The sequence below is a fragment of the Aegilops tauschii genome, chromosome 7, assembly GCF_002575655.3.
Source record: "Aegilops tauschii subsp. strangulata cultivar AL8/78 chromosome 7, Aet v6.0, whole genome shotgun sequence".
Classification (NCBI taxonomy): domain Eukaryota; kingdom Viridiplantae; phylum Streptophyta; class Magnoliopsida; order Poales; family Poaceae; genus Aegilops; species Aegilops tauschii.
Window position 1 is genome coordinate 2514051 of NC_053041.3, and position 71262 is coordinate 2585312.

At 46.9% G+C, this 71262-nt stretch overlaps 3 protein-coding genes and 1 pseudogene across 3 annotated transcripts; 2 read left to right on the top strand and 2 right to left on the bottom strand.

Annotated features, from left to right (window-relative positions):
* The first annotated feature begins 9786 nt into the window (after positions 1-9786).
* Positions 9787-15190, top strand: LOC109748134 (peroxisomal acyl-coenzyme A oxidase 1). The gene is made up of 14 exons (XM_020307180.4): positions 9787-10232; positions 11144-11252; positions 11366-11427; positions 11739-11948; positions 12086-12173; positions 12254-12416; positions 12524-12722; positions 12873-13070; positions 13390-13521; positions 13626-13746; positions 13890-14000; positions 14120-14189; positions 14290-14473; positions 14615-15190. The coding sequence occupies exons 1-14, from the start codon at positions 10080-10082 to the stop codon at positions 14822-14824; spliced, it is 2010 nt and encodes a 669-aa protein (XP_020162769.1). The 5' UTR covers positions 9787-10079; the 3' UTR covers positions 14825-15190.
* A 2737-nt stretch (positions 15191-17927) lies between these two features.
* On the bottom strand, positions 17928-20127 carry LOC109748136 (uncharacterized). The gene is made up of 2 exons (XM_020307182.1): positions 18686-20127; positions 17928-18636 (listed from the first exon to the last, which is right to left on the bottom strand). The coding sequence occupies exons 1-2, from the start codon at positions 20125-20127 to the stop codon at positions 17928-17930; spliced, it is 2151 nt and encodes a 716-aa protein (XP_020162771.1).
* An 8001-nt stretch (positions 20128-28128) lies between these two features.
* Positions 28129-38041, top strand: LOC109748132 (glycine--tRNA ligase, chloroplastic/mitochondrial 2). The gene is made up of 35 exons (XM_020307179.4): positions 28129-28552; positions 28671-28738; positions 28925-29006; positions 29080-29143; positions 29261-29316; positions 29508-29585; positions 29715-29789; positions 30025-30095; positions 30284-30400; positions 30493-30594; positions 30854-30974; positions 31103-31189; positions 31291-31377; positions 31772-31873; positions 32045-32108; positions 32666-32721; positions 33255-33326; positions 33416-33498; positions 33648-33696; positions 34081-34143; positions 34419-34508; positions 34589-34675; positions 34848-34922; positions 35003-35061; positions 35209-35302; positions 35376-35594; positions 35672-35766; positions 36027-36117; positions 36206-36310; positions 36386-36424; positions 36663-36752; positions 36858-36959; positions 37101-37182; positions 37277-37362; positions 37496-38041. Exons 1-35 carry the CDS (start codon positions 28214-28216, stop codon positions 37592-37594), a joined length of 3249 nt encoding a protein of 1082 aa, XP_020162768.1. The 5' UTR covers positions 28129-28213; the 3' UTR covers positions 37595-38041.
* A 576-nt stretch (positions 38042-38617) lies between these two features.
* LOC109748141 (disease resistance protein RGA5-like) lies at positions 38618-49724 on the bottom strand (annotated as a pseudogene).
* Positions 49725-71262: the final 21538 nt, after the last annotated feature.

Consider the following 71262-nt stretch of genomic DNA (forward strand, 5'->3'; position numbering starts at 1 on the left):
GAATTGAGCCCAATGCCCTAATCCGCTACTACTACTCCCATAGCATTTTTGGAAGCCCGTGGTTAATATGAGTATGCGATTGTACCGTTGACCCGTTAAGAATTTTTTTGGGCGAGACCCCGCACCCATCAATCCTATTCGGTTTTTGGGATACCGGACATCCGAATTGGTTCGTGGACATTTGATGACTCCCATTGAATGGATGACCAAATGTGTCTTGTAGACTATTTGGTTTGGACATTTAGGGTGCAGAATTGGAGTGCCGCGTTGGAGTTTCCCTAACCGTCGATGCTATCTATGCATGTATCGACGCATGGAAAGCGGAGCCCAAGTGCGAGTGTCTCTCCCGCACAAGACGGGGCAACCGCCGTGGAGTGGCCGGTTGTTATACGTAGAACACATACACGCCCATCGTGACGAGGCAAGTGGCGAGAAGGATGATGGATAAGTTGTGCCGTTGCGAAATCGGTTGCCGAGGGTTGGTCGAACCCATCGAACGGGAAAAAAACACAACAACACCTCTGCGATGCGGGGCCATGTATATGACATGATAATGGGCCATGATAATCCGAGTCTCCATCTTTTATTTAACCGGGCACGCGAATTTGCCTGGACACAACAACATAATCTTTGTAAAATGGAACATAATAGACATATAGTTTAGGTAGCAACCGCGAAGTGAACTTGAACTTGAACTTGGACTTGGAAAGGAGGATTATTCATGTGGAAATGAGGGAAGCACGAGCGGTGACTGGTTGAGCCAACGCGACGTGGGTGGGGTGGGGTGTGAATGAATGAAGGAAGAAATAAACAAAAGCACACGTGATGCACAACACAATAGCAACACAATAAGCAAAGCAAGGGAAATCAATCCCAATCGGAATCGCAATAGTGGTGGTATCACTGCTTCCTGCCGGCCATCTACCTACCCAACACATCCATCCTCTACCGGGAGGAAGAGGAGACCTGTAGCGGCACCCACCTTCTCAAGCCGCGCACGCCATTAAAACCCCCATCCCCCGTGCTCCGCCCAGACACCACACACCCACACCACACCCTCGTGCTTCTCGCCCCGCCCCCAACCACCCACGCGCCGGCAGCGAGAGCTAGGAGGACTAAGATGGCGGCGGACGGAGGAGGGGAGCCAGACCACCTCGCCCGGGAGAGGGCCACCGCGCAGTTCGACGTCGACGGCATGAAGGTCGCCTGGGCCGGCTCCCGCCACGCCGTCGAGGTCGCCGACCGCATGGCCCGACTCGTCGCATCCGACCCTGCAAGCAGCACCCCCATCCCCATCCCCCACCCCCTTCCCCCCCAACTCCGTCGATTTCCCTCGGTTCCCCTCCATGGATAGATCTCACTTCTCCAGATTAGATTCATTAGATTAAATGCGTGTGTGTGTTCTTGTGTGCGTAATTGTCCCCCACCTACCACCACCTCCCACCCAAGCATGGGATGGGAGCAGGGACGGATGCTTCCGATTTCGAGCAGCGACTACTAGTATTTATTCAGTATTACAATTATTATTCAGCAATTCGTCACCCTGCTTTATTAACCCCCTTCGATTTGACTAGAGATTTTGCAAAATAACGTTGGACGGATTGATCCAGTCCAGCCAACCGCACCACCGGAGGCAGGATCCATCCAGTCACGCGCGATCCCTTTCCTTTTAATATTGGGGTAATCTATGCATAGGGGTTGATGCACGTTCTTGTCTTTGTTTCCCCGGTAGAAATCTTGGGGCACTCTTTAAAGTTCTTTGTGTTGGATTGAATATTATGAATCTGAATTTGCTTTGGTGTTATTTTAGTACAAACTCTTGGTTAGATCAATCGGAAAGAATAGCTTCGTGTTATTTTAGTACGAACTCTAGGATAGATTGATCGGAAAAAATAGCTTTGAGGTGGTTTTGTACTCTACAAACAATTCCGTCTTATGTTCTCTGCTAGATAGGAACTTTGGAGTGATTCTTCGTTGCATGTTGAGTGACGGTTATATGATCCAATTATATTAGCACTGTTGAGATATTGCACTAGTGAAAGTACGGACCCCTAGGCCTTATTTTTAAGCATTGCAATACCATTTTTGTGTCCGTTTACTATTTGCTACCTTGCTGTTTTTATTTATTCAGATTATAAAAATATATTTCTACTATCCATATTACACTTTTATCACCATCTCTTCGCCGAACTAGTGCACCTATACAAATTACCATTGTATTTGGTGTGTTGGGGACACAAGGGACTCTTTGTTATTTGGTTGCCGGGTTGTTTGAGAGAGACCATCTTCATCGTACGCCTCCCACGGATTGATAAACCTTAGGTCATCCACTTGAGGGAAAATTGCTACTGTCCTACAAAACTCTGCGCTTGGAGGCCCAACACAAGTCTACAAAAACAAGTTGCGAGTAGACATCAAGTAACACATTAAGCAAGATGACATTGTTACTATTGATGATCAAGATTGCAAAGGTATCGGCTCCTTTGCTTGTTATTGGATAACTTCTTTTTTTGCAAGTGCGTTTTGTACAAAAAAAGTGACACGAGTGAATATGCAAGAATGTTAAGAGATGTCTTGATGATACTAAATGTTCTAAAATGTTCAATGTCTAGGAGTTAGCAATGTGCAGTTTCTTTTTTGGTTTCTTGGCTTCTTGCTTTATATGTATATAAATGGAACGAGAAGTTATGTACTTTGTCACTCACGTAATGAATAAAGATTAAAACATGTCAGTAGAGCATGTTTGATTCTTCATTGCTGTTTACCGGTGCAACAAAGCACATCTTTTGCTTCCAGTTAAGTACAATGTTAGCCTAACATTTGGATGCATAGATAGACCATTAGATATCCTCTGCGCAACATGACATCGCCAAATAAGTTTAGGACACTAAAACCAAACCATTTCCCAACCCTCTCATACATCCTCACTCATGAGCCATCGGATTTTGTGTTTGGAATGTCCATGGCCGTTTGATCTGAGTTCAGATTTGTGAATTGAGCCCAATGCCCTAATCCGCTACTACTACTCCCATAGCATTTTTGGAAGCCGGTGGTTAATATGAGTATGTGATTGTACCGTTGACCCGTTAAGAATATTTTTGGGCGAGACCCCGCACCCATCAATCCTATTCGGTTTTTGGGATACCGGACATCCGAATTGGTTCGTGGACATTTGATGATCCCCATTGAATGGATGACCAAATGTGTCTTGTAGACTATTTGGTTTGGACATTTAGGGGGCAGAATTGGAGTGCTGCGTTGGAGTTTCCCTAACCGTCGATGCCATCTATGCATGTATCGACGCATGGAAAGCGGAGCCCAAGTGCGAGTGTCACCTCCGCAAAAGTTGGGCAACCGTCGCGGGATGGCCGGTTGTTATCCGTAGAACACATACGCGCCCATCGTGACGAGGCAAGCGGCGAGAAGGACGATGGATAAGTTGTGCCGTTGCGAAATCGGTTGCTGAGGGTTGGTTGAACCAATCGACCAGGGAAAAAACACAACAACACCTCTACGATGCGGGGCCATCTATATGACATCATAATGGGCCATGATAATCCTAGTCTCCATCGTTTATTTAACCGGGCACGGCAATTCGCGTGTACACAACAACATATATAATCTTCTTTTTAATGAAAGGGGGTTGCCCCCCCCCCCCCCCCCCCGCGCCCAATTTTATTGAAGCAGAACGCAACCAGTTCACAGACTACAAAGTTTTAGGCATCGATGACCATACAGAGCATCTAGCTCAAAAAGATAAAGGCTACAACTAACAGGGTAAGCCAAGTCCAGGACACAAACTTGTCCACAATGAAGACCCAGAGAACCAACAAGAAAACAGGAAAATGAGGAAGAGCGGGGTAGCAAAGCTTCATCCTCTCCCGTGTCCTGATTGTTCAGTTGGTCTCCCCCAGCCTCATCACCAAGTGATCCGGAGGAGTTCCCCACGCCGCTTGTCCAGCAGTTGGATGCATCGTTGCAGTAGAGTTGCTTGCCCATTGTCGCAGAGAACCTTCCACTGGTGTAAATAACAGCGTAGTTTTGCAAGAATGCATTTCACACTTCTCCATTTGTGTCCCTGAAAACAAAATTTGTTTCTCAGTCTCCACAAGCTCCACAAGGTAGCAGTTGTTATCAGATTCAAAACAGCTTTTTCTTTATGCATATGCCAGAAGGCCATAACTTTTTTCAAACACGATATGCTATAAATATTAAACATTTCTGCAACAAGGTTCCAAACTTGCAACAAGGTTCCAAACTTGTTGGGCCACCACACAGTCAAACAGCAGGTGTTGAACAGTTTCAGGTTCAGAGTAAAATAAACAGGAAGGATCTTCCACTTCCCTTCTCTTCGCAAGATTATCTCTAGTAAGTATTTTATTGTGAATACACAGCCACAGGAAGATATGAATGTTCTGTGGACATAGGATTTTCCACATTTTTGTACTAACACTAGAAGCTATTCCACCAAAATTGATCTGTTTATAAAAGGATTTAACTGAAAAAGTCCCACTAGGTTCTAGCCCCCAAATGGGGGTGTCCGCTTCATCTGATGGAGGGCACTGTTTGATCAAACAAACAAGTTGATCCCAACGATTCATCCCCAGCATGTCCACACATCTCCTAAATGTTAATTTCAAATCATTCCCATCCCAGACTTGGGCTACAGTACTATCAACCTGGTTACAAATACAAAACAAGTCCCAGAACTGCACTTTAAGGGAACAATCCCCAGCCCACACATCATGCCAGAAACTAATGAGTTTTCCATCACCCAGCTTCCATTTATAAAATGTTTTTGTAGCTGCCATTGCCCAAGTAATGCTCTTCCAAAAGGTAGAGCCCCCTTCACTTTTAGCCCAGAGGAGGTTTGGGGAATTAATTCTATATTTATAGAGAAGAAGTCTAGCCCAATCAGAGTCAGGATTATTAAAAAATCTTTTACCCCAAGAAGCTAATAATGCCATATTATATTCCTTAATATTGGGTACCCCCAAACCTCCAAACATCTTCCTCCTAGTAATTAAACCCCAATTAGCCAGGTGGTATTTGTGTTGATCACCCATATTTCCGCAAAAGAAGTGAGCCATTTGTGAGTTAATGGCATTGATTGCCCACTTAGGAAGCTTAATCACAGACATCAAGTAAGCAGGAATGCTAACAACACAAGCACACAACAAAATAATTTTTCCTTTATAAGTAAGATATCTCCCAGCCAGCCAGAGATCCCTTTAATGATTCTATGAATGATAGGTTGGAGATCCTCTCTTTTTAATTTATCATATTGCAGAGGCACTGCCAAATACTTAATAGGAAAAGATCATTTTTTACAATAGAAAATTTGAGCAAATTCACTAGCAACTGTATCATCTACATTTATAGTCATGAGATCACTTTTGTGGAAGTTGATTTTCATACCAGATAAGTTTTCAAAACATGACAAAAGCCATTTAAAATTCCTTGCTTTCTGAGTAGATTTTTCCAAGAAGAGTATGGTGTCATCTGCATATTGAAGACTAACCACACCTCCGGGGATCACATGGGGCAGAAGCCCAGAAATTAGATTTTGAGAAGTAGCTTTCTTGAGCATCTTTGTAAAAACATCAGCCACAAGGTTAAACAGCAGGGGAGAGTGCGGGTCCCCTTGTTTGAGACCTTTCCCTCCTACAAAGTAGGGGCCAGTGGTGTCATTAATCCTCACACTAAAAGTGCTATTAACAAGCGTGCTCTTAATCCAAGCAATCCATTTAGGACCAAATCCTCTCGAATGAAGCATGTCAAACAAGAATTCCCAGCTAACCCTATCATATGCCTTCTCGTAATCTAGTTTGAGAACCAGACCCTGGGAGCCTGATTTTTTAATTTCATGAATCACTTCATGGGCCATAACCACGCTCTCTAAGATATACCTCCCTTTAATGAAAGCAGTTTGGTTAGACGAGATCAATCTGCGTCCCATAGGGGAAACCCTATTTGTCATGGCTTTGGAGAAGATTTTTATCCCACAATTACTCAAGCTAATAGGACGAAACTTCTTCATCTCTCTGGCATCTGCCTCTTTAGGAATGAGAACAATCAGAGCAAAATTTAAAGCTGTAGGTCCAGCTTCCCCTCTTCAAAGTCTCTAACTAGGGCCATGAAATATGTTTTAATAACTTCCCAAAAAGTTTGGTAGAACAAGAAGGATAACCCATCAGGGCCAGGGGCACCATGGGCATAAGAGCCAAAGATGGCCTCCTTAATTTCCTCCTCGGAAAAGCTCTTTTGTAAGTGCTCATTTTCTTCCTGAGTAACTAATTCATCTTCCTCCCAAAAGGAAGGGCCAAGACAGATATTATGTTTGTTCTCAAAACATAACAAATTTTTATAATAAGAAGTAGCCACCCCCAGCATTTCCTGAGTAGTATACACTGGGCCATTATCCCCAACCAGCTCAGATAAATGGTTTTTTCTATGTCTGTGATTGGCCATTGCATGAAAATATGCATTATTCTTATCCCCGTCAATAATTCGACGATCTCTGGAGCGTTGCCACAAGACAGTTTCCTCTTTGCTCCAGATCAGTGCGAGTTCTTCCCTAATTTCCTCCATCCTAATTTTATCTCCATCATCAATCTGGTTCCTCTCAGAGAATACGTCAAGAATATCAAATTCGAGCAAAAGCTCTCTCTTCTTTTTCTTAGTATCAGCCTCAATGTTAATACTCCAGCCTCTAGCTTTCTTCCTAAAAAGTTTACCTTTATTCATCCAAATATCCATAGCTGTTTTACCAGGAACCGAGGTGTTCCAAGTATCAATCACCATTTTTTTTAAATTAGGGTGGTCAAGCCACCATTTTTCAAAGCGAAAAATTCTCGGGGAGGTAACCCTCCAAGCCCCTGTGTCCAAAACCAATGGCGTATGATCACTCCCCACCCGGGGGAGCGCAGTAACCATTGACAAGGGGAAGTGGGCATCCCAGTTCAGAGAAACAAAAATCCTATCTATAGTTGCAAAAATGGGATCATCTTGATTATTACTCCAAGTAAATTTCCTATTAGCAACATTGATTTCCATAAGACACCATTTATTAATCCAGTCATTGAAGAGGTACGTAAACTGATTGTTAATAATACCATTGTTCTTGTCAGCCGTGGACCTAACAAGATTAAAATCCCCTCCCAGCAAAACTGGATAAGTGAGCCCATCCATGACCTCATGTAATTCAGCAAAGAATTCAAGCTTAAGCTCATTATAAGAAGTACCATAAATAGCAACAAGGTGCCAAACAAAACCATCTGATTTATTCTTCAGAGTTGCAACAGTGCAAAACTTCTTATTAACAAACCCAATCACTTTGAATAAATCACTTTTGAGACCCACAAGGATCCCACCAGCTGTGTTGATAGCACGGAGATAATGCCAGTCAAAAGCTATTCTACCAGAAATACTATTGAGGATATGAGTATCAATGATCTCTTTTTTGGTTTCAGAGAAACACAGGAAATCAATCTGATTGCTAGAAATAAAATCTCCTAGGCACTGAATCTTACCAGGTTGACCTAAACCACGAATGTTCCAGAAAGCTCCTATCATTTAAATTTAAAAGGATGGGATAAGCCACAAGGCTTTTTCTTGGTGTTCAAGGTAGGACATTCCACAACTGAACCAGCAGTGCCAACTGGATCAGTATCTGGTGTATCCTTTTGTTCAGAAACAGGGTTAAAGTCATTCACTTCTACCAAATCTAAGTTATCAGGGAGAACAATCTCTGGATTTTCATCAGCAAATTGCAAGCATCTAAGTTTCTCATTGTTAATAAGGTCAAGAATAATATTCTTTCGTTCTTCCTCATTACTACCAATGCATAAATCAACTTTAGAAGTATGAGAAGCAAGTTCATTAGGATCAAGGGTGGCAAATGATTTACCTTTAAATGTGGCTGGTATTTCCAAATTCTTCTTCATCATGTATGCAGATGCCTTGTCCATGATCTTAATGTTCCCATGAGTTCTGGTCCTTGGTTTATCAGCAAGCACTGGGCCCCAGGTAGGTGAGTTTTTGGTGTTGATTTTTTTCTTGACCACAGTGTCTGCTCTTTCCAGAGAATCAAGTAGTGATCTTTTGACTGAATTCATTGCCAGAGTCAGATCTTCTGGTAAACATTCCATTTCCATATTGATGTTATCCTCCTCCACATCAGATTCCTCCATCTCAAACTTGCTAAGTTGTTCGGAACAGTAGTCCAGATGGACTGACAGAGCATCAGTTTTTTCAAACCTCGAACTTGGTTCAATTTCATTTCCATTAACTTTCACTGGTGTCAAGGTTTTGAAGTCACCAGAGATCATTTCTTGCATTGCATTAATTGTGTTAGCTGAACGAGCTGCCACTGCAGAAGCAGTCACCTAAGAAATAGTTTTGTTCGAGCTAGTTGGTTTATCAGTCTTGGTAGGAAAATTGGCCTTGTCCAATTCATCAATTGCCTCATCATCATCTTCTTCCATGCCCTCCTTATCCTCAGCACCCTTACTGTTATTCTCCTCATTTCCTTCAAGATTGTCCAGACCTAGATCATCATCACCTCCATCATTGTCCTCATCAATCTGCTCAAACCCTTCTACTGTAAAAACAGCAGGTACAGTTTCTTTTTCATCTCCACCAATCTCCCAAAAGGAATTTTCCTTGGATCTTTGCAGGCAACCTTGACTCGAATTTTTTCATAAAAGCTATTGAAAAAACCATTCCAGTCCACATCCACAAGGATACCAAAGCAAGCAGTAATCTGGGCAAATACTTTCCATGCACACCACTTAGGTGGAATACCATCAATCTGCACCCAGGCTTCAGTAAGTGCCCCAAACTCATCCAACATACCTTCCCATTCATAGATCTTAACAGATACTCGAGCAATAGGCAGCTCAAAAGGAGGGAATTCAATTAGGTCATCCACATTCTTCCAAGGTGGAACCTCGCCTTTGACCACCTTGAGAAGAGCACAATTTTTGTAATTCAGCCAACTAGACTCGGCTGCCACAGGAACTTCAATGTGATAAAACCCCAGCCCAGAAGCAGCACTACCAAAATAAGTGGCAGCAGGCTGTGGTTTTGCCCAAGCAGCGCAGTTGTTAACATTATGGTTCCCAGCGCAAATAAAACACATTTTTGGCTCCACACAATTCCCCACATAGTGACCAGGCCAACTGCAATTGAAGCAGATCATATCTTTGTATTTTGGATCCAGAGGCTGTACCATTGGGGGTGGTGGGAGAGGTGGTGGGGCAGCGGCAACCGGAGGGACAACTTGGGCTTGGTTCCCCTGATTTGACTTGAAGATGGTAGGGGTAGGATCAAATGGACCAACAGACGAAATTGGGAAGCAGTCTTGGACCGAAAACTTGTTTGATTGGAACAGATCTTTCCTCACCCAAAACAGTTTGGGGATGGCGTATTTAGGGTTTGGAGGTAGCTGCCTAGGTTTATGTAGGCGGCGGCTGCGGGTTGGGGGAGGGATAACCCAGAGCTGACCCCGTTTGCCGAAGCAGAAAACGTCTTTCGAGTCCCCGCTTTCTTCTCAACCACACATCCCCACATATATAATCTTTGTAAAATGGAACACAACAAACATATAGTTTAGCTAGCAAGCGCGAAGTGAACTTGAGCTTGGACTTGGAAAGGAGGATTCTTGTGTGTGGGAAGGAGGGGAGTACGAGCGGTGACTGGTAGGGCCAACGCGACATCCAAGGGGTGTGAACGAACGAACGAACGAAGGAAGAGATAAAGAAAAGCACACGTGATGCACAACGCAATGACACAAAAATAAGCAAAGCAAGGGAAATCAATCCCAATCGCAATCGCAATAGCGGTGGTATCACTGCTGCCTGCCTGCCGGCCATCTACCTACCCAACACATCCATCCATCCTCTACCAGTCTACCGGGAGGAGAGGAGAGGAGAAGAAACCTGTAGCGGCACGCACCCGCCCACGCCATTAATACCTCCCTACCTCCGTGCTCCGCCCAGACACCACACAACACCCTCGTGCTTCTCGCCCCGCCCCCAACCACCCACGCGCCGGCAGCGAGAGCTAGGAGGACTAAGATGGCGGCGGACGGCGGAGGGGAGCCGGACCACCTGGCGGGGGAGAGGGCGACGGCGCAGTTCGACGTCGACGGCATGAAGGTCGCCTGGGCCGGCTCCCGCCACGCCGTCGAGGTCGCCGACCGCATGGCCCGACTCGTGGCCTCAGACCCCGTAAGAGCAGCAGCAACCCCAATTCCGCCGATCTCCCTCTGTTCCCCTCCATGGACGGGCATGATTGATAGATCTCACTTGTCCAGATTGGATTCCACTAGATGCGTGTTCGTCCCCACCTACCACACCTCCCCGGCCCCGGGATGGGACACCAAGCAGCGACTAGTAGTATTTATTCAGTACCACTACAATTATTCACCAATTCGTCACCCTGCCTGCTTTGTTAATCCCCTTCGATTTGACTAAGATTTTGCAACATAACACTGGACGGATTGATTCGGTCCAGCCCACCGCACTACCGGAGGCAGGATTCATTCAGTCATGCCTTTTTTTCCGACCCGATTCGGTTGCTTGGTACTACTAGTATATTCCATTCAAGAGGGGACAAGCTGTGCAGCGCATAAGAATTCTCTGTATGTAGCACGCAGCTAGTTTAGCAAAACCACTGGATGTGGCTGCCAACTTCAGCCATGATCGCACACAGCTTTGGATGCTCCACCTCCCTGATCTGGTTGTGATTTGCACCAGGAATATATGCTCAAGGATTCCACTCATTCTCAACTTTTTAATTCAGTACCCCCTTCTGATTGGCGTTTCATGACTTACAGCAAATAGCTTTCATGATCATGTTTATTCACTTATCAGAATGCGTATGCTGTGCTTCTCCTGTTGGAAGCTTGACAGTCTACTCATTGTATGGCCAATGGTCAGATACTGCCACAACTACCTTTTACTTTCCATTTTCCCAGACTCTTCTTAGCAAACGTTGTTAACACGGAACCAAACTGTCGCCTAGTTTTGGATCCTGTACTGTCTGCAAGATGGATGTTCGTATCAGGTTGAAGCATGTTTTATTCACGTGAGGATGACGGCTGCCAGGATTGGTTTGCTTATATTGAATTCCTTTCCAGGTGTTCCGCAAGGATACCAGGACGATGCTCTCCAGGAAGGAGCTGTTCAAGGACACGCTCAAGAAGGCGGCGCACGCCTGGAAGCGCATTGTCGAGCTGCGTCTCACAGGTCCTGCAGATGCCCAACACCAACCCCAAGCTTTCTCCACCATTTATTTGTGACCTGGGTTTATTATTACCCTTGACTGATGTACTGCCGTGTTCTTTTTTGTGGATTAACAGAGGAGGAAGCAAACTTGCTGAGGCTGTACGTTGACCAGCCCGGTTATGTCGATCTCCATTGGGTATGTCTATCCATTCTTTATATACTCATTACTCAGTATGTATAATGTTCACACATTTGGCTGTTCTTCACTTGTCTTATGTGCTCTACGGGTTGCTTCTCATGTAGATGTAGAATCCTTTGCCACTTCGGGTCTACCTTTTAGAAGTAGTTTATTTTAGAAAAAACATACCACGTTGGTCAACAGATAGATTCTCTTTGTGCAGGCTTCATCCACATTTTTGAATTCTGATAAGTAAATCCTCAGTGTGCTTCAGATATCTTTGATTTTATGACTGCAACTAATAGAATATAAATTATTTATGACTGCAGGGCATGTTTGTTCCTGCCATAAAAGGGCAAGGGACCGAGGAGCAACAGAAGAAATGGTTACCTATGGCGTACAAGTTCCAAATAATCGGATGCTATGCTCAGACTGAACTTGGTCATGGTTCAAATGTTCAGGGTCTCGAGACAACTGCCACATTTGATCCAAGTACCGATGAGTTTGTTATGCACAGCCCGACTCTGACCTCTAGCAAGGTAACATTTTATAAACCTGCTTATATAATTTACTTATTTATTTTAGGACTTTGCTTCCTTAGTTATATTTCCTCAGCAATCCGAAATTTCTCAAGGGCCTCCTTTAGTGGCTCATGATTTCCTCTCTCCGTGTGCAGTGGTGGCCTGGTGGCTTGGGAAAAGCTTCCACTCATGCAGTTGTGTATGCTCGTCTCATAACGGAAGGAAAAGACTATGGCATACATGGTGGAGCCTTTTGCATTTTTGGTGACGTTTAAATGGGCTTTTCCTTTACGAACTGTAACTCATGGACATCCACATTTCAGGTTTTATCGTGCAGTTGCGAAGCTTAGATGACCACTCTCCTCTTCCTGGTGTGACTCTCGGTGATATTGGTGGAAAGTTTGGCAGCGGGGCATATAACAGTATGGATAATGGTGTTCTGCGCTTCGACCATGTGCGCATCCCAAGGGATCAAATGTTGATGAGGTTGGTCTGTTGACATGCCTTTTGTTCTGCCACTTTCTGTGTTTACGAATATATCCTCTTAGTTTGCTGTAATTGCTCCTAAAACATGCCATGGTTATTTCTTCTAGGCTTTCCCAAGTTACAAGGGAGGGAAAGTATGTGCACTCAGATGTACCAAAGCAGCTGCTATACGGGACAATGGTTTATGTCCGTCAGACAATTGTCGCAGATGCTTCCAAGGCTTTGTCCCGTGCTGTTTGCATTGCTGTAAGGTATAGTGCTATCCGGAAGCAGTTCGGTTCCCAAGATGGTGGCCCTGAGACTCAGGTACTACAGTCAGCCTTTCTGATTGTCATTCTCAAGTAGTAATCTGTTACTCTGGCCAACACTCGGAACTAGAAGTAAAAGAAATTGGATAAATTGGCAAGACAACTTCCCACTACGAACAAGTGGCTAATGTATTTACACTGTTTACAGGTCCTCAATTACAAGACTCAACAGAGCAGGCTCTTCCCTTTGCTGGCTTCAGCTTATGCATATAGATTTGTGGGTCAGTGGTTGAAGTGGCTATACACGGATGTCAATCAGAAGCTGGAAGCTAAGGATTACTCAACACTGCCAGAGGCTCATGCCTGTACTGCTGGGCTCAAGTCCGTGACAACATCTGCAACAGCTGTATGTATAACCAATTATAATCCAGTAAAATAACGCCTTTAACAATTATTATACTTGTTAACTGGTTTATACTGATCGTGCAAATGGATGGAGCCTTCTGCTTTATCAGTTCATCTATATCTCATATTTTCTTATGGCATGTCAACAAAAAACTTAGTTCAAAATTTCCCCAATCTTCCATTTAGTTTGGTTGGAGCATGTAAAATAACAAACTGTCCAGTGACAGCTTAGAAATATGATTTGCATGCTGCATAATCTAGCCTTGCATTTCACAATCTATTGTTCTGTAATGATAAAAGCTAGCATCTCTGTTATGCAGGATGCGATTGAAGAATGCCGAAAGCTCTGTGGTGGGCATGGTTACCTGAACAGCAGTGGGCTCCCTGAACTTTTTGCGGTCTATGTTCCTGCCTGCACCTATGAAGGAGACAATGTCGTTTTGCTGTTGCAGGTTAGTGTCGTTTTGCGCCTGATCCGTTTAAACCTGTTTTTTGTACGTTGGTTCAGTATTGGCCAGTATAGTAGTATAATCACAACCTTTGGTGCTCTCTGTAGGTTGCAAGGTTTTTGATGAAGACGGTCTCTCAGGTGGCCGCTGGGAAGCAACCTGTCGGCACCATAGCTTACATGGGCAACATACAGCACTTGATGCAATGCAAAAGCGCTGTAAATACAGGTATTAGATGTCCAGGCAGACTCGTTATTATAACATAACTTGTGCAACTGTATGAGACGCTTTGTCTGGAGCTTCATTTTGGTGCAGCGATTGACATTCTGATTGATCGTCGTACTGATTCATGTATCAATGATTCTCCGCAGCTGAAGACTGGCTCAATCCCGCTGCCATAAAGGAGGTGTTTGAAGCTAGGGCCCTGAGGATGGCGGTGAACTGTGCCCAGAACATTAGCAAGGCGCCAAGCCAGGAAGAAGGTTGGTGTTGCACGTCCTCATCAGTAATTAGTAACATGAAAGCATGGGTGCTGCTGTAGCATCTCTCGGTGAATTACTTGGTTGCAGTCAGTGACAGAGATGATCTGGTGGCCTTGCAGGTTTCTCCGAGCTCTCACCTGATTTGCTCGAGGCTGCCGTGGCTCACGTCCAGCTGATCATCGTGACCAAGTGAGTAGCCGGTCTTACGATGGAGCTGCTGTATATCCATTTTCCGGGACAACCCAATCATTCATTTCATTCATCTTACGCCTCCCCCTATGTGTCCTAGGTTCATCGAGAAGCTGCAGGAGGACATCCCTGGTCCCGGGGTGAAGGAGCAGCTGCAGAAGCTGTGCAGCATCTACGCGCTCCACCTGCTTCACAAGCACCTGGGCGACTTCCTGTCGACGGGGTGCGTCACAGCCAGGCAGGGCGCGCTGGCCAATGAGCTGCTCGGCAAGCTGTATGCGCAGGTAAGAAGAATCAAGGCCAATCGATCGACCGTCTCCGCCTCTGTGTGACGGCAACACCTCCGACTGACACACTAGATGAAAGGTAGCTATAACGGTCGACGAAGCTATTCCATGGACTGAAGTGAACTGAATGTTGTGCAGGTGCGGCCTAATGCGGTGGCGCTGGTGGACGCGTTTGACTACACGGACCACTACCTGGGGTCGGTGCTGGGGCGGTACGACGGGGACGTGTACCCGGCGCTGTACGAGGAGGCGTGGAAGGACCCGCTGAACGAGACGGTGGTTCCCGACGGGTACCAGGAGCACCTCCGGCCGCTGCTCAAGCAGCAGCTCAAGCTGTCCAGACTATGATACAATAGATCCTTCCTTCCTGAATCTATCCACGTTGGATTGGACTGTGGATGTGAAGCAGTAATAATTATCACAAGGAAAGAGGTGATTGGTTGTTGTTGACTTGGCAAGAGGGACAGACAGACATACTCCCTCCTTCCGCGAATAAGTGTACTTCTAGATTCATAAAAGGGTAATTAGCATTATACTGGGCAGTATTAGTACGGTTGCTGTGGTTGTCATTTTGGTTAATGCATGTTTGGCCAGTGGCTGTATTATTGGTAATTAGCATTATACTTATCAGTAGCAAGTGTGCGGATGGATTCTTTTCTAGAATGTACAAGGAGGAAAATTGGGAGAATAATGGATGGAATGGTTTATCTTAAATTTCCCTGTTTTTTTCTATCTAGGTGCATTCATGTCAATAGCTTGCTCTTTTTTTGATATTTTTTTAGTATTTTAGTCCATCGCTCCAAGCAGAGCTAGCCAAGAAAAGCGTTCGTAAGGAAAAACAAAAAGAATCGATGCGTACGTGTTTTAGTAGCCCAAAGAGAAAAAAAGAATCAATACATACTCATTTACTCACGAGCACGTGTGGAACCAACGCCGACAGGATGACACTCAACATTTTAATCAGTCAGTAGCAGGTCAGTTTAGAACAAGCACGGGAGATATATGGTTAAAAAGGACATGACGCTATTCTAGATCCTAGAGCTGAAAGCATAACCTACCTTGGTTAAGTGGCTGACCGACGCGAGTGGTTCCAAGATCTCCGGGTGAAAACTTGAGCTTCCTCGGAGCGGGCGATGGTGACGGACGCGTCGCTACCTTGTTGGAGGCATCACCTTGAAGCTTTTAGCCCTCGCGGTGCGTCGGTTTCACGGTTGTTGGACTTAATGGCTCTGTGGTTTGGGCAAGAGGATGCCGGACGGTGGTGGTATCTCGAGACGGCGGCCTCGGTCTTCTCATCAGCGACGGTCCTATGGGGCAGGGCCTAGGCCTAGCGAGGTTTTGGGTGGCGACCTAGTGCTGCGGGGGCATCAAGTTTGTCGACCCGGCTGGTTCGGCTCTAGGCAATTTTTGTCCTGGTTGATACGTAGGAGGGGGCAATTACGAGAAAAAAAACGCGTCCCTTTTCCGTGACGCACTCTCGCGAAAGAAAATCCGTGCCTCTCGGCTCTCGTAGAAGAAAAAATACCGCGTCTTTTACTGTTTTCCAAGAGGCACGGCTGTGCCTTTCATGAAAGCAAATTCATGTCTCTCGCGGATGTAAAACAAAGAAAACGTATTTCCTTTTCCTAGAAGCACGGCCTCCCACGGAAGCAAAAGAAAACACGTCTCTTTGCGCAAATTATTTTTTTGAATTTTCTTTTGTCCAAGAGCTAGGAAAGACCGATGAAAAACCAAAAATTTGAAGAGAATAAATAAAAATAAATAAGAAAAACAGAAACACGCGAGGAAAAGTAAATAAAAATTTGAAGAGAATACGGAGCGCGGCATTTGACGGCGGCCACGGTGCTACACACCCTGGAATTTTGGGCCAGCCTATATACCATAGGTTTTTACTAGGAGGGTGGACCAAGGAAAAAAAAGCCCAGCAACAGCCTAGTGCCTACACTGCACGTGACGTGCCTCTCGATGCCAGCTGATTCCCCTGATCTTCGATTCGTCGCCAGCCGCCTGCGTCAGTTCGTCGCCGCCTCGCCGGCCCCTCCCGCCAGTCCCTGCCGGCTGCAACTCCGTCGGCAGTGCGCCAGTGCCGCGCAGCAGCGCCGGCGTCGGCATGCAAGGAGACCGCGCTTGACCTGGCCAAGTTGACCGACAAGGGCATCCACGTGAAGCTCACCGGCGGCCGGCAAGGTTCATTCGTACAGCCGAAATCCCTTAAGCTCTGCACCATCAGATCCCCGTACTTGTTTATGTTAGCCACCAAGCTTTCTTTACTCTGCACGCTATGTACATCTATTCTTGTTGCAAAATAAGCAATAAGCAAGTCTAACCACCAAATTTCTATTTGTTTTTCGTGTTCCAGTTATCACGGTAGTATAGTGTCTTCACCTCCATTTCACTCGTAGAGAGCTTTGCTCTAATTATTCGGAAAACAAAAGTAGGTCTAAGATCATTTCACATGCAACATAAATATAAAAAAGCACCGGCATACTCATCTTAAAACAGATTGTTTACTCTTGCTCATCTGGTTTGCGGGGGACGTAGGTAGCAAGGATAGTAGCCATCGGTGGACATTTCGGCTATGAAGGTTGGGGGCAGGAGAAGGTTGGTCACTCCGACACGTTTTGATCGGCGGACCCACTCGATCAGCTGCAAGAATTGAAGGGGAGAACGAGGGCCGACGTGCAGAGGCACAGAGGGGTCTAAGGAGGCAGAGAGGAGGGTCTAAGGAGCAAGACGGGTTCTAAATAATAACTACCTGAAATTAAATATCTCATTTATATTGTGGTTTAGGGGTGAAAAATTATGAACCTTATCACGAAGAAGAATCCTTTCTATTTCACATCTAGAGGTCACATTCTTTTTCCGTTTCTGCGTGAAGTGAAAATAGAAGTTGGATGGACTATAGTTGGTTTTATGGATGAGTATTCATGTACGTCTTGCATATTTGTGCGTGCCCATTGATTTTCCAACGCATTTCCAACAAACAAAAGATAGGGAAACTCAAAAACAAGATGGGACATATCTTCTTTCCAATTAGATTTTGCCTAGTTCTGCATATTTGTGAATCTTTCTGCAATTTCACACTAGGATGTTGATATGGATAAACGCTGTATAATGCATATATAGGTTGTACCGTTAGTTCTTTTTTTGGCGTGGTTATACCGTTAGTAGTACCCATAATATCGGCTTACGAAACCAGTCCAACATTATAATACGTAAGTTATACTGTTAGTAATACCCGCAACAAAATCGGCTTTACAAAACAAGTCCAACATATGCGCAGCATAACGACACAATTTAACCACATTACATTAATATTACAACAAAATTACACACTAGCTAGTATCACTACTTGTATAATCAAAAAGGTAGTACAGGTAACAAGTCCAGTGTTGTCGACAAAACAACAAAGGCAGTAGGTGAAGGGTCGTACGCTTGACACGTCGGCAGCTCAAGCATGTGATGCAGCATGGATGTCTGGACGGTGAACAATGCCTGCGTGCGTGAGCAGCGCCCAAAGGTGGGTCATGAACTCGCCGCCGGCGGCTAGGTGGTCGGCATGGACGTCGGCCTTGTCGGACGGCGCCAGGAAGAGCACCATGTCGGCCCAGAAGCCCGCGAGCAGCTTCCACGGCGGCCGCTCGTTCTCCGACAAGAGCTTGTCTGCCAGGCTGGCTCCAAGGATCAAGATGGACATGTCTTGCTCCATGTTGCAGTTGTGCGTCTTTCCCAATCGTAACATCATTTTGCATCTGCCCGACAATGTTTTGGCTGTGCCGAGGCGCTTTCGGGCATCTAGAATGACGGCATCCAGGATCTGCGTGGCCGTGTAGCTGTGGTCCGGCAGCATGTCCGGGATGAAAGCGAGAAGGTAGGCGCAGTAGCTGGACAGAGTGGTTGCAACGCGGCGGTCGGAGTTGTCGGTGCCCTGGTCCTGTTCCTGGTTGGCGCATATGGTGGTGGCAATGTGCCACACGAGGACCATGCGCGTGCTCTTCAAGAGGTCGAATGGCGCCCAGTGCAGCTGCAGCAGCTTGTTCCTCAGATCTCTTGAGCTGTCGACTGACAGCAGGCCATCGCTTTTCTTGAGGGAGCTGAGAACCTCGTCCTTAATTTCGTCCGACAGGGTGACATCCTTCTCGCTTCCGGCCTTCTCCTGTCTTCTCCAGCAGGCGTAGGGTCAACAGGGAGAAAGCATTCGTCTTGTGCGCGGTGTAGCCGCAAGAGTTGAGCAGCGAGTGCTGGCCGAGCTTGTTATCCCACCAGTGCGCCGACTTCTTTGCCCGGCGTGCCGCCACCCATTTAATGAGCACTCGACGAATGCCGAAGCCCCGGTTCCAGCACCGCTTCACCATCATCCACCACCCCTTGCCGCCGTCACCGTCTGTCCTCCTTCTCATGTAGACGTAGTCGCACACATAGTGTACAATGGCCCAGTTTGAGTAACCCGTGGCAAAGTCTTGCAGGATGTCGATGCTAAGGATCATGAAGACGACGAGAACGTTGTTGAAGAGGATGAAGACAGCTGCGTGACTGGAGGAGTACCCCGTGGCCTCCTCAAGCAACTCCGCGGGGAGACTGAGGTCGGTGTACATTATGATGGCATCCAAAGGAAAATCTAAGAGGAGCACCTTGAACAAGCCAACAAGGACGACAAAACGGATGATGCGGAGCGCTAGGGCGGCGGGGAAGAGCGCCGGGTACTTGGTGTAGAAGAAGTCATACAGGAACGACAACTCGACCTCCACGAGACGGAAGGCATGCTTGCCCTCGGCGAGGACGAATTTCAGCGCCTCCTGGTCACCCTCCTCGGCGATGGGGAGCCCCGGGCAGAAGCGCCGGCTGAGCAACTTGAACAAGGCGAAGGAAAGACAAGTATCTTTCAGAGGCACAGGCTTCTGGTCATCATCAGGAGTAGGACTCAGCAGCAGCTTGTCCTTGCTATTCCAGATCATGTCGAACGTGACGAGCTTGCCCTTGCCGCCCACCTCTGAGAGGTAGCAGGGCGCCTTGGACGGTGGTCTGGAGTCCTTTTCCTCACCGAGGACCAGATACTTGCACTTAGCCATGTCCATGGGGCTATGAATCCTATCACCGGAGCCAGAGGCATACACATCTTGCATGTAGTCAGCCACCACCTTGGCGCTGCGCACTAGGCCGTGCATCGAGCTGGCCTTGCGCAGCGCCTTCATCCTCTGGGCGACCCTCAAGATGCTATACACCCAGCATAGGACGAAGTAGAGGAGCAAGATCACCCCGTCCTCGGAGACGTCGCTCCGGCTGACGAGGAGCCAGAGCACGAGAACCGTCTGGATGATGTGCTGCGCCTGAACTCCTTTGCTATCCTCGACCTCCTGCCGGCTGAAGGCCGACATGCCGTCCACGCTACCCAGGAGGAGCAGGAGCCCGACGGCCCACAACAGCTGGCTGTCAAGCTGTTTGGGCGCCTCCACGGACTGGACGAGGCCGATGGTGTAGACGAACACCGGGAAGGAGACGGTGTAAGCGACCCGCACCAGGTTCACAATGATTTTGTTGCCGGAGCGCCGACGCCGAGATCCCAGCACCACCTGGATGCTGATCAACACGGCACTAAGCATGGCGAGGACGTTGATCTGCAACCCTTTGTCCGTGCGGATCAGCATCAACATGTCGCTAGGGCTCATTTCTGGCGCAGGGGTATCGCCGTGCGTCAGACCTAGCGACAGATCTCCTACATCTCCTACGGGAAACATGCTGATGTGCATAGTCCCGTATAAGTAGATTAGCACATCCAATAATACGGAGTACATTTTCTCAATCTAGATAGCTAGCTCTTCTTAGCTCTAGGTGTGTTGGACTCTTGGGTCTGCCTCAGTTCTGAAGAAGCGTGCCAATTATATAGCTAGACAGAGCTTGACGAGGATGCTTAGTCTTATGAAAGGTGGTCAATCTTATTATTTTCTAAGAGCACAAGAGATGGTGTGTGTGAGAACCAAGGTAATCAAAAACTAACAGTAGCTAGTTCCCACACGATTAGCAGGTAAGCTTTCCTCCTCTCCTCTTATTTTTAAATTGGAATATTGATGTAGACATACATGACTTACAAACCTATCATTGCGTGTGCTGATATAGACATGCATGACATGGTCGTACGTATAAATGGTGGTACCCATGTGAACCATTTTGTACACGCTCACGGTAAACTGTTTGGGCCATCGGGAAAAAAAATTGGGCTAGAAAAAACATGTTCCACTTTTCTTGGTAAACTTTCAATTTAGAATTGTACAATGTTAAGTATGTAAAACAATTGGTTATGCACATTATGTCCACATTCATGATCACCTCTATCATTTTCATTTGCTCGTAGCAAATACCAACAAGGAGAAAAAAAAAGTTTTTCTCACAAAACTTGGGAACCGTGTATCCAACATCCGGCTATAGATATTTTTCAATGACAATATTTCAGGACCAATTATATTGCAACATGTCTTCAGAAGATAAGAACAATGAACATCCTCTTATTTATTATAAATGTAAAACATATTTAAGAAAATAGTGATCATTGAAGGAGAAGTAGAACTCACCTCTATGATGCTGGTGCTCACAAAGTCGACAAGCTCAGGAGTTAAAAGCAACCAATATCGGGCCAGATATTTGTCTCTTGTAAGCATAGTACTGATTTGTCTCTTCAACTTGTATTGTTTAAGGTTAACTATGTAGTGTGTTGTAACTGCGTGGTCCTTACAAAGTTACCCATAAACCATGCAAAAAAATTATAATCCTTAACTGTGTTTATGGATAACAACTCATAGACGGATGGCAATGGATACCCATTACCCATGTAGCCTGCGGGTAAAAACCCTATTAGGGTAAGGGTATGAGACAAAAAATTACCCATAAGTATATAAATAGGGAAATGTTAAATCCATCGGGTAGGGCGGGTATGGGTATGGGATCATATACCCATGTACCCATATAAAATCTATATGAACTCAAAATTATCTCTACACTTTGTCATGAATTTGTGAACTCAAAATTTATTAATATGTGATGATGTCTTGATGTATTGTTGCTTACGAGAAAGTGATGTTGTTTATTAAATATGTTGTTGTTATAATCTCTTGTTGTTTATAGATTATAATTATATGTTATTGTTTATGACTGAGTTATTCAAACTGATGCTTTGCAAACATGGGTAATTTTATCCCGCAGGTACCCATCTATCCTGTCGGGTAACGAGTATGGAAAAAAATTGTACCCATTAACGGGTATGAGTAGGTAAGCTCAAAGGGGACATATAAGGGTATGGGGTGGCTCCACCCATACCCAAACCCTGCGGGTGACATCCCTACGAGTCATAGTAGTATTTACTTTGCCACTTCACCACAAGCGGGGTTGGCAGAAGAGTGACCACAAAACTTCATCGCAGATGGACATCATAACAACCTCATATGTCAAGCTTTCGACTGCTGTACGATCGCGTTGCCTAATTACAGTATATATGATGACCAATTCGTAAAGACCCGGCCAGTCAATTCCGCAAGACCGTCAAATGCGATTTTCACACATACTAATACGTACTGAACTACTGATAAGCAATCTTTTGGTTGTTTATTTCTTGTGTGTTGTTAAACAAGGACAAGCGCCATTCGCAAAAAAAGAAAAAAAACAAGGACAAGCGCCGAGTGGCACGTCAATTCCAGAGGCGTACGTGTGCACTGAGACAACCGGCCTACCACTAATCAAGCTGCAAATAGAGCGACCACGCGCCTAACAGCGGCTACAAACTCCATATGTATTCAGATAGTAGTATATATGAGCGACTGGCTGTCATGTTAGGTCAAGCATGGATCTGAAATTGTGTGAACATGACCGTAGTATGTCATATAGTACTGAGCAAGACAAATCCAGTATGCCATATTACAATCAAAATAGACAAAGTCTTGACGTCGATGACGGGCCATGGCATGTTAATCATCAACGTATTGTTGCGTCATACTCTACTACTCCCTCCGTTCGGAATTACTTGTCGTAGAAATGGATGTATCTAGATGTATTTTAGTTCTAGATACATCCATTTTCGAGACAAGTAATTTCGAACGGAGGAAGTACATGCATGGAGCGCGCACCTCTGATGTCTACACCAGGTCTACATGTATTTCCTTTTTGTTAACCCCTCCAGAGTATTGAAACCCGTTTAACTAACACCTAGACCACACCTTGGACCCTCGAGGGCAACAACTTGGCCAGTCCACACCTTGGACACTCAACAGTCAACACCTAATCGTTTAGAAGATGCCAAATCTCCAAGATTAACAAGGAAGGATGACTGTGCTTTTGGTAGGTGCACCATCATACTCACTAATTCTCTCAAAGGATAGGCATAAAAGCACGAAAGAGCTAGGGAAGTTGGAGCAAGTGAATTTGGAATTCTATATATGTCCTCCAAGTTGCCAACCCTACCCATTGGGGCTCGGGTGCTATTTATAGGCGCTTGTGAGATCTAGCCGTTGGCTAGTCTTCGACTGTCTTCAGTAGAGGTTTTTTGTATGGGGGAGTACCAAAGAGTCTTCAATAATGGCCATGAAGCTCTTGACTCAACATCATAACTTTTCATCTCACGAGGCACTAAAATCAACCCAGATTTACTAGGCCACAGCCTCTCTCGTGTTCAATCTAGTGCCTCAAGCTATTCATGCAGACTGATTTTGGTTTCTAATAGATTCAGCTTTTCATCACGTGAGGCGCTGAAATCAACACATACTCCCTCCGTTCCCAAATACAAGTCTTTCTAGAGATTCCAACAAGTGACTACATACGGAGCAATGAGCGAATCTACACTTTATAATATGTCTACATACATCCGTATGTTGTAGTCCATTTCAAATGTCTTAAAAGACTTATATTTAGGAACGGAGGGAGTATTTACTAGGATGCGACCTCTTATTCAACCACGTGTTCACTTCAGTGTCTCAAGCTATCAAAGCGAGCTCATTCTGGTTTCACAAGCTTGATGCTATTATGAGGAGACAACATACATCTAGAGCTACAATCATGGCCATCAAGCTCTAACTCCCAGGCATTATCTTATCACCACATGAGGCATTAGACTCAACACATGTTTGCCAGACAACACATGTTTACTAGACCGAAACCTCTGCTTCAACCACGTGTGTCCAGACTAGGGTCTCAAGTTATTAAAACTAACCGATGCCTCACGAGATTCTCAAGGATTTTGTTTTACAAATGTGAGTATGTTTGAGCACGGCCGTCAACGCCTTGCAGCCCCTCACCCGAGCAGCGCCGCCCTACTCGCGGGGACGGGGTGGGTTGCTGCATGCCTGCCCTCTGCTTTGACCAACTCAGACGCGATATTGGATCGAGTTGTAGTGGGAGGCCATCCTCAGAAGAGAGAGGGGAAAAAGATAGGGATGACAGGTGGGTTCCATGAAGTCAACAGTTCACTGGGGTGCGCTGACTGGTGGGCCCTAAGTCCACTTTGACTGCTCTGTCAAACTGTGTGAAAAATTGGTGCCACATAATCTTTACTCGTGGGTCCCACTGTTAGTACAATGTCAATTCGCTCAGGTGCAGTTTAGCGTGATTTGAAAAAATCTCGGTCTGAAGAGGTAGATTTGTGTCTGAAAAAAATGTAAAGTGGTATGAGATGGTAAATTGCGCCATCAAAATGGTATTTGTATGCTATCAACTCTCTTAAATCACACGGTGGAATTTGCCAGATCAAAGCCAAGAAATGTCACCTCACATGGCAACTTCCGTGATGACTCTTACATATGGAAAGAGATCTTGTCATACAAGAAAGACACCTGTCCATCCCTCTTAAGTTTGATTATTTTAGGGAAACCTTCGACTTAGTTTCTTGGGAAGCACTTGTCACCTTCGACCCTCGTTCTTGTGTGCAAGCTGATTGAGCTGGATGGTAAGTCTCAGTGATAAGGATCTGGAAAATCTAGGTTGGGCATTGAGGGCAAGATGGCCTCGGCTGCACCTTGCTGTCTCTAGCAAGTCATAGGCTCCATTCCTTTAACCGGATGATCATAGCTTTGATGCACATCTCTTCTGGACTAAATGTCGGATCGATGGTCAGTCCATCACTGAGTTGGCTCCCATTGTTTTGGTGTCTGTCTCGACGCGCATTGCTAATCACCAGTTCACCATAGAGTTAAGGAGGCCCTACTGCAGCTCGGCCGTATGAATTCGTCAATGTGAAGGGTATCGATTGGGTTCACAATACAAACCCTGTGGTTTCTCTAAATGCATCTTATGGTTCCTTTTTTCACGTAAATTCATCAGGTCTGACGAGTATCAAATGCCATGGGAAATTCAACAACTGCACGACGAAAGTGAGAAGCCGACAAGAGCGAGGTTGGGTTCAAGCCCAAGAAATACACATCTGAACTGGTTATGGCGACAAATTCTCAACCAGCTGGGCAGTGAGAAGCGTTTTTTTCGCAAATACGCAAAGCTTGTGTATCGTTGCATTGATAGAAGAAGTAGAATGAGAAGCTGGAACAGTAGTCTAGACTCAATATTGATTGATTAATTGACTTTCTCGGATTATACTCTAGTTTTTATTTATCATTTTTTGCAAATTTGCACTGTTTTAGACCGCCACACCCACAAAGCATGCGATTAATTGAAGCCAAATCTCTTCTCTGAAACTGGATGCAGATGTTGCTTGCAAGAATAATTAGACATAAATATTTTCAGAGCACGGATTCAATGTCACAGTCGAGACGTTTGGACTTGTGCTTGATCATCCGGAGCCTGGATCCTGCCCGCACCACCTCAACGCCGGTGAGCAGGACCACCGTGCCGGCCGACACCGACTCCATCCCGAATTCGGCCATGATGTCGAATCTCCTATGGATGCAGAACCTGCCGTCCCCAAGGTACGCCACGCTGTTGATCCCCGAGAGCCACTTTGGCAGCGGTTCAACTATGTCAAGCCACGCGTGCCGCAACACCGGAGCTCCGTTCATCTTGAGGCCGGAGGCAATATCCATCGCGCAGAAGCGGTAGGGATCATGGAGCTCGATGCCGAACAGGAGGTCGTCGCCGAGCTCGGGGACGTGCACACCCTGGGAGAAGAAGGGCAGCCTCCAGTCGCCGGCCTTGGTCCACTCGCCGGTGCCCGTGTCGAAGCGGTAGGTGCCGACGGTGTCACGAACGGTACAATAGGAGATGTAGATGGTGCCGCTGCCGCTGTCCTTGCCGTGGAGCAGCGCGTGGCACCCGACGAAGGAGTCGCGGTGGACGGGCGGCGGAGCGAGCGGCCGCCAGTGCCAGGCATGGTCTTCCTTGCCGGCGTAGGGGCTCGGGTTGGGGTTGGGGTTGTCGTAGACGAGGGCCTCGAACCTGCTGGGACTGGGACTGCGGCTGTGGAAGACGCCATCCAGGACGTAGAGCGCGTCAGCGCGGGTGCGGTCGCCGGCGCCACGGGCGACGGAGAAGGAGATGGGGTTGTGGCAGCCCTTGAGGCCGGGCATCATCTCGATGGTGTCGGTGTCTGCGTCGTAGAGCGCGGTGTGGCCGGAGTCGTCGACGCAGAGGACGTTCCCTCGCCGCCGCCGCCGTAGAAGGGCATGTAGTTGAGCCTCGTGAAGGACGGGCGCGAAGATGGCTTGAGCCTGAGTTTCGACGGGGGTAATCGCAAGACGTCCTCCGTCGCCGCCGCCGCCGCCGCCGTCTTGTTCTCCTTCTTGTTGTTGCTGGCGGCGGCATGGTGCTGTGCTTCCGCGGCTGATGGGTAGAAGAGATTGTTCTTGAGCTTGATGCGACTCAGTAAATAGCTATCCGCCGTCACCACGTTCACGAACCGCCGGGCCCTTCATCTTCTTCCTTTCCTTGACACAATCTCCACAAAGATGGACGTAAGAAGCGGGATCTAGCAATTGCTAGTTAGGTCTAGCCGTAATATTCATTTTTTCTTGGAGGAGTTGCTCATCTTGTTGATCTAATCTGAGTTATAGTACTAGTGATGGACGGTTGTGGTGCGTTCTCTTGCACCGTAGCATATGCATGGGCCGGCCCGTAGATATATATACAACTAATCATTGCAACGGGAATTACATAACGTGGGTCCTGATTCACCAAAACAAAAGAGAGTGTTCCGTAAAAAAAAAGGGTCTTCGTGTAAACGAACACGGGCGGAGAAACCCTATACTTATATATGGAGTTGTGGGTCTTCGTTAACCGAAGGCAAAACAAGGATAAATGAACGGAGATTGCTAGGGATCTGAACAGAACAGTGTGTTTATACGAAGCATCCATGCATGACACGGGCCGTCAGTGACAGAATAGCAAATGCAATAATAATCTGATTTACCTTGCTCCTATATAAGTATTTCACGAAAGCAAGGTACACTACTGGAATGTGCGCCTTTACCGAGTGCCCAAAATACTCGGAAAGGCCCAAAAAGAAAATCGGTAACAATTTTGCCGAGTATTCTGCTTGGCAAAGGGTACTCGGCATACACCCTTCCGGCAAACGGATTTTTGCCGAGTACCATTCATCAGGCGCTCGGCAAAAACTTTGCACCTGGTGCACGGCAACAAAAAAAGCAACTGGATGAAACGGATCCAACGGTGTTGTTTTGCCGAGTTCTCTGGCGTGTGCGCTCCATGCGAAAGGATTGCAGTTTTCAAAGTTTTATTCTTTATCTTTCATTTTTTTTCTTCAAAGCAGAGTTAAAATGATCGGCATATCTATTCATAGCAAGGGGTTAGATCTTTCAAAACTATAAGTCGGTCTTCCATATATATAGTGAATAATTGTGTGCCTAAAATATTTATTGCTAATTTTTAGGGTGGAGCTATCACACACTTGCAGTTTAAATTTGATTTACTTCTGCGAAATCTACATAAATTCATTTAAATGTGTGAAAGTAGCTAGAAATATAGAAAATCCATAAAACTTGGGAATTATCCATCAAATATTGGTATACTTTTTGCGAAAATGAGAGTATTGCCATTTTGCACCCTTTTTTTATAATTGCTTCACAGAAATACCCATTTTTTGACATTTAGAAAATGATAAACGATTTTTTTTACAAAAAAGTTGAACTCTCGATTTGGAAACATTGTTGGTAATGGCAATATGCACCTATGTCTCTAATTTGGGCAAATTATAATAAACTATTCAATAAATATGACATCACTTGTGGTCATTTGACTTGAAAACCATGAATGTTCCTACACGATAGCACGTTTTGTGAAGGTTTTTTCTTTCTTTCAAATTTGTCATATTGAAAGTTTGGTATTTTCCTCGCAATTACTACACATAAAAGGACAACAAGCGGGAGGATTGCGTTTTTCGAACTTGTATTCTTTTTCTTTTATTTTTTCTTCCGTACCGGGGTCAAAATGGGCGGCTTGGCTATTCATACCGAGGAGTAGAATCTTTCAAAACTCCAAGGAGTTCTTCCATATAGTGAATGTCGAAAATAACAAAGGCAACGCTCCTACTGGTTCCTCTCCTTTGTTATCAAATGGTTGTAGCTAATTAATAAAGGAGGTATTGAATGTCATCGAAAATAAATAAAAAGGCAGCGCTCGTGCCGGTTCCTAAAATAGATAAATGTAATTTCATCACTAGTTGGAGGTAGTTTATGACAAAAAAGAAGAAGAAAAAGAAAGCAGGTTGGATGGATTTGGCGGTTAAATCAACAACATAAAACTCCTCCCGCCCCAATCCCATCCCCATCCTTATCCTCTCTTGCTCTACCTGTCGCCATGGCCACGGCCACGGGCATGGCCACCGCCGTCGCCATGGCTCCCTTCCTCTCCCCCGCCGCCGCCGCCGCTCACTCGCACATCCCCTCCGCCCTCGCCACTCCCCGTCCTCCGCCCACCCGCCGCTCCCGCACACGCACACGCCTTCTCCTCGTGTCTGCTCCGGCGGCCCACTCCGGCTCCGAGGGGGCGCCGTCCGCGCTCTCCTCCACCGCCTCCTCCCCCTCCGGCAACGGAAACAAGGGGGCCGGCGCGCTGACCTTCCAGCAGGCCATCCAGCGGCTCCAGGAGTACTGGGCCTCCGTCGGCTGCGCCGTCATGCAGTGCAGCAACACCGAGGTGCCGCCCACTTCCCCTTCTCTTCTTTCTCTTCGCCAGCCACATAGCTTCACCAGAACCAGCAGCATCAATGGCTGATAGATATAAAGATTCTGAATTTGCCCAATCAATCGAGCAGGTCGGCGCCGGGACGATGAACCCCCTCACGTTCCTCCGGGTGCTGGGCCCCGAGCCGTGGAACGTCGCGTGAGTACCCTGCATCCACCCTTCTCCCCATCTTATCCATCCAAGTTCGATGCACATCTGCAAATGCAGCGCAATTCAGACAACCGAGTTACTACTGAATACTACTACAGTAGATGCTTGCAGTTCAGACAATGCATTTGCCCCCATTTCTGACTTGTTAACATGACGCTCTCTGTTGAATTGAAGCTATGTGGAGCCGAGCGTGCGGCCCGACGACAGCCGCTACGGCGACAACCCCAACAGGCTCCAGCGCCACACCCAGTTCCAGGTTGGTTCACAACATTGCCCTGTTTCAAACCAGTTACTGACTGCTGACCATGCCTTTTGACCAACAACAATAGGTGATTCTGAAGCCCGATCCGGGGAACTCGCAGGACCTCTTCCTGCACAGCCTTTCAGCATTGGGTATCATTACTTCTGAATCACACATGGCTTCAGCTCTATCCAGAGAATTAACTTTTTTTATTTTCTCAACAAAGGAACTCAGTGGTTACTTATAAGTGGTGTTTTTTTTAATCTCAGGCATCAATGTTCGCGAACACGACATCCGTTTCGTCGAGGACAACTGGGAGAGCCCTGTAAATTTCTCCTCCTCCCCCTTTTTCGGTTCTCTTCATTACTGTTTACACATCTCCTGCTTCAATCAAATTCCAATAGAACGTTATATATGCAGCAAGCATACCCACTTTGCCATATTAACCATTTGTTGCAATCAAGTGTTCTCCAGTGTGTTGTTTTACTGATTGGCGTTTCTTACCATTGTTGGCAGGTTCTTGGAGCTTGGGGGCTGGGCTGGGAGGTTTGGATGGATGGCATGGAAATCACGCAATTCACATATTTTCAGCAGGTAAAGCAAATTAAATCTGCACAAATTATGTCCTTCTCTTTAAGGTTGCTGCATATATCCTGCTTGAAGTGCCTAAATACCTTCTAATCTTGGATTTTTATTTATCTTCATAAAATCTCATCACTGTAGTCTGGAAGCCTTCCTCTGTTGCCAGTTTCTGTCGAAATAACATATGGACTTGAACGTATCCTCATGTCACTTCAGGTAAGTCCACTAGTGTGGTTGTATATATTACTCCGTATGAGTTATATGTATAGAGCGTTTAGTATGGTTCTCACAAGCACCTCCTTTTTGTGTATGCTCACATAAAAATTCTATTTCTTTTGACATCATAGAAAATCTAGTAGACCAATCAAATGTCTCTTTTAAGATATTTTCCACCTTACTCTGCTAGGTCATTGAAAGAGCTGACCTTACTTTGCTTTAGATATTCTGACAGGGAGTAGATCATTTCAAAAAGATACAATACACCGAAGGAATCACGTATGGGGAACTATTCCTTGAGAATGAGTAGGTTTCTTCTCCACACTTTGGAACTATACATCCTCTGCTTCATTATTCCTTTTCTCATTTTTTTCATTCTTATCCATCATTCTTGTTGTTCCTGTTGAATTAGATGAATTGACAAGTGTCATTGTTCCAGTCTATTAGACTGTGCTTAGCTCTCAGGACCTCATTTTTCTGATGTCCTTGTGCAGGAAAGAGATGAGTGCATATTATTTAGAGCATGCAAATGTTGATCACATTCAAAAGCACTTTGATGATTTTGAAGAAGAGGCCCGCTCTTTACTATCACTTGGGCTGCCAATTCCTGCGTATGTTTGACTGATATATTCTTCCTCTGCTTCTGCACTTTCTGTGAACTGTTAAGAATTGATAAGGTTGTCTTTGATTTGCAATGGATTAGGTATGACCAGGTTCTGAAGGCCTCTCATGCTTTTAATATTCTAGATTCCAGAGGCTTTGTTGGTGTAACTGAGCGTGCAAGATATTTTGGTCGCATGCGGAGGTATTTCCTTGTTTTCTTTCTCTGTGTTTTCTCATCATCGATCCTGGAATTTTTTTATCACTACAATAAAATTTACTTATTACCTAACGAACCTCATTGATATGCGCTTGTCTCGAGTTAGCTGCATCCATATTATAATTTTCTTGTTCTAGTGTTTTACCATTCTTTATTCTTGGCTGGTGTTTATCCAGTAATTTCCCTTTCTTAGCTTTTGCATTTAAATCAAAATATAATTCTAATGCTGATTCTTTTTGCGCAGTCTTGCTCGTCAATGTTCTCAGCTTTGGTTGAAAACACGAGAGGAAATTGGTTATCCACTGGGCACTTACCAAGAGGCTAATCTTGTATACCCCCATGTCTCTGAAAAGCTCAGCAGAAAGGTATTTAGTCTACATTTGCTATGTATCGCCGAATGTGTTATTTTTAAACATATAATGTTGTGAACGTACATGTCACAACATCCAACAGACACACCTTCTGACCTTGGACTTTGGTTTCTGTTATTTAGGAAGTGCTGGGGCAGGCACAGACGTTTGTTCTTGAAATAGGAACAGAAGAGTTGCCGCCCCATGATGTGGTAGAAGCAACTGAACAAGTAAGTTATAATTTCAACATGGTTTTGCAGCCTACTGTAAACAACACAGTGATACTTGCTGAACATTTAAGTTATGATTCTGTCCTTTTGATCTTCCCCAGCTTGAGAAATCTCTAGTTCAAATACTAGGGAAGCGTAGACTGAGCCATGGGAAGGTGCACACCTATGGGACACCACGGAGATTAGCGGTATCACTACCATCTTCACTCTTTTTTTTATCTTACAGCTAATTTCTCAACCAGTCAGTGGATTATTCTTAAATCATCATGTTTGACCCAGGGGCACAGTTTGAACTTTTTTTATGCTCTGAGACAAAAATAAGCTTTGATGGAATCTGATATCTAGTGCAAAGTGCATGATGGAGAAACATGAAATCAGTCAGTAGGGTTATCTGTCCTTTGGTAGCAACAGAACAGTGGACAGAGTTAGGAATATATCTGTTTTTTAGTTGTTGTATGGAAATTGATAGACAATTGATATGCATCAAGAAGGTATCTCCCAGCTAAGGCATATCTCGATAGACATATTATACATAATATGTTTGTTTTGTGCAGCTATACAAGTTTCAGCTTTGATTTGCAGGTTGTTGTTGAAAATCTATGTCTGAAGCAAATGGAAGAAGAGGTTGAGTTACGTGGTCCACCAGTTGCAAAGGCATTTGACCAAGAGGGAAAACCCACTAAGGTTAGCTATCCTCTTATTGCTTATTCTTTGAGTTCTCTGGTTACCTGTGCTGTTTTGAATTTTTCTCCATTGTATTTAGGCTGATAACGGAACAAATGTTTTGGAAGCCTTTTTCGCTGTTATAACTCAGTCCTGAGGGATTTTATGATTTTTTTCTCTGTTCCTTTTCAGGCTGCTGAGGGGTTTTGTCGAAAGAATAATGTTCCTGTAGATTCCTTGTATAAAAAAATTGATGGTATGCAACTCATGCCTTTGCCTTCAAAATGTTGGTTGCTCTCTTCTAGCTCTATATTTTGTCTTTCTGTATTTTTGATAGGTGTGGCATATTAGCTTTGCGTGTAGCTTATTGGCGAGTGATCTCCAGCATCCTTCTCTTTTTCTTGTTTTTGCTTGCTGTTTAAACCACCATGTAGGTTCCCATATAGCAACAAATCTACCTTAGAGTTGATGATCTGAAGGCCTCTTGCTGTTTCTCGTTTTGGGTAGCACACAATGTTAGGTCCAATTCTCAATTGCTTCTTCTGCATAAACTAATTTGTCCGAAACAACTGGAGTACTACTGTGATTAGATTAATCCAAATCATCTGCATAAATTGTACCCGTTGTAACTATGCTGCTTGTCCACTTAATGAGAAGATGTGCAAACATGCTTGTTTGCACGTTCTCTAATAAAAAGCATGTTAACTCCGATTTACTGTATGGCTACGTTGAGACTCCACTGGACTGTATGTTTGTATCGGGTTCCTGTTCCATGAAGAGGTCTGAAGTTTGTTGAGCTTATTTGCTTTTCAGGTAAAACAGAGTATATATATGCCCGTGTCAAAGAGTCTGCACGCTATGCTGACGAGGTTAGTTTTTATCCTGTATATTTTTGACAGATAATTATATCAGGAAAATGCAATAAGTAGGACTTTTGGTTGTTGATAAAAAGCATATGATTCTTTGACATTTCAATCATCAACGGCATTTGCAAGAGAATTTAAAATTTGTTCCCTGGTTCTGTGGGCTTAGAGGAATGAGCTTTTGGGTGGTGGGAATGAGAATGATAACTTGTCTGTATTTCTGCTCAAGAAATCAATTGAGCCTGATTATGTTAACTTGTTTAGCAACTCTTGGCAAATCACTCGGCATTATTTATGATAGGTCAAGGAGCCAAACTTCACAACTCACCGTAAACTTGATGCTATGTCTTGTGCTTCCGCATTAGTATTTTGTAGGACGAGAAACTATAATTGGCTATTAATGATTGGTAATAATTTAAATCTCGCACTCAGCACCCTGCACGGTGCGCCATTCATCATCTAGCACACTTGAATGTATATCGTAGTTCTTGGCTTCTATTCTCTGGCCCTGTTCAACAATTGTAGCATGCGAATTGCAGGTCCTATCTGAAGATTTACCTACTATTATATCTGGTATTTCATTCCCCAAGTCGATGCGCTGGAACTCAAATGTACGTGTAGATCACATTACAATTTTATTTTTTTTGCATTCTATTTAAGTTTCTATTCTGTAACAGTTTGGGGGTCATTACACTTGCAGATTGTGTTTAGTCGCCCTGTACGCTGGATCATGGCACTTCATGGAGATCTTGTTGTGCCATTTTCTTTTGCTGGCATCTCAAGGTAATATCTTAGTGTGTGATACACTTGATTTATATTTTTGTAGGGTGATGATATGCATAAACAATTAAATGAAATAAAACTCCTATGCCTTTTTTTGTGTGTTTTTCCGTACAAAATCTTAAAACCACCATGATTTGCTATTGGGACAGTGGGAGCCAGTCATGTGGCCTTCGTAACTCCTCTTTGGCGAATTTTAAGGTACAGATTGGGCTATCATGTGTATAAGTTTATTTTGTACTCCAGTTCTGACTTCTATTTTGACATAAATATTGCTGTGTAAACTGTTAAGTTACCCACATTGTATTGCCAAGATCGATATTGAAAGGCTGTAGTTCCATTTCCCTTTTCAGGGTAATAATATGTGTCCTGGCTCTTGTTACAGACAAAAACCATGTTAATTAAAGTAAAATCTAATCGGTTAATGTTCTTGACAGAATCTCCCTCTTTGCTGAGAAAAAAAAAGTGCTACTCCAATGAACTAACAGCTGTATCCTCTTTGGAGTATCTTATTTTCTGTAGAGAGATTTCACTCTTTGTTGTGTGACAGGCTAACAGCTAAGCTTGCTGTCTTCATATGTTCAGGTGGAAACTGCAGAATCATATTTGCACACTGTAGAAAAAGCTGGGATCGTGATTGATGTGCAGGTTAGATAAGCAAATATAAGGCTTTCATATGCAGTGCGGGATCTCATGTTCTTTTTGTAGATCATTGAACACATGCCCTTTTGGTAGGTTTCATAGCAGAATGTTATAATTTTTTGCGCAGTCTGTTTCACTTGAGAATATTGCTGTCTGGGGCTAACTTGTTTAGCCTACAGAAAACAGGGAAACACATGCGATTGGCCATTCATACGTTTAGTTAATTAGTATTCCAGGTCTCATTGTGCCTCAATTTTTATATAACACTCACTCCATTGCAGGAGCGTAGAGCAAAAATCTTGGATGACTCTAGTACACTAGCTAGAGGAGTCGATGGGGATTTCATTGCACCTGATAGCTTGCTGCAGGAGGTAGATTTTTTATTTTATTTTGCATACTTTTATGGTTTGAAGCTGGAAATTATCCTGAAATATTTGAAACCACAACTCAGGTTGTTAATCTTGTGGAGGCGCCTGTGCCCATTCTTGGTCGATATGATGATTCCTTCCTAGAACTTCCGAAAGATGTGTTAACAACGGTATGCTCAGATTTGGACGGCGATGCCTATAAACTACACTACATTTTGTTGGTTCTGTTGATGCAGTCACCAAATGAAAAGGCCAATGACATGTTTTGTGCTTTAAGAATTACTCAACTGAAAGGAATTATCTCATAATATGCATGTTTTCTAATGAAAATTACAACTGCAGGTTATGCAGAAACACCAGAGGTATTTTCCTGTAACCTCCAAGTCTACAGGCGATCTGCTACCATATTTTATTACTGTGAGATGATTTCTGCACTTCTATATACTTTACAGTTGGTTAGTGATTAGTCTTTGTTCTAATTCAGCATTTGCTGTTAGGTTGCTAATGGTTCTATTAGTGAAGAAGTGGTCCGTAAAGGCAATGAAGCTGTACTCAGGTTATGCAAAGGCCCAATGAAGATTTTCTGAATCATTATTTTACTGTGCAAATATTCATTTTAGAGCCAAAGTTTTGGCCTCTGCCTTTTTTGTTTGCAAAGAGAACTTTAGACAAATATACATTCTGAATTGGCATACAAATACAGGGCAAGGTATGAGGATGCTAAGTTCTTTTATAAGATGGATACACAAAAGAATTTGTCTGAATTCCGAGGCCAGCTGAAGAGCATTCTCTTTCATGTGAGTTGCGCTGAATTTTCCTTGGATTCTTGTGTTCTGCTTATTCTTATTTTATCTGCACCACATTGAATAGGAAAAACTTGGTACAATGCTCGACAAAATGGCGCGTGTTGAAAATGTTGTCGCAGAGTTGACCCTTGTTCTCGGGATAAACGAGGGGGTGATCCCAGTTATCAAAGATGCAGCTGCATTGGCTATGTCAGATCTTTCCACTTCAATTGTTACAGAATTTACTTCACTCGCTGGAATTATGGCACGCCATTATGCTTTAAGGGATGGTCTTCCAGAAGAGGTACATTTGTTGCCAACTCTTAATAGGGAAAGTTAAGCCGGTCCTCAACTTGGGCTGAGTAAATTTTCATGTCAAAGATTGCAGAAGCACTGTTTGAGATAACACTTCCAAGGTTCTCTGGCGATGTTTTCCCAAAAACAGATGCTGGTATAGTCCTTGCGGTTGCTGATAGGTACTTCCTACACTTATATTGCCATCGTTAAACAGATGCTAAACTGGAAATACAATAAAATGTTGCTATATTCGCCTAGAAATGGTTTTAAATAGCGGGCTTAGCGACTTTGGTCCAAACACATGAACAAACATTCAAATAGCGCGCTATAGCATCGCTATAGCGTTTAGAAGAGGTCCGCCGCTAAGAGGCATAGCCCACTATTTAGAACTATGATATTCGGAGAACCTTGCTTCTGCTAATGATTTTTTTTTTCACAGATTGGACAGCCTAGTGGGTCTGTTCGGAGCTGGATGTCAGCCAAGTTCTTCGAACGATCCATTTGGACTGAGAAGGATCTCTTATGGATTGGTAAGGGGAGCTGAAACTGCAAATATCATTAAATATATGATATTTTTTATACAGGTCCAAGTATTAGTTGATAATATATTTTATACAGGTTCAAATATTGGTTGAGAATAAGAAGAACTTTGACCTCACGAAGGCCTTGACCTTGGTGGCACAGGTGCAGCCTATAAGAATAGACAATGACGTTATAAATGAGGTCAGTATATATTTTAGATCATCACTGTGTTACTAGTACATGGTTTTTGACAACTCTGATCAAATTTATTCTTAGGTAGTGCAATTTGTAACACGGAGACTCGAACAACTTTTGGTATGTATCTCCTTGACCTGTAATGACAATAGAGTTATTACTTATTACGCATAAGGCTGCTGTTCTCCAAGATTCTTGTATTCTACCCTCTTGGGATGCACTGAGAAAAGAAATATAAGATACCCCCTCCGTTCCATAATTCTTGTTGTGATTTTAGTTCAGATGGAGTACATAGACTATATGTGAGTAGATTTCATGTCCTTTTGAAATGACTCATTGGTTCCTCATTTTTCATCAGGTGGATGAGGGAATTAACTATGAAATAGTTCGGTCGGTGCTTATGGAGCGTGCGAACTGCCAATATCTGGCATCACAAACGGCAGCTGAAGTAAGAAATTATAGTGTTCAAGTTTTATGTGCTTAGCACCTCTGCTGAAATTTATGGAAGCATCCTGGGTTTGTGGTGATGGTCTTGCTATGTGGAAACTTGCAGATGGAAGCATTTTCAAGAACTGAAGATTTCCCAAAAATTGTTGAGGCGTATTCCAGGCCAGTTCGAATTATACGTGGGAAGCAAATCGAGTCTGCTTGGGAGGTACTGGCTGTTTTTACGTAGACACGTGCCGTCACAATTGAGTAACAATCTCAGAGCGCAGCTTGAATTAGGAACTAACCTTGCCGTTGTACCATCTATGGACGACCTGCCTCACCAAGTCACCATGAATGCAATATGCAGGTTGACGCAAGCGTATTTGAGAAGGACGAAGAAAAAGCCTTGTGGAGCGCCTATTTGGAGGCTGTCGACAAGATCCATCCTGGTAACAGAAGACTATTCATTTCTCAAAGCAACATGTATCAGGTCCACAGTTCATACAGCTCACCTCTGCGCTATTCTGTTCACCGCTCTTGCAGGTGTTGACGTCAAAACCTTCGTCGAGGCCTCCCTGCTTCTGATACAGCCTCTGGAAGATTTCTTCAACAATGTTTTTGTCATGGCGGTAAGAGTAGAAACTCTTTGTTTTCCAGACCTATTGCGATTAATTTCATTTTACCGTTTGACAGTGTGTAGATGCACATGTGACTTTGCTGATTAACCTTTGTTTGTATCTCGTGATGGCGCCCGTTGGACAGGAAGATGAGAAGATCCGCAACAACCGGCTGGCACTGCTGCAAAAGGTTGCGAGTTTGACGAAGGGGATAGCCGACCTCTCGGTTTTACCAGGGTTTTAGTTAGCCTTGGAGCGAGCTGAGAGCGTGCGCCCCATTTTTGAGCTGGTGTCATTAAGCTGGAGCCATTTTTTGTACTTTTGTTACTGGTCATTCATCTGGTGGAAAATTACTGGGAGAAGAATGAGAATGTAACTACAAGGGATCGTCTTTGATTGGAGGATATCAGTTATGAGGTTTAACTACAAGACGAACCAATAGACAAAATGGGGTGTTGTTTATGCTATAGTTGTTAAATGCATTTTCTTCTTCTGTGTTGTGTTGCTGATATTATCTGGGGTCGTCTTTGATTGGAGGATGGTGACCCAGAGAAAATTTATTTGGCATTCATTTAGATCTTACAAATTTCAAGCAGATCGGGCGGGCGCTCCTTGATGTTGAGATTTGTTGGTCGATGTATAACTTTGTTTGAAGAAGATCGAAACATTTGCAGCTAGCCTTCCTTCCTTTTGCCTGTTGGTTCCTGGTCACTTTGGTTAATCTTGTAGCAAAAAATATCAGTTTGCTTTTGCCGGGTTGTTGTTGTACTATAATCCGGGTCAGTAGCGTACGTAGTTGTTTTAGTAAGGGCCTTCACATTACAATGGAAGAAGAGAAATCCCAAGGGCACCTATGTACCTATGTTTGTACTCCTATGTATTAAATCAAAATGTTGTTGAATTCTTCCGGCAACAATGTCTGTGATGTGACTTGCTTTTACCCGTGTATGATATGGTTGCTAATGTCAGACGGAACATGAATATTGCAAGTGCAGTAAAAGAAGGAAAAACATGTTTAGCCTTTCCTTATTTTCGGTTGAAGGTTGATCAAACGACTCTCAAGAAATAAACAATTTCATCTAAAAGAATAAACAATTTGAAAGAAAAATCATGATTTCACACTCCTAGAGCAAATTAATCTATACCAAACTACGAGTAAATACATTTCAGAACAGCTGACTGAATATCGTCGGGTCCAAATTGCTTTTTATTCAGAGTTTGAAAAATCTTGAACAAAAAGAGAGGGCAAGCTAGAGACTGAATTCGATGTTTGAAAAGTAACTGAGAGTTCTGTTTTACTGTACGGATAAAGTTGGTTGATGCAGATGAAGATCATCAGAACACCGTACAAAGTGTCAAAACATTATTGGAACACAAATTGCAATTGGAAATAACAGCTAGTGACTGAAACTCGGATGTTTCTGCAGGCACTTTCTGTGGAACTCATTCATGTCTTCTCTTTTTGTATCATCAACGGAGCTCTTCCAGGAAATTCAGACTGAGAATGAGGCACAGCCAGCACTGCATGGAGATAGGAACAGAAACTCCGTGTCATTGAAATCATGGAGCAAACTGGATAAAGAAAAAATTATACAAAGCGAGTACAAAGGTAAGTAACTTACTCATATTGAATCGACCGACTCAGCAACCCATCACGGCGCACAGAATCCGGTCGCCCCCGTATGGCCGTGTGGCAACCAAATTCCACAGAGGTGGTTGCCCATCCGGGGTCCATGAATGAAGCTCAACCACCTTTTCATCACTAGAATTGTTTGGACGCCCAATAACAATCAGCCGGTCACCACACGCTCGGAAACCCATGTCCCAGCCTTCTTTTGTAGACAGTACAGGCAATTTTCCAAGAGTGATCCACTTGTTGTCCAGCTTATCATACTGCTTCAATTCATCCTCTCTGTAATCAGTGGCATAAAGCTCATTGTTCACAACTGCAAGGAGCAGAGGAGCTCCCTCGTCTGTCTCGTTGAGCCCGAGACATGTTGTCGATGACCCTCCATGACCGCCGGTTCAGGTCATACTCCTCACCGCATGTCAATAACTCAAATCTACTGCGAAGACCACCGATCACATAGAACTTGCCATCCATGAATGCGCCAGAGCACTTCCACCTGGCCCTATTCATGCTGGGAAGGGGTGTCCAAGTATGTGTCTTTGAGTCATACATCTCTGCAGAGCTATAAGCGCCTCCCGCGACATACGCCTTCTCACCGACACTTGCTGACCCAAACGAGACCCGTGGTGTGTTCATCGCATCAGCCAGCCATGTCCATGAATTGGTAAGGATGCTATATCTCAAGGCAATCCTTTCGCGTTCCCCAAACACCAGCAGGTCGGTTCCTACAGCGAGCGAGTCCCAGGCGTAGCTTTCAGCCGGTGGCATCTTGGGCACTTGGATCCAGCGCCCAGTGGACGGGTCATAAGCCTCCCACTCCGGAGGATTATTACCGCAAGCGAGGTAGAGCCAGTGCTCCGCCACCCCATTCTTGCGACGCAGGCGGTAGATGTCGCCGTTGCGAACCACGGAATTGAGGTCGCGGTTCAGAGAGGCGATGGCGCCATATTCCCACCTGGAGAGGCGGTGGAGGCAATAGATGAAGAGGTCACGACCTATCACACCAATGGTATTGCTCCACGAGACCACATCCTGCTGCTCTCCACCCTCCTCTACACCTGAAAAATGTCAACAGTTCATTGTTTTGCTAATTCGTAAAATTTCTACGAGTAATTTATTAGAACTCGTGTTCACTAACTAGAAAGCATACCTGGAGGATGCAGGCGCGAACAAGACTCCGGTGACCTCCATGATATCCTGATTACAACAACCATTTAGACCATGTAGAGTCAAATCAGGTTAAATTGAATAACTGAAGAGTTACTACCTTTTATCATCATCTGGTTGTTGTTTCTGTACTGTGCTTTCCTCACAATAGGAACCAGAGTCAACTAATTGCACGCTGATTACAGGATTGCCCCGATGATTAATAACTACGCCAATCCTCGAGACATACTGCAGATCAACAGCTGCACCTCCAAATTTTGCAGAGACTTCTCTAAGGCCTGTCATATGGTCGATGCTGATTAATGCAGTACCATGCCGATATTGTTTCCACTGGTCAGACTTTGAAAAAAGTTCCAAGTCGTTGGTCCACCAGTGGGGGGATGGCGTCGAAAACGAGCCTGAGCTTCCAGAGATTAGGCATTGCGTCCGCCTCAAATTTTAGCCAAGCTATTCCACTCATGAACCTAAGCTTCAAGTACTTGAGAGCGGTGAATCCAGCAGCCGTGCCAAAGATTATCTTAATACCAGGTGACTTCTCCACATACAACGACAGAGCAGAGAGGGCAGGCAACCTTCTAAGAATATCAACTTCATTTACTGACAGTCCATGCATTGCAATCTTCAGAATGCATAGGTTGCTAAGTAGTTTCTTCCACAAATGCATTCTGCAAAATATGACGGGGCTGTGCGATGAGACCTCAAATCTCTGGAGATGGTGGGGTTCTTTATTCAAAATCCACTGAACTCTTGCTTTTGAAGCGTCACAATAGCTAACCGAGGATTTGTGAGCCACCAGTTTTACAGTTTTCAGGCTGTCATGTTCATACATTAAATAATCCAGAGCATACATGCTTCTCTCCAGATCGTCTGAATCTGAAGAAGGCGGTGTAGAAATGCAAAGATCCTGCAGGTGGTTCGGCTTGCAAAGGCTTAGATCTTCATCGACAGACCAATCCAGCAGATTTGTGTCAGGAGGAAGACTGAGGTGCAACAAGCGTGTCAGATATATTATGTCCCATGGAACATAAGTGCCTCTTGGTGTCGCCATAACATCCAGTGTTTCCAAACACTGCAGCCCTCTCATACGGTTTGGAAGTTTTACGCAGACATCACAAACAATCTTCAGATATCGCAGATGGAAAAGTTCTGATACTCTAGAGAGGTCTATGGACAGGTCTTGGTCGCCATTATGATGGCCAGATAGATGAAGGTTCAGAACACGAACAAGCTTGAACTCTCCAATACAAGGCATGCACTCTGATAATCCAAAAACTCCAAGTGACCGTACTTGTGACTTTCTGATGTTTGCTGGTATCTTGGCATATTTTGTATCACCAAGTTGGAGAGATAGTCGACGGACCTTATGAGAAAGTGTCAAATTCTTTTGATTGTAATCTACTACCACAGTGAAATTCTCTTCAGCAGACTTTTGCACAATAAGATCATGCACCACGGCGTGAACTGTGCAGGATACCACCTCATTGTTGAAGTTGATAGACACAGGTTGGATGAATCTTCTATCAACAAGTTGATCAAAATACATTCCAGCAACTTGTTCCATATTTTGCCCTTCACTTGCAGCAAGAAACCCTTCAGCCACCCATTGCCTGACCAGGTCATGTTTGAAGATTATGGAGCCCTCTGAATACATGCCAAGTTGGAGCAAGCATGTCTTGAGGTAATGAGGAAGCCTGTGGTAGCTGAGGTTCAGTACTTGTCTCGTTCTTTCTGAAGTTGAATTTGATGACAAACAAGACACTAACGAATCATGTATGTGTGTCAATAAATCCACTGATATAGAAGGCTGGTTTGCTAAAAGACTAGCAATGCTGACGGTTGCTAGCGGTAAACCACCACATATTTCTACAATTTGGCTTGAAACTTGTTTCAATTCTTCAGGACAGTTACTTTCAGAACCAAAAAGCCTGTCAAAGAATAGCTTCCTTGAGTGATCATCATCCAAAGGATTCATCTCAAAAACTTGTTCTGGGTCATCGCTGCAACATGCTAATGCAACATATTCAATCTGTGTAGTTGTTATTATTCTGCTGCCTTGACTACCCTTGGGAAAAAGCTGATTAATAACATCCCATGCTGATGTATCCCACAAATCATCAACAACAACTAGATACCTGCATGTCAAGAATGCACGCATGTCACATTTATGTGTCAGGCTAACAGTAACAACCTGAAGTTATGTATCAACCAGAAGTTAACTTGAAGAGTTAAACTAATGGCCATTGAATCGACAGGCTTACTGAAGCTTTTCTAGCTTACTGAATCGAGGTTTTCTAGAATACCGTAAAGCTAGTCTGAAAAACATCCTTTCAGAAACTTACTTATTTTTGTGAAAAACGTAAAGAGCAACCTGTAGGGAAATAATATAATATACAGTGATTCCTGATATAGTACTACTAGTACATACTGATGTGTACAACCTGTAGACAATTCCTGATACACTGATGCATACAACTAGTACATACTATTTGGATGTGGAAAATAAAGTACCTTTTGCCATGTAGACAATTGCCGATATTTTCAGCAGTAATGCGAAGTTCATCAGAAGCGTCTTGGCTTGCTTGGGGCTGCTTCCGCTGTAATTGTGATAGCATGTCGTGGAAAAGCCTCTTCATATCAGGCTTTTTGGACACCCGGACGAAAGCCCGGCAATGGAATTTCCTCCCAATTTTATTGTACAACACTTTGGCAAGCATTGTTTTACCAAGACATCCAAATCCATGAATAGACACCACCTTGAGCTGCTGATCCGCGTTGTTAGCCAGAGAGTTAATAAACTTGCTCATCCGACCATCAATTACTAGGCCGGAACAAGTTTTCTCACAAGGCAGTGGCGGCATTGGCATTATAGGTCCAATGGCTGAAAATCTACGTGCCGCCGAGGTGCTACAAGAATGGAGCTGGTACCTCTCGTACCGTCGGATCGCCTCCCGGGCATAGATCCTGAATTCTGATACCTTTTCAACCATCTGCTGGTACAACTTGAGCTTCCTGGGAGCACGAATGACATCAACACGAATGATTTTGGAGATAACATGTCCTGACACATCAGGAGCTGCATATTCAATCTGTTTCTGCCATTTGAGCCTCTTGGAATCTTAACATGAGTCATCTTGTGGTCAGATTTGTAGCCAAGAGACTCAGGGGGCACAAAGTTGTCAATACAATCTAGGATGTCATAAGATAACTCATGTGCCTCTTTCATCCAGCACTTGGCCGCCAGGGGAGGGTCCTCCACCTGTAACAGATCTTCAAGGTATGCGGCTATTTCTTCAAGATCATCTTTGAGGAGCTGACACCTATCATTGACCCCCTTGGTCAGCTTGCATCCATGCGGACCTAGCATCATGTCAAGCTTCTTAAGAAGGGGTCTCATGGCGCCCAGGGAAACACTGAAAATCGCATCCATCTCTCTGCCTCTACCTCCCATTGAAACATCTGAAAAGATACATAGATGAGAAAGAACGATTTAATTTATACAATGGGTGTTGGATGTAATACATAACTACTAGTAAGTGTCACACTCGCATATATTTCTGTTCACATAACTGACATTCAGAAAAGCCAAAATATATTGATTTTGTACTTTGTACTTCACTCATTATATCCACCAACACATTTAAATTGCGGAGGAAAAAAAATTGCGTATAGACATTTTCTTGGACTTTATTGACTCAAAATGAAGCATACCAGATACAAGCAAAATGAGCACAAACCCGTTGTCTACATGAGTAGGATACACACAATCAACACTAACACACACAAAAATCACACATTCAAAGAGAAAGTTCATAAAAGACCAAGGCTCTGCCTAGTTTATTCAACCAGTAGTGGTCATGTTTTATTTTTAGTTCTAGTTTTGTCTGGTACTCGATGACTTGAACTTGTTTTCAAATTTAATAAAATTATTTGGGTGCATCTTGTGATGCAGAGGTGAGGGTACTACCGTCCCCAGTGTATGAAGTTCTCCCCACTTTGCTATCTTTTCAGAACCTCATCTCCTACCACTTTAACCTAAATATACCAAAAAGGCTTTGCCTCACTTTATATATAAAGCAACGATCCACAAGCACCACGATACAAACTCACGCCACCATCGCATACAACACACACACCCAAGGGAAGATACAAAGGCGCCGAGCACCGCCACCCCACCCCAACGACTACCAAACCACTACATATGCGCGAGGACGAACCGCTTGGAGCCAACGGAGAGCTCTAATCCTACTAGGAGAGGTGAGACCGAAAACGGCGGAGTAAGGACTCCAAGATGGTGCCTCCTAGAAGGGAACGACCACTGACAGACACCACCATCTGATCCCAAGGATCCAGTTTTTACCCGGAGCAACTCGAAGGAGTAAGGACACCGTGACAGAGCCTCAATGAAGGATACGGTGTCCACGGACGCCGCCGCCGTCGGCAAATAAATGATTGGGTAAGTGATATACCCGGGCACGCTCACCCCTCCGACGCATTCTAGCTCTGCCAACCACCAACGACCACCAACCCACGTGGCCATGGCCGCTCGCCTACATCCGAGGCGCAAGTTTCGCCTGTGAGCGCCATGACTCTTGTCGCCCGTGCTGCCGCCCTGCATCGAGACACCCCCAAGACCGACCAAAGTGGTCGGCTTTGGGCAAAAGGATGCACCCGACCGAAGAGACCGCGTCAGCCCACACACGCCCGAGGAGGGGGAGGAGGGGCAGCGATCGCATTCGGGCCGGCACACCTCTATGCCAGCGACGGGTGGCCCGAGCTCGTCAACACATCTCATCCCTCCAGCCGCATCCCCACCGGACACCTCCTGTGTCGCCCCGCCTCGACGGCGAATGCAACACCACGTGAGGCCACCAACACACATCCGCCCACCGGCAAGGAGAGATCCCAAGGACCGCCGCTAATCGCGAAGGAAGCTCATCGATGAGCCCATCTGCGCTGCCTGCCGTCGTCTAGCCGCTGTAGCTCCTGGATCCCGGCAGACCCGCCCATCGGCCAGCCGCACTGCGTTGCACCACCACCCGCCATGGCCATGGCAGGGGCAGAGGCTTGCAGCCCGCGGTGCCCTCGACCCGTGCTGCCAGGCCCAGATCTGGCCTCGACCCTACCATCCATGAAGACCAAGGCGCCCCCGCCATCGCCGTCGACCAGCCCCGGCGGAACGTCGTGCTGCCGTGCCCGGCGCCCAGTGCCCCCCCCCCCCCCCAACCCCTCCCGGCGTCGGCGCTGGCCGGCCTTCGCCCAGTCATGCCCCCTAGCGGTGGCGAGGGAGGAGAGGAGGGAGGAGGGGTGCCCCGCCAGCGGCTAGAGTTATCCTCTCGTGCGCCCATGGGGGGCATTGCGGGAGGAAGAGGAGGGGGTCTATACTAGTCTAACAGAAACATACTAACACTTAAAACAGGCAATGGGCCAAATTTTATAATCACTCTACCCGCGAGTTCTTCTCCACACACGGCATTGCTCTACGCATGTCGTGCCTCTACACTAGCCGACACTGTCCAGCCTTCTAACCCACACCACCATGCCATTTTCCTTCTCGGTCAAAGCACTAAACACCTCCACCTTCATACTTAACAGACGTCCATGCCGTTCTCGCCACAACCTCACTCCATTCTACCTACTCTACGGTGCTCACCTAGACCACACGAACATGCGCGTTTAAGGGTGTCTATGCCATCCTAACACCACCGCCACCACTGCTCACAAACTCGCTCCTCGCTCAATGCCGTGCGTGTTTCTCTTTCTCGGCTACTCCCCGGACCACAAGGATACCTTTGCTACAACCGATCGACCGGCAGAGTTATCATCTCACGTAATGTATTCTTCGACGAAAGTTCCTTCCCCTACCACACCTCACCAGGCCCTCGACGCCGTCAAACAACCCATAGTACCTCACTAGCGCCCATGGCCGCGGCCAACTCCACCGTGCCATCGATGCCCCTATGGCAGTCATCACCAGCACCACCCCCTGCCGATCACCCACTCCATCTCCCCCTCGATGCACACCTCCGATTAACGAAACCCCATCGCCACCTACGTCACCTCCCCCTCCTGCCAAACCCACACAACCCCGAGCTCGTCTTGCACCCACGCAACACATGGTCACCCGCGGTATCAACGGCATCTTCCAGCCAAATCCCAAGTACATGCTCCAGGCTCATGTAATCACAATCTCCCCCATTTCCAAATCTGTGCGCACAGCATTGCGCGATCCGTTTTGGCTAATAGCTATGCAGGAGGAGTACCGGGTGTTGATTGCGAACAAAAACCTAGAAGTTGGTGCCACGCCCACCTGGAGTCAACATTATCACTTGGAAGTGGTTGTTCCGGCACAAGCTCAAGGCTGATGGATTCCTGGAACGGTACAAAGCCAGGTGGGTGGTGCACGGCTTCTCGTAGTGACCGAGTGTGGACTTCGACAAAACCATCAGTCCCGTCATCAAGTCTGCTACCGTTCATACCATGCTCGCCATTACCGCATCGCTAGACTGGCCCGGCCATCAAATAGACATGAACAATGCCTTTCTCCACGGGCAGCTAGCCAGGCGCGTCTACTGTCAACAACCAGTCGGCTTAATCGACCATGACCACCCCGACTACGTCTGCCTCCTCGACAAGTCGACGTACGGCCTCAAGCAGGCTCCGCATGCCTGGTTTGATAGGTCCGCCGTGTTCCTACCCACGATCGGCTTTGCGGCGACACGCTCCGACCCGTCGCTATTCGTGTACTACCACGATGGCGGCCTGACGTACCTCCTCAAGTACGTCGACGACATCGTGCTCACCGCCTCGTCGAGCTGTCTCCTCCAACACATCCAGCAGCGCCTCTTCGCCGAGTTCTCGATGAACAACCTTGGTCCTCTACATTACTTCCTCGGCATCAGCGTCACGCGCAGCAGCTCTGGCTTCTTCGTGTCGCAGCGCAAATACTCGGAGGAGCTCCTGGACCGTGCCAACATGACCACATGCAAGACCTCGCCGACGCCCTTGCGCACACGCGCCAAGCTATCTGCATCCGATGCCTCACCCGTTGCGGATTGTTCGGAGTACAGAAGCTTGGTCGTGGCGCTCCAATATCTCACCATGACTCGCCCGGATCTCACCTACGCCATCCGGCAAGCGTGCCTCCATATGCATGACCCGCAGGAGTAGGCTGGCAATGGGGATTACCTAGGCGGGTATTGGACTCCCATGCCCGTCCCCGTGACAGTCTTACCATGCCCATCCCCATCCCCATACCCATCTGTGGGGATAAAAATATCCCCATCCCCATCCCCGTCGGTTTTTTATACCCGTGGGGAAACCCATACACGCAATCAGCAACAACCTTAGATAGCATTTCAGTAGAAAAAATAGCATTTCAGCACAATAAATAGTCTGTTGTGTCTAGGTTAGGGTTTTTTCGGGCTTTTTGGCCAAAGGGGTGGGATGGGTGAACATTTCGGTGGGTAAGGGCGGGAATTACATGGGGTCTACTAATTTTTGAGCTTGCATGTAAGGCCTTCACGGGTAAGGCGGGTAACGGGCATGGGTAATGCTACCCCATCCCCATCCCCGTCGTCCACGCTGGGTAAGGTATTTGACCCACAAGATTCCCCGTGGGTATTAAAGTTGGCACATCTTCGTCCCCTAATAGAGTAATTACCCATGAGGACACGGGTAACGGTTAACCATTGCCAGCTTGACGCAGGACCAGCACTTGGCGCTCGTCAAGCGTATACTGCGGTACCTGCGAGGGACGACAACACACATCCTTCATCTTCATCGCTCGCAAGCACTCGACCTCGTCACCTATTTGGACGCCGACTGGGCCAGCTGCCCCGACACGCGCCGTTCCACCTCCGGCTACACCGTCTTCCTCGGCAACGCCCTGATCTCTTGGTCCTCGAAGCGCCAAGCCATGGTGTCCATATCGAGTGCGGAGGACGGTTACCGTGTTGTCGCCAACGTCGTCGCCGAGTGTTGCTGGCTCTGGCAGCTTTTGGGCGAGCTGCGTGTCTACGTCCCCAAGCCCACGGTCGTGAACTGTGACTACATCTCTAGTGTCAACATGGGGGGGCAACCGTGTCCATCACCGACACACCAAGCACATTGAACTTGACATACATTTTGTTCAGGAGAAGGTGTCGCTTGGTGAGCTCCGTGTCCTACACGTCCCGGCGATGCAAGAGTTTGCTGACGTGATGATGAAGGGGTTACCTACAGCTGCATTTGAAGAATTTCGGTCCAGCTTGTGCATCCGGTGGCCAGAAGCTCAAACGGCGGTGGGGTCTCAACGGATTTCTGCTGGTTCACCCAGCCCACTCTGTATACGGCCTAGTCTCCCCCATCTCTGCGCACTAGGCGCAGGATTGCAGAACGGCTGTACTCTCAAACTATATATATGCAGAGCTAATGCATCGGCATGCACTACGGTGCATTGCATTCTTCTTTCCCCCGATCACAAAATCTTACTACCTTTCTACTTTCTTCTCTGTTATTTGGACTGTCGTTACAGAAGGAAATTTCGTGCCTAAGCCGAGCCTACCCATCCTGCCATCCAATGACGCTTGTTGTGCACTTACGGCGATCACCGCGTCATGCCATCCCATGACCAGATCACTAGCAGAAGAAATCAGCTCGACCAAGTCATGTACAAACAAGTTACATGATTTTACAAAGAGGGTTAATTTGATTGGTCAATAGGTGAGAGGAAGGTGGCCCACCCCCTGAAAATCAGGGGAGGGGTCAAGTTTGTGGTTGGTTAGGAGATGAAAAGAGCCTATAAAAACATGTATTTGTTTGTAGGTCTAGCATTTTTGTGCGCAAAGTTCCACCAGGCACATGTCCTGGCCGTTCAGTCTTGGGGTTTTTCTTTTCTTTTTGTAGGAGCTATATAGAAGTAGAGGGATAGGAATTAGGAAGGAGAGAAAGGAAGTGTCACCTTGGGTTGGATAAAAAAGGACAACCCTCTCCTCCTTCTCCTCCTTCTCCTCAATAATGCCACTTACAGGATCCACCATCTTGTTGTTGCGGGACTCGCTGCAGTCTTCGCATGGCTCGGAGCCGACCCTCTTACAGGCTTGGCAGACGAAGGCGGTGCTCGGCCTTGGGGCGCCGTCGAGGAGAGGCCGCAGCCCGCCGGCCTGGTGGAGCTGCCTGACCTGGTCAGGGCCGCCGACGAGCCGGCCGCCCACGAGGAGCTGCGGGAGGGAGAAGGGGCAGCCCCGAGCCGCAAGCAACGACTTGAGCTTGCAGCGGTGAGCATTGCTCGTGGACACGCTACGCACGTCCACGGCCACGCCGTAGCCGCGCAGCAGGGCGCGCAAGGCGTAGCTTTCGGCAGAGGTGCGCACTCTGCGGCGCGACGCTGAAGCTGACGCCGTGTAGAGAACCACCTCCGGCTGCAGCTTCTCCTTGCCATGTGGCCGGGACGACGAGCTGCCGCCAGGGTCATACATGTCCGGTGGCCTCCTCACCGAAAAGAGAGAGTGTGGCTAGTAGCGTTGTGGCGAGAGGAAAGCGGAAGCAGATGGAGACGGGGACAAGTGATGCCTCCTCATGTCATGTGGATCGACTTTGCATTGAACGAAACATACACTTTTACCGTCGTATGGACGGACTCATATGTTTTTCACACCACACTAAACAGCAGTTTCACAAATTATCGTGCTCCACAGCAACCTGCCGGCCACTAGCGAGGGCTCACGACATCTCCAATGGTAACCCGCAAATTTACCCCGCATCTCCATTTACGAATAGAGAGACCAGTTCATGGACATGGACATGGAAAGCCGTCATCCAACTATAACCGTATATGTTTCAATCCACATTTTAACAAATTGGACGAAGTTCATATGAACACGATGAATTTCATTAAAATTCATAGATACTTTATATAAAATGGTCGGTATTTCAACCGTTTAACTAAAAACTAAACCCTATACCGGACGACCATCTCGTACGCGTGGCCGCCCTGCTATGCCACATCGCCTCATCTTCCGTGCCGTCGTCCCTCCAGCGTCGGTACATCGCCGGAGGGCCGCGGCATCCTTGTTCGGCGGCTGCCTTCCGCTCACGGAGGAGCCTCTCCGCCTCCTGCTGCACTGTGCGGAGGGCCGCCGCGGCCACTGCCGACGTGGCCTTCGGAGCCCTGGTGGTGACCTACTTAAAACAGATGGTGAATCAAGTGTAGAGCTAGATGACACACACCCCCTCGTCTTAGAAGGTATGATCTTGGTTCTAGTATCTTTCAGATTCTTCGTAGTGTAAAATCTCAAGTGAACTCAATAAATTGAGCTATGCTACTCGGCAACGGCGTCACAGAAAAGTCTTGATAACCCACAAGTATAGAGGATCGTGACACTCTTCGAGGTTAGTATTTCACCCAAATTTATTAATTCGACACGAGGGGAGCCAAAGAATATTTATGAGTCTTACCGATTAAGTTGTCAATTCAACCGCACATGGGAAATTATATTTCTGCAACAAAGTGTTTAGTAGCACAGTATTTTGATAGTTTTGATAATAGTAGTAACAGTAGCAACAGTAACAAGAATGTAATAGTAGCAGTAGTACTAACTTAGCAAAAATCAATATGAGAAAAGTGTAGGCTTTGGATCAGCGATGGATATTTGTGTTGGATGACATTCATCATATAACAGTAACAATCTAGATCAATACAAAATAGCTCTAATTCATCAATGTAATGTAGGCATATATTCTGTATATAGTCATTCGTGTTTATAATAAGAACTTGCATGACATCTTTTGTCCTACCCTCCCATGACAGCGGGGTCCATAAGGAAATCTAAGGGATATTAAGGTCTCATTTTAATAGAGAACCGGAACAAAGCATTAACACATGGTAAATACATGAACTCCTCATACTACGGTGGTCATCGGAAAAAATCTCAATTATTGTCACATTGGGGTATGCAGATCATAATATGTAATAGGTGCATACAACTTGCAGCATAGGATGAAGAGCTCAAATATATTCATGAAAACATAGAGGGTTCAGATCCAAAATCATGGCACTCGGGCCCTAGTGACAAGCATTAAGCATAGTAAAATCATAGCAACATCATTCTCAGAACATAGTGGATACTGGAGATCAAGCCCTAACAAATTGACTCGATTACATGAGAAATCTCATCCAATCTATCACCGTCTAGCAAGCCTACAAAGAAATTACTCACTCCCGGTGGTGAGCATTATGTAATTATTGATGGAGGATGGTTGATGATTGCAACAGCGTCGGACCCCCTTTATAGAGCCCCGAGCGGACTCCAGATCAACCCTCGCGATGCAGAATAGGAGGTGGCGGTGGCACCGTATCGTAAAACGCGATGAAACTTTCCTCTTATTTTTTTCTTCACGAAACGGTATTTATGGAGTTGCAATTACGGCAACCGGAGGCTCGTGGGACTCAAAACTCATAGGGCGCGCCTTGGGAGGTAGGCACACCCCCTGAGCTTGTGGCTCCTGGGTGGCCCCCTCCAGTAGTTCTTCTCACTAATATTTCATACATTTTGAAAATATTGTCCGTAAATTTTCAGCTCAATCCAAAAAGTTTTATTTCTGCACAAAAGTAACATCATGACAATTCTGCTGAAAACAGTGCCAGTCCGGATTAGTTCCATTCAAATCATGCAAAATAAGAGCAAAAATGTGTGAAAAAGTAGATACGTTTGAGACGTATCAACTCCCCAAGCTTACCTCATTGTTTTGCTTGCCCTCAAGCAATTCACTTGATAAACATAAAATGATAAAGAATTTTTTTTGACTATGTGAAGGAAAGAGTTATGAAAAAGTAAAGGAAGTAGACTCGCAAACAAAAATCTAGCTATATACGTACTTGTAAACAAATGCAATAAATATGAACAAAGAGAAAGCAAGAAGGTAGAAAACAAATACCAATTCAGTAGCCAACCTTATAGAGAACCCTATAGCATGAGTGAATGGACTGCTATCTTTTGATAACATGGCAGTTTTACATAGCCTGCCGGCTATATCATTAACCTTGCTCTTAAGTTGCCATGCAAATAATGAGTGAAATGCGTCTTTAGTCCGTTAACTCAACTGGTTGCACATTTTTGGCCAAGGAATGACCATATTTAGACCATGAGCTCGTTTATTTGGTCAAATACGGCCAAAATCGATTCAGAATAGAAAACCATCCAAGTGGCTGCCACGTTGGCGTACCTTAGACTGCTCGCAACCTAATTAATATTTATGTTCTTTTTTGCAAGAATGCAAACTTTTTTGGGTGAAAAACGCACTCCAATGGATCCCCTTTCATTAATTACAAACTATGGCTCTCAAATAAAATAAAAAAGGCTGCAACTAATGGGTTTGAGAACCCACGACCACCTAATAACAGGCCAGCACACAAGAGCTACCCAGTACAGCAAGTCACTTTTTGTGATCAAAAAGAGAAATGCTGAATTTTATACTTTTGCAATGACAACTACTCATATCCAAATAATATTTCTCCAACCAAATTTCCATTAAGAGAAAAAATTGAGCACCCAATTTTTTTGAATTTAAACGAGAGAAACTAGTCTAACAATACATGAACGTAACTTAAATGCTCATATGGGCATACAATATCATACCCTCTTTTGGGAAATAGTTTTTTTGTGCTATTGTTAATCATTAAAAAAATGATGTTATTTAAAATATTGTTCTCGTTGCCGCAACAATGAATTCGACGTGTGACTTTTCTATAGGGAAGGAGTCGGGCTGACCACTGTACAGGAAACACTTTTTTAAAGTAATGTGCTAAACTAAATATATTTAGACTTTAAAAAATTAAATTCAAAATTTATTTCAATATTTCAGACGAAGAAACACAGTATTGCCTAGATATTTCGAAAACCGGATATTGCAGCTCCTTTAAAAAATAGAATAAACAAATCTTGCTCATGAACAAGTTTGTGTACATTTGGGGTTAAACATTATACATTTTGACGCGTGTTTTAAAATCAAATTTCAACTTAAAAAATTGGCGAAAAAAGTTTTTTTTGAAAACCTATTTTTCTGGCCTACCTGGGAAAACAGAATCAAGAAAAAAAAATAGGTGTTCAGTGTGAAAGTAAATGTATTTCCACGTATGCATGGAATTGTGTTCGGTGGAGTAGTTCGCTAGTGCATTCACGTAAATGAACTCCCGAGTTCGAGCATACCACACCTTTTTTATTTCTCATTGCTTGCAACAGTGGGCCATAGCCCCACTGGCATGCCACGTAAGCACAGGATACAGACGAAATGACCGTATTTGCACGAGATGACAAGTTATGTGACCTCAATTCTGTAATTTACAAGTTTTGTAATCAAACTGAATATCAAGCGTAAGTTGTATGACTTCTGATGATATTACCTCGAAAGCAAATCACTGATGAGGGGATGCAGCATCGGAAAAGTGAGATTTAAGCCATCTAATCTTCTGATTGGTGTGAGCAGACACTAATGTACTGTAGTAGTACTTTAAGTATTAGACTACTAGTGACTAGTGATAAAAGTGTTAAAAGTGGTATCCAGTCGGGTGGTAGAACAGTGTAAAACATGTAGAAAGATGCTCGTTGCCTCCTTGCCGACGACTCCCCGTCGACCCGACCACTGTTACCCCTACCCCGTGATGGTGGAGTCGGCATGCATGCTTCATCATGGACACAGTGCTACTGCTACTTGTACTGTTACTTCACCGCGCTTGTTTGTTTGATTGATGATGTGAAATCCAAGTGGAGAAAGGTGGCAAAATTTGCTGTTTAGACCCTTTTGTAAAAGTTTAGCCGAATCTGGCCGTACATTAAAAAAAAATTCAGAATCTGACTTTTTTCCCTATCGCCATAATCCTAGACAGTAAGGTATAACATGCTACCGCCACAGTCTATGACGATAGCGTTTAACAGTGCTGGCACGCCGTTGTAACGTGGAAAATTCCGTATCGCCAAAGTCTCCCATTATATTCTACCATCATAAATGTTGGCAGTAAGAACTGCACCATGCAACACTGGATCTGCGGTGCATGCTAAGATGATAGACATACTGTGTTTCTGAACATTGCTATAGCCTATAGTGATCCATGCCTCATGCCCACCGTCCCACGCGCCTGCTGCTTGTGCAGCTAGCTGCATGCTTTTCTGGCTAGCTAGCTGTATTTTATAATCCATGTCCAAGTTTTGAACTGCTAGCTCAGTCTCTCTCACTTTTTCTCTCTCCTGTTATGGCTTTGTTACGTCTTGTTTCAGCTAGAGGCCTAGGGTAAGGGGCCTAGGAGATGGAATCTGGCACATCGAATAGATTAATGGCTGGTGATGTCTTAGTAGATATAGCCAATTCAGGACCGGGAGACAGGCTACTCCATTTTCACGGCGCAGTGCATGCAGGTCTACCGCCAACATTTCCCACGGTAAGGTATAATGCCCTACGGTCAGAGACCTTGGCGGTAGGGTATTTTTCAGGTTACGACGGCGTAACGGCGCTGTTAAACGCTATTGCCATATACCGTGACGGCAGCATGTTATACCCTACCGCCGAAAACTATGACCATAGGGAAAAGGGTCAGACCCTAAAAATTTTTCAATGTCAGATATACTTTCACAAAAGAGTCAAAACATGAAATTTAGCCAAGAAAGGACAAAGATGCTTTTGCCTGTCTGCGCGGTGATGATGCTCGGCTCCTGCACTCATCTGCGTGCCTGAAACATCAAACGGAGGGACGAAGCTGTATTCTGCCTGCGCACTCAACAAGAAAAGAAAGGAACAAGCTTAATGAATCTCCAGCCATTCGGCCCTTCAAGGGGCTTGAAATAGCGCCTCCTGAGAGTCAACCGGTGATAAAATGGGCCCCAGACGTCGCCCCAGAGCCTCAGACGTCATTTTGTAAAAACCAAACTCGGCCAAAATTCGACCAAACACGACACAAATTTGGAGGAAATTTAGGTGTTTCATTAATATTGTACAAATTAAAAACATAATTTAAAAACAAACTAAAAACAATAACAACTACTACTACGCCGCCGCCGCCCGCCGCGCCGTCTTGAGTCTTCTACGTGCCGAGGAGCCTGTAGAAGTTGGAGTAGTTGCCGTCATCGTCACCGTCGGCGGTGAGAGGGGGCGAGACGTTGTGGCGAGGGAGTGTGAGAGGCCATCGGCGAGGGAAGGGTGGCTTTTATAGCGGCGGGAGGTCGGCGAACGGGTGGCAACCATGTGCACGCTTGACGGGAGGGGGCGGGATGCGCGTCGGCGCGCCTTCACTGCGCTACCCGTGAGGAATCAATGGAAGGTTGAACGGCGGCAGCCTTCGCATTGATTCCCGCGAGAAACCAAGGCGATGAGGACAACGAACGCGCCGAGTCGCTGACTCAACGAGTCCACCAGGCTTTCGCGCTAAAAATGTTTGTCCTTGGCTACATGTTTTTCCGTTTTCTCAAAGTGTAGGATTTTAGCCATCTAATCTACTGATTGGTGTGAGCAGTTCAAACACGCTAATGTACTGTAGTATTTTAAGTATTATACTACTAGTGACCAATAATGAGAAAGTGGTAAAGCGGTGGCGGGTGGGGTGGTAGAACAGTGTAAAACACATAGAAAGATGCTCGTTGCCTCCTTGCCGACCTGACTACTGTTACCGGTAACGATGGAGACATGTGGTGGACACAGTGCTACTGTTATTACTGCTACTCCACGCAAGGGCCTCGTGTGCACAGTGATCCGCGTGCCTGAAACAGAGGGACGAAGCTGTATGCTGCATGCATCGAAGAAGAAAAGAAAGGAACAAGACAACCTCCGTGACACATGACACCGAATTGGACCCATGGCAGGCCGACCCAAATGGGTAGTGCAAGACATATCTAGTCGGTACCGTATCAACCGTATAAGGTATACTGTAAAACACTTCACACAGGCTCATATAGAATAGATCCCGTGAAGTTGGTACTGCAGATGTAAATCTGCCATAAAGGCCCACATGTCAGTAACCTTTGGTCGTCTTCTTTCCCATCCCATCGGCACACGCCGCTGTGTCCGGCCAGCCACAACACAACTAAGAGCATCTACAGCCCGACTCGGAAATCCGACCCCGTGAACGTGTTCATGTATGTTTGCGGACAGTGACCGGTCACCCCTCAAAAAATGCATTTTATTTTTAAAAATCTTAAATTAAAAATCTTAAATTTATATGTAACGTGAAACCTAATATAAGCAGGGCTCGCCCGGTTCTGCTCCCTGCTCGCCCGTCTCAGTCGTGGCCATGTCCGGCGACTGACTGCGCTTCTCAAAATGTTGGTCCGGCCGCCGGCGAGATAGAGTAGGGCATGAGACACGAGTCGGCTCAAGGGACTCAAGAAGTTGTTGTCTTCCATGCCCTACTCTTCCTCGTCGGCACCAGAAACCCAAACAGTGCCAGTGGACATCAGATCAATGGCGGATCCATCCTGGACGAGCCGCAGACGTCCACCACGACGTGGTTGCGGCGCCCGGACTGATGCGCCATACGGGGTACCATAGATTACGACTCCGCCTCGCCGACGTCCACCGCCGCGAGGGTTGCCGCAGTCTCCCGCACCCAGTGTCTTGCACGACGAGCACGCCATGCCATGGCCTCGTCGAGCGAGGCCCATGATGGGTCCCCATGCTCCGCACGCCAAAGGAGAGGTTGCACGTCCGTCAGAGCGTTCGCACGCAAACGGACCGCACGGTCTCCGGCAAGGCAGCTAAAGCTTGCCTAGCGCCGGATAGCTTGCCTAACGCCGGATCCATGAACCATTTGAGTGGACAAAATGGATTTCCGATGAAAGAAGTCTGAGCGCTGGCTCGCACGGGCCTCCTCTCGAAAGCGGTGGCGGGTGGCTGGTGGGGTGCTCGAATAGTGTAAAACACATAGAAACAAGCTCGTTGCCTCCTTGCCGACCTGACCACTGTTACTCCTACCCCGTGATGATGGAGACAGTGCTACTGCTACTCCAAGCAAGGGCGCGCTTGTTCACCTCCTACAAGGCCCGATTGAGCATGCCTTTTACGCTACTTTTTTTTTTCCTTTTTGATTGATCGCACTTGCCATTGCTCTTTTTTTCTACGTGAGTTGTTTTTTTGTCACGCAAGCAAAAATAAAAAATTGTTTTTTAACATCAGTACAAATATAAGCGCTCATATTTACGCGCATACACTTACTCCTATGAATGCAGACATGCACACTCTATCTCTATGAGCACCTTCGAAAGACTGAGCCGACATATCATCTTGAAATTTACAAAGTTACCGTAGGCACCTTGTCGTCGACGGCAACATCTCCTCTCACTGAATGCGCATCGCCGAAAATCCTGAAATAAATACAGGAATAAATGCGAGCACCAGGACTTGAACCCTGGTGGGCTGAGGATACCATAATGCCTCTAACCGTAAAAGTTAATTTTATCTGCTGAGCAATCAAGAGTCCAACTCACGCACATTTTAGATCAAAACTGGTGTGGGTCCGCTTTTAGTTAAGAGGATCTAAAGGATTTTCTAGCTATTTCCCTATTTTGACCCGTATTTTCTTTCTAGTATATGATAGATAGAATAGATTTAAGCTTAGGCGGTATTTTATTAGTCACAGATGAAACAACGCGAAATCATTTTGCTCTGTATTAAGAAAATTGTTCGATCATTTTGCACAATGCATAAGTATTTCAAGAAACACACATCTTTCTCTTTTCGAGGGGTAAGAAACACACATCTGCAAGAAAGCCATACCACAGCTCAAGCACGAATAAATGTATATGCAGCTGCAACTCAAAAATAGGTATACAAGCATTTTAAATCCCAAAAATGAATTATTTCATATTTTAAAAACACAAACAATAAGATTTTCACTGGCCTCAGGGCATGCTCGGGGTGTGCTTGCGGATAATTTTTTTTACGAGCAAGGCAGGAGTTTTGCCGATTACATTAAGTGATAAAAAAACAAATACAGAGTTGACCGGTTATACAAGGAAACCAACATTGACCCAACACCGACGATGACACAAACAGGCGAACACCACCTAACATGACCACAATCTGAAGCGATGGTAAGCAAGATCTTCAAGAAGGAAAACGACGCCCGAGGAGGCCGACGTCACTGAGTGGATATTGGACTTGATTATGGAGATGCTACCGGACGAGTAGAAAAGCAAATCACTGAGTGGATGCAACATGGCAAAAGTTTATCTTTATCTTTGTCTCTTCCAAGTGTGAGATTTAAGCCATCTAATCTACAGATTGGTGTGAGCAGTTCAAACACACTAATAAATTGTAGTACTTTAAATATTAGTATATGCTAGTAGTGACTAATGATAAAACTGTTAAAGCGGTGGCGGGTGGGGTGGTAGAACAGTGACAATGGTACCGTTACCCCTACCACTACCGGAATCGCACCCTATGCCGACGGCCGTCGGCATAGCCATGACTAGCCGTCGGGTCAGGCCTATGCCGACGGCCCCCGTCGGCATAGGGCCGTCGGTAAAATATCCGTCGGCTTAGCCAGGATGACCGTCGGCATAGAAAAGCCGTCGGCAACGTCATCGCCTAACGGCGGCCGCCGTCAAGTGCTGCCCAATGGCTTCTCGCCACGTGGCGAGATGCCGTTCAGCATGGGCGTGTCTATGCCGACGGCCCAGCCGTCGGCTTAGTTTGAAATGCCGACGGCTGGGCCGTCGGCATAGACACGCCACGTGTGAGATACTGGGCGCTCCTGGGGTAGGTCTATGCCGACGGCCTGGCCGTCGGCATGGACGTGCCACGTGTCGGCCACTGGGAGCTCACGCCAGGCCTATGCCGACCGTCGGCATAGTTTCCACGTGCCGTCTACTGGGAGCTCACGCCAGGCCTATGCCGACGGCCAGGCCCTCGGCATAGATTCTGTCCAGTTTTTTCCCTTTTTTCTGTTTCTTTTCAGCTCAATTCATTTGAATATATAACAAACAGCATATAGAACAAACAGCATATACACAGCATCACACAACAAATTGGCATCGCTAAGAAGCATCGCAAAGCATCACACATATAAGTATCATCACCACAAAGCATATAAGAATCTCACAAACAACAATAAGATAAGTATCATCACAAGCATACAAGTATCATAGCATCGAGAACAAGCAAGTATCATAGCATCGAGAAAGGCTTAAGCGCCAGGACGTCGAGCACCGCGGAGGTCGTCACCGCCAAGACCGCCGAAGCCCAGGTCGTCACTGCTAGCGGCAGCGCTACCGCCAAGACCGCCTCCGCCTCCGTCTCCGTGGATCGGAGTGGTCGGGCTCCGTGTCTCGGGAGTGTTGCGAAGACCACCGCCAACGGTAGATGCACCTGTTCCCTGGATGTTGAAAAGATATATTAACGGGATATAAGACTGTGTTGAAAGGCATGACATGCTTTGGGTGAATTGATTGGGGATGAACTAACCGGCGAGGGGCCAGCGTTCTGTGCCACAAACTCCTCAAAGGTCAGCAGCACTGGTTGTGCTGGAGGACCCTCTGCTGATGGCCATTGAGGACACCTGCCGGCCGCCATTTCCTGAAAAGCGTGCTGCATCTCGCGATCCCTCTGCTGATGGTATGCATGAAGGCGGTCGTGCCACGCCATGGTCTCCTGGCATGTGTACTCCATGTAGGCCTACAGTATGACATGATGAGACTCATAAAACTACTAAATGCGGAAAATAAAGGGAACAATGAAGATAAAAGGGAAAATACTTACAGTTTGCTGCTCCTGAAAGAGGGACAGTGACGGTGCACTGCTCATGCGCGTGCTCGTGCGCTGGCTCAGGGTCGGGTCGATCCGACGGAGCTGTGTGTAGGAGATAGACGGAGTGATCACAGCATCGAGAACCGCCTCCCGACCGTGCTCCTTCGGCCCCATGCCCACCACCACCCTTTCGTCCAGATCCGCCGCAATGGGGTCAGGTGTGTCAGGATGTAACGCCAGATACCCTTCGGAGTAGGCCTTCTTCCTCCCCGCGGTCTTCTTGCCGTAATACTTGGGCTCGCCAGGCTTGGGGTCCTTCCGCGTATGGGCGATCTCCCACGCCTGCATGTGTGAGAGCGGCCGCTTCAGTTTCTCCTCCTGCACCACCAAACAGAGGTTAGTCATACATAAGAAAGTGATGGTAAATAGAAGAAGAAGAATGTTTAATGGGGTTAGCTAGTCATACATTAACTGCCTTGTGGAGATAGTGGTTTCGGTTTCCCTGAGCATGTACTCCCTCCTTCCCTCGGTTAGCCTTGTTTTTGACTCTCATAGCCGCCCAGGCTCCAGCCTCATCACACCAAAGATCCACCAATGCCGCCCAGGACTCGTCTTTTCCATAACACCAATTTGGACACACCTACATAATAAAAGCATAATGGCATGTCAACACGAAACGTGAAATGTACCACAAGGTAATGAAAGCATAATGAAAAATCTTTTATACTTACCGCCAAGAACTCGTCCCTCTCCAAGGTAATGCCCATCCTCCGCGCTTCTTCCTTGGTCATCTTCACACCAAGATAGTCGTGGTAGTATGTCGAGATGGCCACATAGCGCACCTCGTACTGCATCTGGCGGGCCTTCTTCTTGCATTGGCGTTGCACGATCTGGTCCGCTCTGCCCCTGTGCTCCAGGAGAACTCGATAGAATTTCTACAATCATGCACGAAACAAGAATGGAAGAAGCCATGAGTTAAATCATTCATGAAACTAGAATGGACTTGTGCTTCTGAAGAGAACTCACCCAGAAAGTGGTGATCACGGCCTTGGCATGGGTCCCATGCTCCGCGTGGAGGGACGCTTCCCAGTGCTCCCAGCTCGTGGCCAAGACCCGATGGTCCGGGTGCCTGACTGGATCCGGACAGTACAACCCCGGCCAGTGTAACTTCAGCAGGACGGTGATGAGGCCGTTGGGAATACGGACCCCTTTAGAATATATCCAGTTGCTCCAAAAGAATGAACTATTAGCATGTGACAAGCAAAATAAATAACAACCGGAATGAGCATGTGACAAGCCAAATAATGAAATTATTATAAAGTGGCACTTACTCTTTCCCCGTGGGCTCAATGAGCCACTTCTGCTCCTCAGTAGTAGGAACCTGCTTTGGTAGCTTTGCGTTACCACGCAGCCACCCCTTGTTGTCAACCCCCTCCCCGCCAGCACCATCATCCCCGCCACCACCCTCCTCCTCGCCTGCCTTCCCCTCCCCAACCTCCTCCTCATCCTCCTCCTCCTCGTCCTCCTCCTCCACCTCCTCCTCGGCCCCATCCCGAACCTCCTCCTCCTCGCCTGCCTCGTCCTCCTCCTCCTCCTCACCAGAGGAGGGTACCTCACTAGAGGAGGGTACCTCACTGGAGGATGGCCTCGAAGACAACACCCCTAAGTCGGTGAGGGTGCGCTCTTTCTGGCCGCGACCCCCTGTAGTGGCTCTCCCCCCACCTCGCCCTCTAGGGGCTCTCCCCCCGCCCCTCCTCCTCTAGGGGCACCTCTCCCTCGACCTCCCTGTGAGGAGTCATCGTCAAGTAGCCCGGGAGGGGGGGGGGAGGATTACGTGCTCGACCACTCCGACTAGGCAGGCCGACGACCTTGCGTAGGAAACCCACGCCGTCGGCCTTCCCCTTGCCCATGTTCCACGAACCTGCATTGAAAAGAGAATAAGCAATTAGTAAATTAATGAAATGAAGGAAAAGGCATGAAAATAAACACATTAATAAAAAGGCATAAAAGGCATATTCCTAAACTATAGAAAAAAAGACTTGACACGTACATCTGCTAGAAACCATATGAATCATCACTGTTGTAACCTCTTTCTCGGTCCGTCTCATCATCACTATCAATCATATCATCTTCGGTGTCTGACGGAGGTGGAGGCTCTTCCTCGTCGTCAGCGTCTAAGTTTAACTTTTCTAGCATAAGTATGTCATTTTCATTGACAATGGTCTCACCATCATTCCGTGCTTCGTCGTTGTTTGGATCCACATCATCATCACCCAATGGTCTAGCGTCATCGTTTCGAACCACATCATCATCATCAGGTTGCTCTTGATAGAACACTCCCTCGTATGTCATGGGGTTAATGTTGTAGTAATCGTCTTCATTCGGGTTCGGTAGCCTACCATGTGGCGACACCTTGAACGCAACTTCCCAACCCTTTAGGTACTCTTTCTGGCATGGGTAAGGCAGATAATATACTTGTGTAGCTTGGTTAGCCGCAATGAAGAGATCGGCTCCGGCATAGATGGTTGATGGTTTAACTTCGACCAAACCAATGGAAGGCGTATGTTTTACCCCCTCCCGCGGATCGAACCATCGACATTTGAACACAGGCAGACTTAGGGTCTCGCGCCCCTGGTGGAATTTAATCTCGTATATATTTTGTACCCTTCCGTAGTAGTCTACTGAATTTTGACTGGGGGTGTACACTCCGGTATTTATAGTTTTGGGATCAAGCCGGCTGTTCTGGTGATCCTCTGTATGGAAGCGATACCCATTCACATCATACTTTTTACATGTCATGACGGCAGGGTCAAAACCCATGGAAACCCATCTCAATTCATCATCTATAGATATGTTCGGATCTTTTCCCTACAAGTATAATTGAAATTGTTGCATGCATTAGTTAACTAATAAATGTTGAACTAGGTATTTAATAGGGGAGTGTGGACAATTACTTTCTCCATGAACCAAGCAACAAAATTTTTACGTCCAGGGTTTCCATGACGGAGAAGAGTAAGTGCCTCCGCCTCAGTGGGAGGATTCATTCCCGTCCATTCCTCTTGAACGAAATCACTAAAAAAAAGAAAACCGGTGTTAAACCGGGACTAAGTGAACATAAAACATGATGATGTGGAAGACATAAAGGAATGGTGTAGTGGTATTACCTCATCCACACTTCCTCAACTTCCCTGATGTTGTGCAAGATATAGAACATGAGGTCCTCCCACTCTTGTCATGGCATGTTATAAGGTTTCGAGGCCCCAGCCCTCCCACCTTGCGCGTTGAATAGATAGAGCTTGGGTTGATAATTCGGCTCTTCTATATTGTATCGAGGCACCTTGTTATGCAGATGGGGAACGTGGTCTGGATAGTATGATGTCCTGAGGTCTGGCACCTCCTGTAGGATAACTGCCTCAGCTATGGAAGCTTCAATCTTAGCTTTGTTTCCACATTTCTGTCGGAGATGCTTGTTCTGTCTCTCAGGGCCGTACTGCCAGCGATTCTGCATAGGCCCCCCAACAATACCTCGTTCGCGAGGTGCAGAATGAGATGTGTCATCGGTGTAAAGAAGCCCGGCGGAAAGATCTTCTCTAGCTTGACTATCAACTCCGGTGCCTTCTTATGCAATTTTTCAATCACGTCTTTACTTACTTCTTTAGCACAGAGCGTGCGGAAGAAATGGCTTAGCTCGGCAAGCACTCGCCAGACATGCTCGGGGACATAGCCTCGAACCATCACCGGCATTATCCGCTCAATCCATACATGGTAGTCATGACTCTTCAGGCCGGTCACTTTGCCTGTTGAAAGATTGACTCCCTTACTTATATTCGATGCATAACCATCGGTGAACTTCAAAATGTGTTTCAGCCAGATAAGTACTTCCTTTTTTTCTGGCGGTTTAAGGACAAAGTCAGCATCTGGCTTGAACCAGTTTTTTCGACCGCCTGTGGGAGGCTTCATGTTCAGACGTGGTCTATCACAAATTCTCTGTTGATCGGCTCTAGCTTTAACGTTATCCTTCGTCTTATCAGGAATATTGAGGATCGTGTGGAAAAGGGACTCTGCCACATTCTTTTCGGTGTGCATCACATCGATATTGTAAGGAAGTTTGAGGTCCTTGAAATAGGGAAGCTGTGATAAGGGGGTAATGTGAGTCCAGTTGTGCGTCTCACCATATCCCTCGAAGCCTTTGGCTTTGGCTTTGGCTTTGCCTTTGACTTTAGGCTGGAGAGCTTTTAGCTGAGCAAGAACATCTGCCCCCGAAAATGTTGGAATCTCGGTTACTTCATGAACAACCTGGCCTTTCGTGAAGTTCTTCTTGTCTTCCCTGTCTGGATGGTCTGGAGGGAGGAACTGTCGATGCAGGTCAAAGGCTACATACTTGCCACCCTTACTCAGCCAAATCATTCGCAGAGCCTGCATGCACACTGGGCATGGCATCTTCCCACTTGTACACCATCCGCAGAATAGAGCATAGCCGGGAAAGTCATGCATGCAATAGTGCAACCAAACTTTCATCAAGAAATTTCTCTGCAGATCCCGGTCGTATGTCAACGTCGGAAAGTACCAAGAATGGTGCAAAGCATCCACCAGCGGCTGCATAAACACACCCAATTGCTTCCCCGGATAATCAGGCCCCGGAATGATGAGCGACAAGAACATGGTCTTGCGTTGCATTAGGGCACCGGGAGGAAGATTGAGCGGAATTACAAACACGGGCCAACAGCTGTATGGATTGGACGACATACCATATGGATTCAACCCACCACCTGATATGGCTATTCTGACATTCCCAGCCTCGGCTGCTTCCTCGGGGTATTCTTCATCGAACGACTTCCATGCTTCCCCTTCCGATGGATGTACGATTTTTTTGGATTGTACCTTATACCTTCCTTGTGCCACTTCATCATTTTGGCAGACTCCTTCGTGATGAAAAGGCGCTGCAATCTTTTTATAAAATCAAGATACCGAAGAACCTTAACGGGGATGGTTAGCTGCTTTTTCTCACCATCCTCACCGACCACCTCAATGTACCGAGACGAACCGCACTGCCTACAGTACTTGTCATCCGCATACTCGTGCCTAAACAAAAGGCAATTCTTCGGGCAAACATCTATTTTCTCATAATCCATAGAGAGTGCCTTCATGATTTTCTTTGTATCGTACATGCTTTTCGGCAGTTCATGACCCTCAGGGAGGCTGTTAGCCCATACTCCCAAGAATGCTTCGAAGCATTTCTGGCTACAGCCGTACTCAGCCTTGACTGCAATCAGTTGCGAGATGGCATCCAGCTGAGATATTTTTGCCCCCGTATAAAGAGGTTTCTTCGACGAGGCCAAGACCTCCAAGAAGGCCTTTGCGGTTGCCTCCGGCTCCTCCGGTTCATTCTCTGAAGGTGTCGCATTTCCCGTTTCTACAACAATGACATCATCTAGCATGTCCCTGACCCAGTCGTCCTCATATCCATCGATGCGTTGTCGCATCACCTCCTCTCTACCACGGTCCTGCTCGGCTATGTTTATCGGCGGCATGTCAAAGTTTGGCATATATCCGTGCGTGCGAAGGTGCTCACTCATGTCCGTCTGATTTCTACGGTGACGTCTGGCACATCTCGCACAGGGGCATGGTGGGATAATTCTCATTGGACGACGGAATATCTCCTTCAAATAGACATCGGTTTTCGCGATCCACTCTGATGTTACTCGATTCCGACGGATAAAACCACTGTACATCCACTGATTATCTGCCATCCTCTGCTTTTTTGCAAGCCACACAACATAATTAAGGATTCATTTAAATTAATCACATCAAATTTTCAGTTTCTACCGCGTTTAATCCACCTACATCTCTAATAGGTAAAGATGGGTCCTAATCCCACCCGAGGATGTGTAGATTGAGTACGTTCTCCATTCTACCCCGTTCTGAGACAAAATTTCGGCAGCACCTCCCCGCTGTTCTCCAGATACACGTCTCGGCAAATAGCCGAGAGAATGTGCTCCGGAGAACAATGGGGAGGCGCGGCCGAAATCCTGTCTCGGAACGGGGTAGAACATGGAGAACATACCCAATCTACACATCCTCGGGCTGTCCGTGGAAAACGCTGGACAATCCGAAAGAGCTGCGGTGATAAATATGCAATTGAATGCATATTTATCGATGCAACCCTTTCAGACGGGAGACGCCTAAGTTACGCCACTTGACTTGAGAATGAAATCTAGTGACATGAAAACATGGAGGAGATGGACTTGTAGCTCACCCTCGGCTGTAGGGGAAGGAGTCGAACAACAGAGGGATGCTCACAGACCAACGCGTCGGACGACGGTCACTTTGGTGAAATGCAACACCACAAAGCCTGCAAATTCCACCGAAAGAACAACTTAGTCAAAAAAATCATTATGAACAATTTTGTCTTCAGTTATTTTATCAACATCATTATGTGTATCAACATGACCTAACATTAAATTTATGACAAACAAAGTTTCTAAAAAAATCACCGACATTCCATCCATCCACCATCTATGATTCTAACAACATCCATGCATCCATCTAACAAAAATTAATCCATAGATCCATCCACCTAAAAACACTAGCAAGAAAAAGAAAAAAAACATACAGAAAAAATATATTTATCTATCTATCTATCCATCCATTCATCTATTTATCTAACTATCTATCTATTTATCTAACTACAAACACAATAGCAAAAAAACAGCAGCGAAACGAGGGGGGAGCGGCAGGTTGGCGGGGGAGCTCACCGAGGGGGGCAGTACGGGAGCGGCGAGGGGGTACGGGTCGGGGCAGGGGACGGCGGCCGGAGTAGCACCACACGACGGCCGCCGGAGGGGGTGCGGGTCGGGGCAGGGGGCGTGGCGGCGGGTGGAGGGGGCAACCAGGGCGATGGGTGGAGGGGGGCTTGGATAGAGGGGGGCGGACGGTGGCAGCGATGGAGGGCGGCGGCGGGTGGAGGGGGCGGACGGGGCGACTGGTGGAGGGGGCAGACGGGGCGGCTGGTGGAGGGGGCGGACGGGGCGACGGGCGGACGGGGCGCGGGTGGAGGGGGCGGGCGGACGGGGCGGCGGGGACTAGAACGAGGGTGCGGCGGCGCGGCCGGTCAGGATCCGGTGGCGGCGGCGGTGTGGGTGGGGGTCTGGGTCGGGCGGCGGCGCGGCGTGGTTCGGAGTAGGAGGAGGAGTGGGGAAGGGGCAGTTGAACGAGTGGCCACGGCGAGGCCCGAGTGGATAAGGGTGCATCTATGCCGACGGCCATGCCGTCGGCATAGGCATGGTCCCCACCTGGCAGCGAGAGGGCCGTCGAGTGGATAAGGGCGGCTCTATGCCGACGGCCAGGCCGTCGGCATAGATAGTAGGCCTATGCCGACGGCAAGGCCGTAGGCATAGATGGCAACTGTTTTTTTTTGAAAAAATAGTCCCACCTCGCCGAGGGAAAAGCAATTTGACCTGGTTAAATAGTTCACCAATCCATACGTTATAAGCTCCGGTATTCATTAGACTTATATGAAGAAAATGGACAATTGCTGTGAACTTTTCAGTGCTCGGGCACCGGGCGTGCCCGGGCAGCCGGCCCGGTGCCCGAGCACTAAAAGGTTCACAACAATTGTACATTTTCAATGATGAATACCGGAGTTTTTAATCAATTCAATTATTACATTTTTAGATTCTTAGTTTACCGTCTGTATGGGACCCGGTACCCGGCACCTGGAGGGGGGAAACGGGCGCGTCGGGTCTACACGGAGGGGATCTTGCCGTGGGTCTGGCCCGGATGTTGCTCCAAAGTGTTCCTATGGGCTGACCTAACACAACCGGGTGGATAGGTCCACTGCTCAAAGCCCGTCCGTGCAAAGTCAAAGGGCTAGATCCCGTGGTCAAACGCTACAGGGTTAGGCGGGACGGGGGCCCTGGGGGTAGCAATGCCACCCGAGCGTCGCACTGGGCCCTCATACATGCGGGGTGGTGTGGTAGCATGTCCCATGAGGCGGCACGCGTTTCCGGGGTGTGCCCCCCCTCACGAACGGCGATGACACATTAGTAGACGTTCTGCGGTAACGATGCGGCGTGAATATTATTAAATACTCGGAGCGCGATAAAATCATGAGTTTTTTACACGACGCGCGCACTTGTGCTGTAGGACTGATGGTAATTTTTCATAATTGTTCATGATGGAGTAGTATCTGAACAATTCCCTCTATGCGGATTGCTCTTCGCGTGTCTACGACTGTGGCCGGCGGCCTCCGGGGGCTAGCATGCCGCCAAATCTTGCGTAGGCGGCCTCTCACAAGTCTAGAAGTGTTGTGGCGGGTGCAAACGCCTGGCACGCGTCACCGGGGTGTGCCCCCCCTCACGGACGGCGGCGGCGCCGGCACCTGGAGGGGGAAACGGACGCGTCGGGTCTACACGGAGGGGATCTTGCCGTGGGTCTGGCCCGGATGTTGCTCCAAAGTGTTCCTATGGACTTACCTAACACAACCGGGTGGATAGGTCCACTGCTCAAAGCCTGTCCGTGCAAAGTCAAAGGGCTAGATCCCGTGGTCAAACGCTACAGGGTTAGGCGGGACGGGGGGCCCTGGGGGGTAGCAATGCCACCCGAGCGTCGCACCGGGCCCTCATACATGGGGGGTGCTGTGGTGGCATGTCCCAAGAGGCGGCACGCGTCTCCGGGGTGTGCCCCCCCTCATGGACGGCGCCGCCGCCGGCACCTGGAGGGGGAAACGGACGCGTCGGGTCTACACGGAGGGGATCTTGCCGTGGGTCTGGCCCGGATGTTGCTCCAAAGTGTTCCTATGGGCTGACCTACCACAACCGGGTTGATAGGTCCACTGCTCAAAGCCCGTCCGTGCAAAGTCAAAGGGCTAGATCCCGTGGTCAAACGCTACAGGGTTAGGCGGGACGGGGGCCCTGGGGGGTAGCAATGCCACCCGAGCGTCGCACCGGGCCCTCATACATGCGGGGTGGTGTGGTGGCATGTCCCAAGAGGCGGCAAGCGTCTCCGGGGTGTGCCCCCCCCTCACGAACGGCGATGACACATTAGTAGACGTTCTGCGGTAACGATGCGGCGGGAATATTATTAAATACTCGGAGCGCGATAAAATCATGAGTTTTTTACACGACGCGGGCACATGTGCTATAGGACTGATGGTAATTTTTCATAATTGTTCGTGATGGAGTAGTATCTGAACAATTCCCTCTATGCGGATTGCTCTTCGCGTGTCTACGACTGTGGCCGGCGGCCTCCGGGGGCTAGCATGCCGCCAAATCTTGCGTAGGCGGCCTCTCACAAGTCTGGAAGTGTTGTGGCGGGTGCAAACGCCTGGCACGCGTCTCCGGGGTGTGCCCCCCCTCACGGACGGTGGCGCCGCCGGCACCTGGAGGGGGGAAACAGACGCGTCGGGTCTACACGGAGGGGATCTGGCCGTGGGTCTGGCCCGGATGTTGCTCCAAAGTGTTCCTATGGACTTACCTAACACAACCGGGTGGATAGGTCCACTGCTCAAAGCCTGTCCGTGCAAAGTCAAAGGGCTAGATCCCGTGGTCAAACGTTACAGGGTTAGGCGGGACGGGGGCCGGGGGGGGGGGGGGTAGCAATGCCACCCGAGCGTCGCACCGGGCCCTCATACATGCGGGGTGGTGTGGTGGCATGTCCCAAGAGGCGGCACGCGTCTCCGGGGTGTGCCCCCCCTCACGGACGGCGCCGCCGCCGGCACGTGGAGGGGGGAAACGGGCGCGTCGGGTCTACACGGAGGGGATCTTGCTGTGGGTCTGGCCCGGATGTTGCTCCAAAGTGTTCTTATGGACTGACCTAACACAACCGGGTGGATAGGTCCACTGCTCAAAGCCCGTCCGTGCAAAGTCAAAGGGCTAGATCCCGTGGTCAAACGCCACAGGGTTAGGCGGGACGGGGGCCCTGGGGGTAGCAATGCCACCCGAGCGTCGCACCGGGCCCTCATACATGCGGGGTGGTGTGGTGGCATGTCCCAAGAGGTGGCACGCGTCTCCGGGGTGTGCCCCCCCTCACGGACGGCGCCGCCGCCGGCACCTGGAGGGGGAACGGACGCGTCGGGTCTACACAGAGGGGATCTTGCTGTGGGTCTGGCACGGATGTTGCTCCAAAGTGTTCCTATGGGCTGACCTACCACAACCGGGTGGATAGGTCCACTGCCGAAAGCCCGTCCGTGCAAAGTCAAAGGGCTAGATCCCGTGGTCAAACGCTACAGGGTTCGGTGGGACGGGGGCCCTGGGGGTAGCAATGCCACCCGGGCGTCGCACCGGGCCCTCATACATGCGGGGTGGTGTGGTGGCATGACCGAAGAGGCGGCACGCGTCTTCGGGGTGTGCCCCCATCCAAGTGACGGCGGCACTGCCTTGCGTGCAGGGGGGCACACCGCGGAGCCCAAGACGGGCGTCTACGCATGCCTGAACACTTTCACATATGCATCGGGACCCGTGCGATGTTTTGGTGACATAGCTACACCCCGAATCCCCCCACCAACTAGAATTCCCTCCGTGTCGACCGTTTCCCCCCTCCGTGACACGGCGATAGCGACGTTCGTAACGGGGGGCAATCGATATACAATCAGGGTATGTTTTTTAGATAAGGCATAATTATCTTATGCAAAAACAAAAACTAAAATAAAGTAAAAATGAGAAAATAAAGTAAAAATAAAAAAATAGTATGCCGACGGCGAGGCCGTCGGCATACCTGTGCACACACGGAGGTGCAGTCCCACGGATCGATGACGTGGCATGGCGCACGGATTGATGACGTGGCAGAGGGGCCTATGCCGACTGCTATACCGTAGGCATATATTTGCCATAGGTAGTATAAAGCGAAATTTAAAATAAAACTAAAAAAATGTATACCGACGGCTAGGCCGTCGGCATATCTGTGCACACATGGAGGTGCAGTCCCACGGATCGATGACGTGGCATAGCACACGGATCGATGACGTGGCAGAGGGGTATGGGCCAGGTCCATGCCGACGGCATAGGGCTGGCACGGGTATGCCGACGGCCGCCGTTACCACCCGTCAGCGTAGGCTCAACATTGTCAAACGGTCAGCGCTGACGGCAAGGGCTATGCCGACGGTCGCTCCTATGCCGACGGGACCCGTAGGCGTACCTCGAGCGGTCCCGACGGCCTCGTATATGCCGACGGCCCCGTCGGCATATATGTATTTATGCCGACGGCTTTTCTACGCCTACGGCCTGCCCTTGGCCGTCGGCATAGCGGCATTTATGCCGACGGGTGCCGTCGGCAAACGAAATTTTTCTGGTAGTGTACCGGCCCGGCCACTGTTACCCCTACCCCATGATAATGGTACTGCTACTCCACGCGCACCAAGAGGAAAAAGGATGTAGATGCTTTTGCCTCGTCTGCGCGATGATGATGCTCGGCTC

What these genes read in the sequence shown, in the direction of transcription:
- LOC109748136 (XM_020307182.1), bottom strand. Translation starts at nt 20,127, where the DNA reads ATGTTGATGCTGATCCGCACGGACAAAGGGTTGCAGATCAACGTCCTC. An exon ending in AACTCTTGCGGCTACACCGC is followed by an intron (nt 18,637 to 18,685) that starts GCACAAGACGAA and finishes CTGCTGGAGAAG; the next exon opens with ACAGGAGAAGGCCGGAAGCG.
- LOC109748132 (XM_020307179.4), top strand. Translation starts at nt 28,214, where the DNA reads ATGGCCACGGCCACGGGCATGGCCACCGCCGTCGCCATGGCTCCCTTC. An exon ending in CCCGAGCCGTGGAACGTCGC is followed by an intron (nt 28,739 to 28,924) that starts GTGAGTACCCTG and finishes GTTGAATTGAAG; the next exon opens with CTATGTGGAGCCGAGCGTGC. An exon ending in CGAAAGATGTGTTAACAACG is followed by an intron (nt 34,676 to 34,847) that starts GTATGCTCAGAT and finishes TTACAACTGCAG; the next exon opens with GTTATGCAGAAACACCAGAG.
- LOC109748134 (XM_020307180.4), top strand. Translation starts at nt 10,080, where the DNA reads ATGGCGGCGGACGGCGGAGGGGAGCCGGACCACCTGGCGGGGGAGAGG. An exon ending in TGTCGAGCTGCGTCTCACAG is followed by an intron (nt 11,253 to 11,365) that starts GTCCTGCAGATG and finishes GTGGATTAACAG; the next exon opens with AGGAGGAAGCAAACTTGCTG. An exon ending in GTTATGTCGATCTCCATTGG is followed by an intron (nt 11,428 to 11,738) that starts GTATGTCTATCC and finishes TTATGACTGCAG; the next exon opens with GGCATGTTTGTTCCTGCCAT.